Here is a 72,089-nt window from a genome sequence, read left to right on the forward strand (position 1 = left end):
CCAACTTTTTCCATGTGGTATGGACGTGCCCCTACTATTGGGAGCGGGTGACCCGCGCACGTCTGAACTGATAGACAGAGATGTACCTCTGGCCCCGGGCCACTGCCTACTTCACCGGATCCCTCACACCTCCAAAACTAAGGTGACTAGTAAGTTTCAAGTCTTGGGGTGGTTATTAGCCGAACATGAGATCACCTGCCACTGGAAGGACCAGAGGGGCCCAGGGTCAAAACATGGAGCAAAACACTAGAGAGGTGGGACAATTGTGAGGGGACACTCCTAATACAGGAAGCGCAACAAGGCATTTGCGGCCTAGACACTGGCCACACTTGGAGAGCTTTGGTCGACAGTCTCAATCGCCCTGTTCTTTAGGGATTTAGTTTCCTAAGTTTGGGTAAGCCAGGGTCTGGCATAGCCTTGCTCCAAACTCCTTTTTAGGGGCCTCGGGTTAGAGTTGTTAGGGACTCCTACACCATTCTAGCTAGACATCATGTCTTCAGTAGAGCTCACATCTCAGCCCTGAACTCTCAGAATGAGGGTTTAACTTTCCAAGAGTTAAGGGAGAGGTGTGCTGAGAGAAAACTGAAGACAGGTAGAAATCCCAATAAGAGTCTGCTTCTGGGCCTGCTCCTCCAAGATGACCAGGACCATGCTGGTAGCCAGGATGAGGAGAGTGTAGATCTAGACACTGAGGGGCCATGGCATACCCAGGGAGGATCAGAAGAATACTAGAAACACTCACAGACCTGTTTGGAGCACTACTGGTAGTGGAAAGGGGGGGGGGTCACACAAGTAGGTCCACCTTTGTGCCTAGACGGCTGGGTGAGAGGGTTTCCAATAATTGGAACAGATCCTCCTCTGCCCTTTCTCACATCTCCTCAGTCTCTGAGGGGACCCACTGCTCAACTTCAGGTGAAGACTCCCTAGACAGGACGCTCAGGCTACGGACACTGGAGGAGGCCAAGCTGAGGCTGCAGCAGCAACAGCTGGGCCTAGAAAGGGAGGCCATGGCAGTGGAGAGAGAAAGGCAGGGGTTGGGGCGAGTGCCCCATGGTGGCAGGAGTTTTAGTTTCAGGGACACTGGGGTCAGGGAGTACTCTTTTGAATCCAGAAACTTGAACAAAGTAATTCCCCTTACAAAGTGGGGGATGACATCTATAAGTGGTTCACTGCTCTGAAGAGGGGTTGTAAGGTACAGAGGGCCCTTCAGAGGCTATGGACAGCCATAGTGTGGATCTCCTACACTGACAAGGGTAGGATAGACTCCTCTCTGCCAGAGAAGAGGATGCAGACAATTACACAGTTCTGAAATCTGCACTGTTAGATGGGTTTGGTCTGACTACTGAACAGTATAGGATCAAGTTCAGTGAGACCAGGAAAGAGTTCTCCCAAGATTGGGTAGGTTTTGTGGTCTGCTCTGTGAAAGCTCTGGAAGGCTGGTTGTATGGGAGCAAAGTTAGTGACTACCAGGACTTGCACAACCTAATTCTGAGAGAGCACATTTTGAACAACTGTGTAGCTGATCAGCTGCATCAGTACCTGGTGGACTCTGATCTGAAGTGGGGTCTGGGCTAGTTAGAGAGACTACTGAGGCTGTCTTGGTCTCTGATGGGTGCACTGACTTTGCCACCCTTGCTGCCTGACCCCTTAATACGGGTAAGTACAGGCAGCATCCCCGAATTAATGGTGTTGAGGCTGAGGCCTACAGGGACACAGGTGCCAGTGTCACTATGGTGACAAAGCAACTAGTGTCTCCTGAGCACCACCTGCTTAGTCTCACGTACCAAGTGACTGACGCCCATAATAACTCATTGTGCCACCCCATGGCAGTTATTGATTTCAGCTGGGTGGGGTGTACTGGTGCTAAGAAAGTGGTGGTTTCTTCAAACCAACCTGTGGAGTGTCCACTAGGGAAGACGTGGAGACCTCAGCTTGGGAGGAGGTGGAGTTGGAAGCCCCTGCAGCAATGCTGGGCATCCCAGGGCATATCTTTGCCCTCACAAGAGCACAGGCCAAAAAGCAAAGAGAGCAAAGAACCTTGGAGCCTGGAACAATGGCACAAGAGCTTCCTAAACCCAAGAGCAGGAAGGGTAAGAAGGTACCTTGCAGCCTCCAGTATGGATCCCTCTCCTGAGGGAGAGAAATCCACTCCTTGGGTAAAACCTACACCAGAAGTGCTGCAAGCTGACACAGCTGAGCTCCTGGGTGCAGGGGGACCCACCAGGGAAGAGCTCAGTAAGGAACAACAAGTTTATCCTACACTGGAGAGCTTAAGGCAGCAAGCTGTAGCACAACAGGCAAGGGATATCAGTGGCACCCATAATGTGGACTGGGAAATGTTCTCCTTTACTCAAAGTCAAGGGATCCCAAACCTGGTGCCACCAGGAGATACTGAAGTTTAGGAATTTCCTGCTGAGCTTGGCACATGACATTCCCCTGGCAGGTCACTTGGGGCAAAGCAAGACGTGGGACAGGCTTGTCCTACACTTTCACTGGCCCCACATGACTGAAGACACAAAGGATTTTTGTCGCTCCTGTGTCACCTGTCAAGCCAGTGGCAAGACAGGTGGCACATCAAAGGCCCCTTAATTCCACTGCCTGTGGTTCCCTTTGAGAGGGTTGGGGTGGATATTGTTGGCCCCCTGGACCCTCCAACTGCCTCTGGGAACAGATTCATACTGATGGTAATGGACCATGCCACCAGGTACACAGAGGCCATTCCTCTTAGGACCACTACAGCTCCTGCAGTGGCCAAAGCCCTTCTTTGTATCTTTTCAAGAGTGGCCTTTCCTGAAGAGGTGTTATCAGACAGATGTGAAAACTTCAGGTCTGCCTACCTGAAAGCCATGTGGAAGGAATGTGGGGTGACTTACAAGTTCACCACTCCTTACCACCCCCAACCAAATGGCTTAGTAGAGAGGTTTAACAAAACTCTCAAGGGTATGACAATGGGACTCTCTGAAAAACTCAGAAGGAGATGGGATGCCCTGTTACCTTGCCTCCTCCTCGCCTATAGGCAGGTCCCTCAGAAGGGTGTGGGCTACAGCCCCTTTGAACTTCTGTTTGGGCACCCTGTTAGGGGTCCACTTGCTCTTGTTAGAGAATGCTGGGAGCAACCTCTCAAGCCTCTTAAACAAGACATTGTGGATTATGTCAAGGATGGCTGAGTACACGAAGAGGGCTACTAAAAACCTTCAGGCGAGCCAAGAGTTACAGGAACAATGGCATGACCAGAAGGCTGTCCTAACTGTCTACCAGCCAGGATCGAGAGTGGGTTCCTGGAGTCTATGGCTTCCAGGGCACTCCAGGACAAGTGGAGTGGTCCCCACACCATTGCAGAGAAAAAGGGTGATGTAACCTACTTGGTAGACCTTGGCACTCCCAGAAGCCCCCACAGGGTGCTTCATGTGAATCGCCTCAAAGCCTATTAGGACAGGTTGGATATGACTCTCCTCATGGCTACTGATGAGGGAAAGGAAAGAGAGAGTGACCCTCTTCCTGACATCTTCTCAAACAGTGCAACTGATGGCTCAGTTGATGGGTAGTACTTGCTGACTGCCTCTCTGAATCCCAAAAGGAGGACCGCAGAAACCTGCTAGGACAGTTCTAAGAAATGTTCTCCCTAACACCTGGTCACATGGTGTGAACACACCATTGACACAGGGGATCGAATGCCTGTTAAAAGCTAAATTTACTGGCATCCTGACCATGTGAGGGAATGCATCAAATCTGAAGTTCAGAAGATGCTAGACCTAGGAGTCATTGAGCCCTCAGATAGCCCTTGGAATAGCCCTGTAGTGCTTGTCCTTAAACCTCACTCCCAATATGGCAAAAGAGCAATGAGGTTTTGTGTAGACTACAGGGGTCTTAATACCATTACTAAAACAGATGCTTATCCTATCTCTAAGGCAGATGAGCTTATACATACACTGGCATCTGCCAAGTATCTCAACACCTTTGACCTGACTGCTGGCAGATCAGGTTATCAAAGGATGCTAAGCCAGAAACAGCATTTGCCACCCCTAGTAGCCACTATCACTTTACTGTGATGCCCTTTGGATTGAAGAATACACCTGCCACGTTCCAGAGGCTGGTGAATAAAGTCTTCCAAGGGTTGGAAAGATTCAGTGCAGCTTATCTAGATGACATAGCTGTCTTTGGCTCCACCTGGGAAGGTCACCTGGTCCACCTAGGGAATGTTTTGGAGGCTCTACAAAGGACAGGCCTCACTATCGAGGTTTCTCAATGCCAGGTAGGGTAGGAGAGGGTGGTGTATCTGGACCACCTGGTAGGTGGCGGTCAGATTCAGCCACTACAGGAGAAAATCCAGACTATTCTGTATTGGACTGCCTTTACTACACAGACCCAGGTGAGAGCCATTTTAGGCTCCACTAGGTACTACAGGAGATTTATTAAGAATTATGGCTCCATTGTAACCCCCTAAATTACCTCACTTCCAAGAGAATGCCTCAGAAAGATTTGTGGACAGCTAGCTGCCAGAAGGTTTTTGATGACCTTAAACAGGTCATGTGCTCTGTTCCTACTTTAAGAAACTATGGGGGTCATTACAACCCTGGCGGACGGTGTTAAAGCTGTGGTAATACCGCAAACAGGCAGGCGGACAAAAAAAGGGAATTTTGACCGTGGCGGAAACCGCCAACATAGACAGCCACTTTAACACTCCGACCGCCACAGCGGTACAGACAAGCAGCGCGGCGGTACCCGCCAAAAGACAGGCGGAAGACAATGTACCGCCCACAGTATCACAACCCTCCAATCCGCCACCTTTTCCGGGGCGGATTCACCGTGGATAAAAACACGGCGGAAACAGCTTTTGTAATGGGAAAACGCTCACCTTAACACACTCCACGAGGAAGGAGGCCACCATGGAGCCCGAACTGCAAATTCTCCCTGCGCTTGTCTTCCTGCTCCTCTACAATCACCAGCAACGTGGGCGCCGAAGACAACGGTGAGTACTGCACCTACGAAATAGGGGAGGCAAAAGTTAGGGGGACACATGCAACACCCCCACCCCCACCCCCAACCCGACCCTCACCTACTACAACACACACAGCAATGCATTTCCAAACAGCACAGTAACAACCCACAACCCCCCCGGAAGAATGCTAAGACAAAAGGAAATCAGTTCAAACATTGTAATGTATCAAAATACAGTAACCTACTATATACAAATATATATACACTTTGCAAATATATACATCACGATTAGTAGTGCAGGTATGCACATTTCAATGTCCGTGGACCACTGGGCCCAAAATGCATGGGCGAGGCCCACACTAGATACCTGTCCACAAACAGAGAGAACACTGCAGGGGCATCAGATAGAAATACAACAGGCACCTCAGGGGGAAGGGAAGGGGGGGCACCTCAGACGGATTACAGCACGACGCCAGATCCATGACGGGGCTCCATGCCCATTGATGTATCCTGGGGAGTGCAAAGCCACATTCTCTCAAGTCTCTACAGTGGCTGGGTTGCCCACTGTACCATCCTGGGGAGTGCAAAGCCACAGTCTCCCAAGTCTCTACAGTGGCTGGGTTGCCCAATGTACCATAATGGGGAGTGCAAAGCCACAGTCTCTCAAGTCTCTACAGTGGCTGGGTTGCCCACTGTACAATCCTGGGGAGTGCAAATCCACAGTCTCTCAAGTCTCTACAGTGGCTGGGTTGCCCACTGTACCATCCTGGGGAGTGCAAAGCCACAGTCTCTCAAGTCTCTACAGGGGCTGGGTTGCCCACTGTACCATCCTGGGGAGTGCAAATCCACAGTCTCTCAAGTCTCTACAGTGGCTGGGTTGCTCACTTTACCATCCTGGGGAGTGCAAAGCCACAGTCTCTCAAGTCTCTACAGTGGCTGGGTTGCCCACTGTACCATCCTGGGGAGTGCAAAGCCACAGTCTCTCAAGTGGATAACAGTCTCCACTGGTTCTGGAGGGGGACTGGTGCCCAGAGTGCTTCATCCTGTGAAGGACAGACAGATTGGATGCAGGTCTCCACTGGTTCTGGAGGGGGACTGGTGCCCAGAGTGCTTCATCCTGTGAAGGCCAGACAGAGTGGATGCTGTTCTACACTGGTTCTGGAGGGGGACTGGTGCCCAGAGTGCTTCATCCTGTGAAGGACAGACAGAGTGGATGCAGGTCTCCACTGGTTCTGGAGGGGGACTGGTGCCCAGAGTGCTTCATCCTGTGAATGAAAGACAGAGTGGATGCAGGTCTCCACTGGTTCTGGAGGGGGACTGGTGCCCAGAGTGCTTTATCCTGTGAAGGACAGACAGAGTGGATACTGTTCTCCACTGGTTCTGGAGGGGGACTGGTGCCCAGAGTGCTTCATCCTGTGAAGGTCAGACAGAGTGGATGCAGGTCTCCACTGGTTCTGGAGGGGGACTAGTGTCCAGAGTGCATCACGCTCCTCGTGACGGTCCCTGTTCCGTCACTGTCCCAGCTGCACATGGGCTAACGATGCTTGATTTGGCGGTATTTGGCCTGTTCAGCTGTGCTTTGCCCTGTTCAGCGGTCTTCACCATGTCGGTCTTTGGCCTGTTCATCGGTGCTTTGCCATGTTGGTCTTTGCCCTGTTCAGCGGTGCTTTGCCATGGCGGTCTTTTCCCTGTTCAGCAGTGCTTTGCCATGTCTGTCTTTGCCCTGTTCAGCGGTGCTTTGCCATGGCGGTCTTTGGATTGTTCAGCGGTGCTTTGCCCTGTTCAGGGGTCCTCACCATGGCGGTCTGTGCCCTGTTCAGCGGTGCTTGCCTTTGCTGTCTCTGACCTGTGCAGCGGTGTGTGGCATTACGGTCCCTCAGTGCCCAGCGGGGCTGTGGCTGCCGGGGCCCTCCAGGGCACTGACTCTGGTGGTGGTCTCCGGACCAGTGACGATACTGGTGCCCTCCAGGGCACTGACTCTGGCCTCCGGACCAGTGACGATACTGCTGGCGGTGGCATCCCGGCTGGCGTGGACGATGGCGGCCTTCTCCACCGTGCTGCTTTTCCCAGACTTTGGCGACTTCTTCTGCCCCTTCACCACCTTGGGTGGAGTCACAGCTGACTTGGCACTCCCCCCAGGACCCTTGTGAGCTGTTTTGCCGGCAGGAGTCTTCACCCTCTCCCGTCGGACACTTTCCAACTTAAGGTGCTTTACAGGGGGTGGACTGGCAGTGCTTTGGCTCCATGTCACACTGGCTGCCCTGGTGGCCGGTGCACTCCACACACCTTTAACACGAACCACTGGTACCGGACTTTTTATGGCGGAGGTATTACTATGGGACCTATGAAATGGAGGGGTGTGGGTGGTGGGAAAGAGGTCAACGTCGCTGAGGAAGAGTTTCTGACGAACACTGGGATGGGTAGCTGGAGGGGGTCTGGGAGTGAGGAAGAGGAGGTGGTTGTAGGAGGTGTAACTTTAGGTGATTTGGGTGCAGGTACTGGAGATTGTCGTGAGGTGGATGGATGTTGGGTGTGTGGGTGCCCGCGTTTGTGTACTTTGGGAGGGGGCGTCACAGACACACTGAGAGTGGACACAGGGGACGTGTAAATGGTAGTGGGGGTGGTGAGTGCAGGTGAGCGGGGTGTGGTGCTGGGTGTTCTGGTGCGAGTCCTAGTGCCTGTAGATGTAGTGCATGCAGGTGTGAGTGTAGACGAGACTGGGAGAGAGGAGAGAGACGATGACGAGGGGGACACAGTGGAGGCAGTGGATGTTGCTGTGTCTGTATGTGGGTGATGCTTGTGTGAGTGCCTGTGGGTTGTGTGGTGCTTATGTTTGCCTGAGCTACTTTTGTGTGTTGGGGTGTGTGCATGCTTTTCTGATGGTGTGCTTGGGATAGGCTGGGGTACAGGGGATTGGGTCTGGGTGGAGGAAGTTGGAGGGGGGAGGCTAGACACAGGGACAATGGCTGCCATCAGTGCTGAGGCCAGAGATTGCAGGGTTCGATGAAGGGCAGCCTGACCAGAATGAAAGCCCTCCAGGAATGCATTACCGTGTTGCAACTCCCTTTCTACACCCTGGATGGGATTCACAATGGTAGACTGCCCAACAGTGAGGGACCTGAGGAGGTCAATGGCCTCCTCACTGAGGGCAGCAGGGGTGACAGGGGCAGGGCTGAGGTGCCTGGGGCGAAGGTGATGCCCACCCTCCTGGGTGAGCGGGCACAGAGCGAAGGCTGAGGGGCTGCTGGGAGGGCGGTGCTGGTAGGTGGGTGGCGGCTGTACCTGTAGAAGTGGGGGGCACAGATGGTGCTGCCACCACAAGGGAGCTCCCATCAGCGGACGAGTCCGTGTCGCTGGTTGGTGATCCGGTGACCGACGTGAAGCTCCCCTCCCCCTCCTTCCCGCTGGTGTATTCAGAGTCTGTGGTGTGGCCCTCCATGGCCATGTGGGATGCAGCTCCCTCGTGCTCTGGTGCCACTGTACCTCCGCCTGATGATGCTGATGCACAAAAGAACAGGGAGAGCACAAAAAGGGGGGGGGGGTTGACAGAAGAAAGACAGGTTGAGTGGATGGCTTACCGCTACCGTTGGCGGACAATACAGACACAGCAGCCCCTTGCACTACGCCGTGCTCTTGGCCTCTACAGATGCAATTCCTGGGATCTGGCCTACATGGCTATGATGGACATCTGCACACATAGATGACACAGGGGCATGTCTACCTGTACTTGGCACTCTACAGAGGTGGGGTGGAGTGGCACATGGCCTGCATTACGGAGGGGCCTAGCATACGTAACTCGCCCTGACTTAGGGAAACCCACAGCCCTCCTCCCCCACCCAGACCCCTCCACTGCGCGCAAAGTCCGCAGAATGAGAGTGTACTCATCCCCTTGTGTCTGCTGTGATGCCCTCATGCGCCCATCCAACTCAGGGTAGGCCACCACTAGGATCCGGAACATCAGGGGGGTCATGGTGCGACAGGCACCCCTCCCACGTTGGGAGGCCATCGCCAGCTGAGCCTCCGCCGTCTTCTTGCTCCAGCGGCAAATGTCTTCCCATCTTTTCCGACAGTGGGTGCCCCGTCTCTGGTGGACCCCCAGGGTCCGGACGTCCTTGGCAATGGCACGCCAAATGTCCTTCTTCTGGTGGGCGCTGACCTACATGACATGTATAGGGGAAGAAGAGAAGTCATTAACAACTGCACCGTCAAAGTGAGTGGCCCCCATCCCTACCCTTGCCATGTGGCACATGCATTGACAGTCCTTCATGCACGCAGAACTCTGCCCCCTTGCTACTGATATCCAGCCCTCTCAACCCAGCATAGCCCATACAACGTGCTCCATGTGTACTTACCTGTTGGTCTGGAGGACCGTAGAGTAGCGTGTACTGGGGGAGGACCCCGTCGACTAGCTTCTCTAACTCCTGAGCAGTGAAGGCAGGGGCCCTTTCCCCAGACGCAGCAGCCATTGTCTCTTCCAGACCGAGGTCACAGCAGCACTTGCAGTGTAGGTCCTCTCCTGTCGAAGATCAGGTATCGAGTGATTAAACAGATAGAAAATGGCGGTCACGTCCGTGGTGGTCACGTCCGCGGCAGTGCGTATCATCACCGCTGGCGCCCTTCATCTTTGGCTCCTGGGACCCATAGGGTCCAATGTTAACCAATGCGGCATTGCGCCACAGTCTACGCCCGCCTACCGCGACGGTGTACAACGGCAGCGCAGTTACCTCACATCCCATTGTCCCAGTTTAGAGGTCCGGCAGCCGCCATTTCAGGGGCCCACATGGCTTCATTTACTACTGTGTCACTCATACCTAGGCCTACACTCAACACACATACAGGAAGAGTTTTGTATTTGGTGTCGTGTTCTGTGTAGCTGTGGGTACATACCTGAGAATTTGATGACTCTGTGGTCGCTGTTGTCCTTCTTAGGCACCGTCAGCTGGGACATTTGAGGAGATGGCGGAATCCTCCGGTGTATCGACCGCTGGTGGACCTGTTAACAATGGAGGAGCGACATTTGATCATCACCTACAGGTTTGACCGTGCCACAATCCAGGAACTGTGTACCCAGTTGGAGCCAGACCTGATCTCACCAATCCGCCATCCCACAGGAATACCCCCTGAAGTGCAGGTGCTATCAGTGCTCCATTTCCTTGCAAGTGGATCATTTCAAACAACAGTGGCCATGGCATCAGGGATGTCCCAGCCTATGTTTTCCAACGTGTCGTCCAGAGTGTTGTCTGCCCTGCTGAAACACGTAAGGAGCTACATCGTTTTCCCTCAGGTAGAGGATTTGGCTACAGTGAAAGGTGACTTCTATGCCCTGGGACATATCCCTAACATCATAGGTGCTATTGATGGCACCCATGTAGCTCTGGTCCCCCCACGCAGGAGTGAACAGGTGTACAGGAACCGGAAGAGTTATCATTCCATGAATGTGCAGATGGTATGTTTGGCAGACCAGTACATCTCCCAGGTGAATGCTATGTTCCCTGGCTCAGTGCATGACGCCTACATCCTGCGGAATAGCAGCATCCCTTATGTGATGGGTCAACTCCAGAGGCACCATGTGTGGCTATTAAGGGACTCTGGTTACCCCAACCTGTCCTGGCTATTGACCCCAGTGAGGAATCCCAGGACCAGGGCAGAGGAATGCTACAATGAGGCCCATGGGCGGACTAGGAGAGTGATCAAATGCACCTTCGGGCTCCTGAAGGCCAGGTTCAGGTGCCTCCATATGACAGGTGGTTCCCTATTCTACTCACCAAGGAAGGTGTGCCAGATCATCATCGCCTGCTCGATGCTTCACAATCTTGCTTTGCGACGCCAGTTGCCTTATCTGCAGGAGGATGGTCCAGATGAAGGTGTTGTGGCAGCTGTGGAGCCTGTGGACAGTGATGAGGAGGAAGCTGAGGAAGAAGACATAAACAACAGGGAGTCAGTCATACAGAAATATTTCCAGTGACACACAGGTGAGAACTATTTTTTACTATCACATTCACTTTCACACTTCTACCTCTATCCTGTCTGTCAGTTAGTAGCAGTATTTGGTAACTGAGTTGTACATTTCCATTACGGTTTCACAGGTGTGGTTACTAACGTGTGTCATCTGCTTGCATCCTTCATGGACTTGTGATGTGTGACATAGGTATGTTGGCATTACATTTGATAACGCATTTTGTTTCTGTCATTGCTAATACACATTTTAAAAATCACAGACTGACTCCAGATTGTTTTGTGGTTCAAGGGTGTTTATTGAAGTGCTAATTATTGGAGGGGGTGGCAAAATGGTGATGGCGGAGGAATGTCCATGGCAGAGTCCAGTCTATTAGTCTCACAGGTGCTTTGCCCATATGGGCATAGGAAGTGGAGCTGGGGCAGTTCCCGTATGGACAGGGTAACAAAGTGGGACAGTGGGAGGACAATCAGGGTGGTCTCATTTCCTGGCTGGGGTCTTGCCATCTTGCTCTGTCCTGTTCCTGGATCTCAGGGACCGCTTGCGGGGTGGTTGTCCATCTGCAGGGGGTGGGGTGCTGGTGTGGTGGTCCTGTGGTGGGGTGTCCTGTCCACTAGCGCGGGCGAGGGGGTGGGCAGTTCATCATCCATGCTAGTGTCAGGGGCCCCTTGGAGTGCCACGGTGTCCCTCATGCTCTTTTGTATGTCCTTCAGCACCCCTACGATGGTGCCCAGGGCGGAGCTGATGGTTCTAAGCTCCTCCCTGAACCCCAAATACTGTTCGTCCTGCAGGCGCTGGGTCTCCTGAAACTTGGCCAGGACCGTAGCCATCGTCTCCTGGGAGTGGTGGTATGCTCCCATGATGGAGGAGAGGGCCTCGTGGAGGGTGGGTTCCCTTGGCCTGTCCGCCCCCTGTCGCACAGCAGCTCTCCCAGTTCCCCTGTGTTCCTGTGCCTCCGTCCCCTGGACCGTGTGCCCACTACCACTGCCTCCAGGTCCCTGTTGTTGTTGGGGTGGTGGGTTACCCTGGGTTCCCTGTAGTGGTGGACACACCGCTGATTGACGTGTCCTGGGTATGGAGGTATGGGCCCGCTGGGTGGGTGCTGTGCTGGTGTTACCAGAGGGTGGAAGGTCAGTGTTGGGCTGTGCCTGTGCGAGGGGAACCGACTGTCCTGAGGCCCACGATGGTCCGGGCTGGTCATCTGGATCCAGTTGTCCAGAGCTGCTGTCGTCACTGTGGGCCTCTTCTGTGGGTGGGGTGGAGATGTCTGGACCCTCCTGTGTGGTGACGTTACGTAGTGGTCCTGCAGGGGTATAAAAGCATGACTATTGCATGTGTGTGTGTGTCATGGTGTGCAATGGGTGGGTGTGCGTGTACCCCAGTGCAAGCATTCCTGTGTGGGGGCTTGTATGATGATGGTTGGGGGGTTGTTATGGGTATGTGCAGTGAGAATGCTTTAGTGCTGGGTGTCCATGCTTAGTTGTGTCATGTTGGGATGGGTGGTTTGTGTTATTAGTACATTAGTGAGGAGTTAGAGTGATAGGGGAGGGTGTGAGGGTGTGTGATAGCATGCAGGTAGGGTGGGGGATATGATAGTTAAGATTTGACTTACCAGTGTCCATTCCTCCACCGACTCCTCTGAGGCCCTCAGGATGCATGATGGTCAAGACCTGCTCATCCCATGTTGTTAGTTGTGGGGGAGGAGGTGGGGGTCCGCCGCCAGTCCGCTGAATCGCGATGTTGTGCCTGGATATCACGGAACGCACCTTCCCCCGTAGGTCGTTCCACCTCTTCCGGATGTCCTCCCGATTTCTTGGAAGCTGTCCCACAGCTTTGACCCTGTCCACTATTCTTCGCCATAGCTCCATCTTCCTTGCAATTGAGGTGTGCTGCACCTGTGCTCCAAATAGCTGTGGCTCTACCCGTAAGATTTCCTCCACCATAACCCTGATCTCCTCCTCGGAAAACCTGGGGTGTCTTTGGCGTGACATGGGGTGGTGTAGGTGATGTGTGGGGTGGTGTATGTGTTGATGAGTGTGGTGATGTGTGATGGTGTGGGGTGTTTTGAGCGTGGATGTTGTATGGGTGATGGTGTTGTGTGCCTCTGTGTGGTGGGGTTGTCTATTGCTGTAGTCTCTCTCTGGCCTTCTTTCTGATTTTTTGGTCGTAGGGGTTTGTGGGTGATGTGGGTGTGTGTTTTATACTGTGTTGGGTGTGTGGGAGTAGTGTTTGTATGTGTATAAGGTGTGTGTATTTTGAATTGTCCAATGTGGCGGTGTTTTGGAGATGTGTGTGTATTTTGAGCGCGGCCAATGGAATACCGCGGTTGAAAGACCGCCGCGTGGATTCGTGGGTCGGGATAGCATGGGCGTGCTTCTGTTGGCGTGACGGTGGAGGAATTGTTATCGCCAGTTTATCACTGACCTTTGGTGTGGCGGAGTTGTGTGGGTGTCTGAATTTAGGTGGTTTCCGAGATGTGGGTCATAATAGCAGTGGCGGAATTCCGCGGCCGCGGCGGTGTATTGGCGGTCTTCTGCACGGCGGTAAGCGGCTTTTACCACCAATGTTGTAATGACCACCTATGACCCTTCCAAGCAGCTCATAGTTCAGACAGATGCTTCTGAGGTAGGGATTGGGGCAGTACTGTCAAAACTTAATACAGAGGGCCAGGATCAACCTGCAGAATTTATAAGCAGAAGGTTGACCCCCAGGGAAAAGCGTTGGTCAGCCATAGAAAGGGAGGCCTTTGCTGAGGTGTGGGTTTTGAAGAAGCTGAGGCCATATTTGTTTGCCACTCACTTTCTTGTTCAAACTAACCACAAGCCCCCTCTATCTTTAAAACAGATGAAGGGGGAAAATCCCAAACTTTTGAGGTGGTCCATATCCTTACAGTGAATGGACTATACAGTGGAACATAGTCCTGGGAGTAACCACTCCAATACTGATGGACTCTCCAGATATTTCCACTTATACGATGAAAACTCATCTGGATAAGGTTAGCCTTATTGTCCCTCATTTGGGGGGGTTATGTAGGAAAGTACCCTTTTTTGGCTTGCTGCTGTCAGTGTGTCTTGACTGTATTTACTGGTATCCTGCTAACCAGGTCCCCAGTGACTTTGATCTCTCCCTCTAGATTTGGTTGTCCCTGACATAGTGCACCCCACAATTGGCATACTGGTGCCCCCACATAGGTCCCTAGTATATGGTACCCAGGGTCTCAGGGCATTGGGGCACCAGGGGTTCCCCATGGGCTGCAGCATGTAATATGCTACCCATGAGAGCCCATACAAAATGTGTCTGCAGGCCTGCCATTGCAGCCTGCGTGAAAAGGTGCATGCACCCTTTCACTACAGGTCACTGCACCAGGACACTATAAGTCACCCCTGTGGCAGGCCCTGCTAGCCCAGAGAGCAGGGTGCACGTACCTGTGTGTGAGGGCACCCCTGCAGGAGCAGAGGTGCCCCCACGAACTCCAGCTCCATTTTCTTGTACTTCATGAGTGCGGGAAAGCCATTTTAGCCGTGTACTGGACATAGGTCACTACCTATGTCCAGTTACATAATGGTAACTCAGAACCTAGGCATGTTTGGTGTCAGACATGTCAGAGTCATACCCCAATGCTGCTGCCAGTATTCGTTGTATGATTCAATGCACTCTGGGGGCTCCTTAGAGGACCCCCAGCTTTGATCCTACCAGTTTGCAGGGTTTTCCTGGGCAGCCTGCACTGCTGCCATCCTACAGACAGGTTTCTGCCTTCCTGCTGCTTGGGCAGCTCAAGGCAGAACAAAGGATTTCCTTTGGGAGAGGGAGGCAACACCCTCTCCCTTTGGAAATAGGTGTTACATGGCTTGGGAGGGGTAGCATGAACGGGTTTGCACCAGTCCTTGCTCGGGCACGAAACTGGACAATGGAAAAGGGAGTTACCACTCCCCTGTCCATCACCACCCCAAGGGTGGTGCCCAGACCTCCTCCAGGTGGCCACTTGATTCTGCCATCTTGAATCCAAGGTGGGCAGAAGCTGCTTAGAGCATCTGAGTGCCAGGTCAGGCAGGCTATGCCACAGCCCCCTCCTGATAGGTGGTCACCCTGTCAGGTGACCAATCCCTCTTTTAGGGCTACATAGGGTCTCACTCTTGGGTGGGTCCTTAGATTTGATGTGCAAGATTCCAACAGTACTCCTCTGCAATGTTTACTTTGACTTCTGGCCACTGGAACTGCAACTGGACTTCACAGGAACCTACAATCTGCAGCTCCAGTGATGACTCCGCTCTGCAACATTGTTTCTTCGGCTCCTTCCAGCAACTGCATCATTTCCCCGGCTGTGCATCCTCTGAGGGCAGCAAGTCTTCAGTCTGCATCAAGAAGCAAGAAGGGATCTCCCTTGGAGTGAAGGAGTCACTCCCCTGCATCCGCAGGCACCAACTGCAACAACGACTGGCTAGGTGGATCCTCTCTCTTGCAACTCTGCATGGATCCTGCAACACAGGTGGTGGTCTGGAGTAGTCCCCTCAGTCCCCTCTACCAGCTTTCCAACTCGGGAGGTGGTGAGTCTTCACCTCTCCTTGCAGGAGATACCCCTGTGCACCGCTACTCTTGCAGCTAACAAGGCTTGTTGGCTCATCTTCCAAGAGATCTTCAGGCTCCGTGTAGCCCCGGCCTCCAGCACTCATCTCTTCAATACGTAGTCTGCTGCTTGCTGCTCCAGCGACGTGGGACTCCTTTCCAGGTGTGCTGAGTAGGCCTCATTACGACTCCTGTGCCTGCTGCCTGTGGGTTTCCTGTAGGGCGTGCATCCTCGACTTCTGGCTCTCCTCACTGCTGTGGGTCACCTAGAGCTCCCCTCCTTGGGTTGAGCCCACTCAGACCTTCCTGGTCCCCGGCAGCTTTGTAACTTTTCATCTGCAGATCTTGCCTTTGCCAAGGCTTGTTGGTGGTTTTTCCACACCACTGATAGACTGCAACTCTTCTTCTGACGTAGGTCATCAACTGCATCACTTCTGGAACTCTTCCTCTGTTCCTGTGCTACATAGCCAACTCCTGGTCTTCACTGTCAACCTGGTCCTGCATCTCCATAAGAGTGGGTAGCGGCTCCTGCCCCAACCGGACACTCCGACTGGAACTGGATTTGGTCCCCTTCATTTGCAGGTCCCCTTCTTTCAGAATCCATCATCTGTTTCAGCCAGTCTTGCTTGGGGCTTGCACAGTCCTTTTATAAAGTTTCTCTGTGGGTTTGGGAAAAAAACAGGTATTTACTTCTTCTCTCTTTTTCCCTGGGGGGCACCCTGGTACTTACCTTTCGGGGTTCTTAGTTCCTCCAGCTCCCATCTACAGATTCAACTTCACTGGGTGGGGTTTTAGTATATGGTTTGCCCCCCCAGGTCTCTATTGTTTACTGTTGTTTCCCAGTTTTCTATTGCTTTCTATGCCCATTCCTGATTACTAATGTGTATATAATAGTGTGTTTACTCACCTGCTAGTAGAGTATGCCTATACAGTATTTTAGTATTTGTAACACTGTGTGGTTCTTTCATGTGTATAAGTGCTGTGTGACTATACCTAGTATTGCTTAAGCTTTGCATGTCTCGAAAGGATTTGGTATACCAGGGGAGCTCTTTCTTCCACTTAGGGATGTGCTTAGAATCTACCAGGACATAATTTCCTAAGTGAGGCCAACATGGAGTTTTGGATTGCACTCAGTCTCATCATAGAGTCTATATGGTCAAGAGACACATTTTCAACAACTACAACATTCAGACCAATGGACACAACCTCAAACACTTTCCCCAGGGCCGTTCCTGATCATGCCAGAGAACTCCACTTGAGCCTGCCCCGATTATTGGTAGGACCAACCTTCTGTCCAGGGGCTAATATAAGGTTTTAAGGAGGGTGTTACCCAGGGCTTCCAAAGTTAGCCCCAGGGAGTTATGATCACTATCCTGCTTAGGGACTACAACCATGTCTTCCAAGATAGGCCATAATCTAAAATCCAGCAGGATATTATCAATAAGGCTAGAACACTGTTGGTGGTGGTACTTATGTCCCCTCTCCTGGTCAGATTTAGTTCTCCAATTGCACCCCCGAAAACCATTACTAAGTGTGAGCGCATTTAGCTGTAACACAGTAACAGACCACCTCTTGACAGGGGAAGTGAAAGACCAGGAACACCCCAGGCTTGGTGCTCAAACCCAAAGGGGTCCTCATAAGGGACAGACAGTGGCTCAAATTTGCAGTTAAAATAGTCTGCCACTATTTTAAAGAAATCCACAGGTACGTCTGCCATATGAGTGAAAATAAAAGTCGATTACTTGTAGCTCGCAGCCTTTGCCCCGTGCCTACAATACACATTATGTAGGTATTGTACCCCACCAGATGGGAAAGAAAGTGAGACAAATTGTATGTCTGCACTGTTCATATCAATCTCCTTGGACATACAACACAGGGAATCTTGATCCAGATTGACAGCCCCCGCGGGTCTGCCCTTCCCTGAGGTGGTGGCTGCCAAGAAGAAGTTGACCAACCCTGCTCGGTGTGGCAGACAAGTGACCAGCTCTCTAGGAACAAGCAGATATCAAACAAATCAATTAACAATCCCCAATTGGGACACAAAAGTTTAGATCTTGGTATGGAAAGACAAATATGAGGTAACATCACCCAAGTCGTGAAGAAGGGATAGTATCAAAACTAATGGAGTTAATAAAGGATGGGCCTGCCTTAATGGGGAATAGTTTAGGGCTAATGTCATCTCACACCTCCACTGGCCTAGTGGCAGTGATATCTTGGTTGCTGGAAGACAGCATCAGACGTCAGTCTATACAATCCAAGTTTGAAAGGGGAAGACATCTATTAGAGGTTGAGACTGAGAACCCATCACTGGCAGCAATCTTGATGGGCAAGGACCCAAGGCCCACCCTTTGCCTGGGTAACAAATGTTTGTAAAAGAATCCCAGGATAACAAGGTTGATATTGTCTCTCATCAAACAGGCCATAGTTCTGCTCTTGACCAGTCGGTGGGCCAGGCCAGGGCTCCTACAATTAACAACCACACAATCCCCTCTGATGTTTTTGGGTGAAAGGCCAACACATCTCACCCTCCTTACTAATAAAATATTGTCATATTCGGGGATTTTAAAGTCTGTATGGTTGGATAACCAGTGACAGACCGTATTTTTGAGGTGCACATAAGATTCTACACTGGTGCCTGGAGGGGGTATTCCCGTTAAAACAGTTACGTAAGGGCAGCAGTCAGAGGGGATGTTCCGTCGGGACTCTGGTTGGGAGAGAGGAACTTGAGCCTGCTTGTTGGGGCCCTGTCAGTGCACCCTACTCACAGCCCCTTGGCCTGGGTTCTGACCCCTTGGCCATCATGCCCCTCCTACTCCCTGTTGAAGGGAGGATAACCCCCCTCCCTTCAACTGAGGAGGACGCATCTCACCTGGAGCTTGAAGTGGAAGGCAGGGTCCTTTGCTGTCTAGTGGCCTTGAGGGGCCTGTTGGAGTGATATTACGACAAACAGTATTAGTAGACTGTGGCTGCAAGGGGCTTGCTGACCTGGAATAACAGGTATACTTGAAACCAACTGACTAATGCCAAGTTCCAGGTAACAAACCTTGTCCATCAAGGGGGACATACATGCATGCACAGAAGAATTGAATCTATCCAAAATGCCACCCTAGTCAGTAGGTGTCAGTACGCCAACCTCAGTAATGGACTTGGTTGAATCCAGGCAAGACTGCCACGGGAGAAGGATCTGCAGGCTCTTTGTATCCAATACCTCACCTGTATCTGCTTTGCGGTTTGGCACGACCGCTTTGCTTTGTTTGGTGCTTACTTTTAGCGTAGGGTTCACTTTCACTGAAATGCATAGCATCAGAATTACAAAGGGATGCACTACCAGGCAAGGCATCAACCTGACCAACTGCTGCGTCTGCCGATAGACCCAGGGTGCTGGGTATAAGTGTGGGGGTAAGGCCTACAAAAAGTGGATCTTAAATGCAACAACACTGCCTTCCACATGGCTCTGGTAGGTGAGCGTTGGCATCAGGCTTCAGCCCATCAATGCATCAGCGATTAACTGGCTGTCCTAGCCTGTGGGCAGGAACAAGCACAACAGCCCAGTGGAGGGGCTTTACAAGTTCAGGACTGGCATAATTTTCTACTCTTGAGTTATTTATAAAGACTAAAAATACAATTACTGAAAAATAAATTTGCCTGGCATAATAAGTGAAGCTGGTCATAAGTCCAGCTTCAAAGCAATACTTGAATCAAATGGCTTAATATAGAGAGGTGACTATAATGCAAAGCATAGTATTGAAAGCCTGTATTGAGAGGCTTTCCAAAAGTCACATATCTGTGTGCTGGAAGCCTTCGGACAAAGTTGATTTTTGCAGGTGGACTGTGTTTTCTCCTGCTGTAGTTGAGTAGAGTATTGCGTGAAACCCTGCCCTTCAACACCAGCACTTTTTTTTAAGGTAGACCTTCTTCACCTACACCTACGGATGGAAATAAAGCCAGTGACAACCCCCTGAAGATTCAAACAATGCTCCTGGTGGTGCAAGTCCAACATAATCACAGGTATACTATCTTGGTTGAATCATCTCCTTCCTGGCTCAATTCGCTACCCTGGCTATCAGCATGGGGGAAGGGGGAGTGCACAGCTCCAATCTTGCAGAAACGTACCCACTTGAGCCACCCCCAGGTCCGGTCTTCAGTTAAAGTATTGTGAAACTTGAGCATTCAGTCTGGATGTAAATAAATCACTAATCAGTTCCCATCTGAGCATAGTTGATGAAGAACATGTGGGTGAAGTTGCCAGTCGCTGGAATTCCTTATGAACTGGGAATTCCAGTCCACCACCACACTGGCCTCCCCAGGCATATGAACATCAGTGGCACTGATCTCCACCTGGAGGAAGTAGTTATAGAAATCTTTGACAATCTGTCAGCATCTTCAACTTGGTTCCCCCTTAGCTTGTTGACATAATGTATTACCAAAACATTGCCCATTTTCAGAAGGATTGAATATTTGACCCTGTCCTTTGCTAAGCTTTTGATCGTTGAAACTTGCCTGCAGGTCAAGCAGTTGTCGGCTAACTCTTCTTGAGATCATTGTCCACCGGTGGAAATATCTCTGCAGGTTGCTTCCCATTCCCAGTGGCTGGCATCTGATCCGATCACCACGTCTGGCACCAATCCCAATCCAAAGATTGGTGTGTCATTGTACACCTTCATGTATTCCAGCCACTCTGCCAGCTCATCCTGGCCTTCTGGGACAGAGAAATCTCTTCTACACATGACAATTCTTTCTGAATGTTCTGGATCTTTAGACAAGGAATGTTCCTGTAATGTAGAGGCCCTGGAAACATCACTTTAATGGAGGAGGATAGGAGTCCTACTATCCAGGCAATCGATTGAAGGTAGACTGTGCTGCTATCAAGCTCATGAGCTCCATCAAGATGGATGAGATCTTGAGGAGATGTAACTCCAAGGATGCTGAAATGGAATCTATGGTAAACCCTAAGATTCCCATGCATTATTTGGGAGGTAGGTTTGATTTCTCTGTGTTTATGATGAAGCCCAAGTCCTCCAATAGGCACACGATCATCTGAGCCTGTTAAAGTAGTTTGGGTTGTGTGTTTGCCATTAGATTGTAGTTGTCTAGCTAGATTAGAGGTCTGCAACCTTGAGACAGATAGCCATGCTACTGCTAGCTTTAGAAGCTTAGAAGTATACCATGGAGTAGACGATAGGCCGAAATGTAGAACCTTGAATTCTCATACTTGATGTTTTCAAATGAACTGGAGAAAAAACATGTGAGGGTGAAAAATGTGAATTGTCAGATAGGTGTCCCTCAGGTCCAAGCGAACCTTCCAATCACCCTGAAGAGAATGCCCCTTAGAAGATGGATTCCCTTCATTTTAAAATGTCTGTAGACTATCCACCCACTGAATTCCCTTAAGTTGTTGACTGGTCTCACTCCCATATCTTTTTTCTTGACACTCTGCAGTCCTGTCTCCTAGGTTTATTAGGCAAGAATACCTCAGCCTTACCTGCCACATTTGGGGGTTCCTCTATCCACACCTCTTCCTAGACATCCTCTCTGGTACTTCTTTCTGGAAGAAAAGCAGGGAATGCTGCCCCTTTGGTTCGACCAGTCACTTCTCTTTGGGCCCTGAGCTCCATGGATGACTGAAGGAGGGAAAATGTCAGAAGACCATCCACTGCTACATCCGAACCGGCCAAAATCCTTAGAAGTGAACACTCCCTATGAGCAAAGCCTGGGTCTTGTCTAAAGCTTGAAGTCTTGTACAAATTTTGACAGATCTTTGATGAAAGCCTTCCCTAACAAACATCCTTTGACTTCAGGGCCTGCCTCCGTAATTGTTAGCTCCCCTAGCTTGGGGTCGGGTCTGCGTTCTGTGGGCAGTGTGCAATTTGCAGTCCCTAACATGCAAACCACTCTGCACTCAGCCTGATAGAATGTCAGGGTCAATAGGATGCCCTGATTTCTTAGCTGCCTTAGCCTGCTCCAATATCTTTGTCAGGGGTCCTGTGAGGGCCAAAAGCTTGTCCTGACAAGCACACCTGGAACTGTCAATGCTCCATTTGGTGTCCTTATCTAATTTACCTAGAAAGTGACCACTGTGGAGTCCTGCTCTGGTGTCTATGCCATCTTCCACTCAATAGAAGGGCTGGGACATTCAGCCCACAGTCTATTCCTGATCTCCTTATCCAGAGGTAGTCTAAGATGCTGTTTTAGGTAGTAGGCCACTTAGAGGGTAGGTACCCAATCTGTGGAACAAGGGTAAGGTGTATCATCGGGTTCAAACAGGTCAGGGTGTTGATCTTTGGTGGGTTTGTCATGGTCTCTCTGTTGCTTTTTGCTGGCCCCTCCTGAGGGATGCTAATCCCTCTATCACTTGGGCTCTGTGTCCGTCAAAGTTGTCAGACAAGGGAAAGTCTGTGTCTCCTCTCTTTTGTCTGGTCGCTGAAGGAGGTGTTGCCTTGTCAGGTGAGAAAAGACCACTAAAGCCAGCCAATTCCCCAAACCCAATGTCTATCTGGAAGAGATAGATGAGTCCCGGCTCCCCAATGGGAGGGCTTACCTGCATCCATGGAACTCATCTGATTTGAATTGCAATGCGAGCCCTGGGGAGTCATGGTGGGAGGGTCCGACAGCTTCTGCAGGACTATTGCCGATGCAGAGTAAAAAAATTCAAGACCTCTTGGTCTATCAAATGTTTCATTTCTTGCTTTCTGCCTCACATATACATTGTCTTTAGCCATAGTACTGGGTATTAGGTCTGAACTACCTATCAACTACCCAGAACTTGCAAGGGGAAAGCAGCCCTAACTAGCTGTCTCTTGTAAAGGTGGGGGAAGAAGTGCAGTAAAACTTTGGTTTTAGACAATTTGAATTTGAATAGCCCACCATTGGCACAAGAGATGTTAACTCGTTTGAGAAAGGGACGACCAATAGTGTTTTCATGGAACAAAGGTTCCTATACAAACAATACTAAGCAACATACTGGGGAAAACATGATACCCAGCAAAGTGGTACATTCACCCGTTAAAACCTCTATTTTATTGACAATGTTAAAAGAAATGGGGTGGGGGGTGTAAAAACCTCCACAGGGCCAACAACAGATGAAAAATAACTCCAAAACAGGACTCAGGCATATTCACGTGACAAAAATCATAAAATTATATAGTCACTTTTTTTATATACAACAAGACACATCTGCACCGCGGATGAATTACACAATTGAATAGGGTCAGCCTGGTATCAAAGCTGACAACGTTTCGATCCCTGTATAATGATCGGATCATCATCAGGGCATTAGAAATCATGCCAGAACTACTATCAGCAATTGGAGCAGGGATGATTAATGTACCGGTAAAGGGGGGAGACTGGTCATGACAGAAGGTAGTCGGGCTCAAAACAGAGGCCAGCCGCTACCTCAGCAAGCCTGTTATAGACCGGGAGAAGAGCGTGCTGTCGGTGTAAGGATCAATGGTGTTCCTAAAATGGCAGCTCCCTGACAGACAAAAGGGGAGGACGGGAGCTGACTGGGAGTGCATGTGCAGCGCACTCTCCCTGCTCCGCTCCCGATGAAGGAATCAGCCAAATATTCACCTGAGCCCCGCAGGTACGCAGGAAAACAGTTGAAGCAGAAATGCTGCTGGCTGTCGGCCCACTGGGTAATTTGCACCTCACAGCTATGGCTGAGACAAAAGAGATAAACAACTCGATAACAGAGCACTGACACGTTAAAAGGAAAAGCGATAGGTGACTATTGTGACTGATTGATACGTAAACACAATTAAAGACTAAAAATATATATGAAGAACAGCAAAAGTACTTAGCTGAGCTACTGCGAGCAGCAAAGAATGAGTAGAAAGAACTATATTCAGGCTGTTTTATTGGTTACTGAGGTTATGATTGGTCAGTTTAGTTTCATGTGCTTGTAATTTTTGACACATGCCTCCTGGAAATGTGGTTTGTTTTAATGGCTGCTGTGACAACACAGTAAAGAAAGTTAAAACATAATCTGAGCCGCCGGTCTTGATGGACAATTTCAGCCCAATTAAGGACAAGGATGCGAGGATTATGCGTTTTATTTCTTTATTGTAGCCAACAGCAGCCAATGAATGAATATTTAACACAAAACTACATTTCCCATAAACACGAAAAAGAGTCACTGCCCTATCCACCAATCATCAGATAGGGCCACTTCCAAACAGGACTGACACCATTTACCTAACAAACAGTTTTCCATCACATGTGAAATAAACTGTTGAGCCATTGGCTTGTATGATACTCCCTTGGCTTGCTCTGAACTGGAACTTGTCAAACCTCCGCTGGCATCTGGGTACAAGAAGCTATCAATCGAGACCTTTTCTTTCCTGACTCTCCACAAGCCTCTCCACCCACTCCTGGTTGTGCCTTGTACCTATCAATAAGTAAAATAAAACATTACCCTTGCTACTAACTTCAAAGGCACCAGACAACCATGTAAAATTAGGGCAAGCATAATTACGTATATAAAATTACATATCATGAATGTATACATGCATATAGCATTCCAACATGGGTAAGCTAATCCTTGCACCCGTGTCCTTAATAGAACCAAAAATTATTGCAAGCTTGAAAAGTTTTTATTCACTGGCAAGACAGGAGACTCAGAATATGCTTGTTTAAAACTGTCCCACGACAACAGAGTTTACCTTCACAACTGGTTTCTAATAGAAACTCTTAAAAATAGATTTTGTTGACTAGTCTGGTACTTTCATTATATTTTACATGTGTGAACTCAATGTAAATGCTTAGAAAGCCTATTGCAGAATGTGCTCCAAACTTAGTAATATATATTCAAGCATTCAACATCAGCCATCACACCCACTGAGCTAAGGTGACTGAAGCAACTGGTTTATATTGTTTCTGAAGAGAAATCAGCAACTGGCCTTTACCATCCTGGGGCAAAGGTCGAGTTTCATCTTCCTAAACCTTCAGGCACTGTAGCACACAAACTCTGCTATTCGTAGGAAAGGCTGGATATAAAAACACTATAGAAATTGACCTAGTGTGTTTAGAAATATGGAAAGACACCCTTTCAAGTAAAAACACTCTACCTGTTAAATCCAGGGCTCTGACGCCCAACACTAATCTGCAGGAGATTAAACATAAAAGTATGGTCAGCTTTGCTGCCAATTGTTTGCTAATTTATCCCTCGTTATCTGGTCAGCGGCCTAAGAACTGTAAGAGCACATTCACATCTTATAAACTCGAGTATTAAAGTAAAGGAAAATCTCCTCTTACCAGTTTATATACCATGTTCTGCTCCCCAATTTGTTTGCCATGAATAGGCCTGTGGCCAGCTGAAATGGCAGAATGGAAACTGTTTACTTATCTGTGAGCCAAATCCCCTTTGGTCAGTTCAGAGAAGAAATTAAAAACTAAATGGAGTCCTCCCTCCACAGGATCCACACCCTGAGTGTCACACAAATTAAACAATTTTCCTCAGGCCGATGAGTGGCATTTATGAGTGCTTCTTGCCTATGTTTTTTGATATATAAAGAAGCTTGTTGTGAACGTCCTTGCATTTGCCAACAACTCCCATAATCTTCCATGCCATGATAGTCAGGCTCTCTGTCTGTACAAGGGAATGTGGTGTCGATAGGGGATCTTCTTAAGATGTCCAGCCATGGGAGTAGCATCAGCAGAGAGTTGCATGCCATTTTCTGAAGCACTGGAACCCATGATTGAGCTCTCCAAAGCAAAGTCATCAGAATCACTTCTGGTTCCTGTTTCACTACTGGACTTGTCACTCTGGGGATCATTAAGAACGAGGCAAATGCATAATACAAGTTCCTGAACCAATTCTGTAGAAAGATGTCTGTGGTATCACCAGTGGTTTGGGTTTTCAAATGACATGTTTTTCTGTTTGAGACTATTGTTGAGCCTGGAGGTAAAAAGTCCACCTTGCAAGGACCTCACAGCTGATCCAGCCATTGGGATACTCAAGAATGCAGCTTCCAATTGCTGTTGTCCACCAGATGTTTGGAATTCCAGTCAGCTATCACATTCTGTTGAAATGGAACGCATTCCATCACTACTAAGAAATGATGTTGTTGGCACTATTGTCAGAATTCTTTCACTATCTCAGCAAGCAGGCAAGATTTAATTCCCTGGAGTTTGTTGATATAATAGATTGCAGAGACATTGTCCATCCGCAACAGGATTCAGCAACTCACTCTTTGTGGCGATAGGGCTCGAGTGGCTAACAAACCCACCAGAGGCTCCAGGCAGTTGATTTGCAGAGCCATCTCCTGGCTCAACCATCTGCCCCTGGTGGATACCTGTCCACACCAGACACAAGCACCACTTGCTGGCATTTAATTCTATTAAATGCCCAGCTGGGTGCTGCTAACAGCTCTACCATTACATGCCTCCAAGTTCTGTAGCCACCAATTCAATTCCTCACAACTTGAGACAAGAGAACCTGATTTCGCATAGGAGAGGACCTGGGGAAGATTATGGATGTTGAGATAAGGCAGGGCTCTGTATTGCATTGGGCCCTGAAAAAACATCTGTATTGACGAAGCCAATTGACCGACAATTCTAGTGACTAACCACAATGATAAAGTCTGAGAGGTCATTGCTGACCTCATCTCTTTCTTGATACTCCAAATTAGTTGAGGGGGAAGCATCAATTGAGAATTCGTCGTATCTACTTGAAAACCCAGGAACTCTGTTGTTTGACTCAGTATAAATATCAACTTTTGTGCGTTCACCATAAATTCCAGATTCCGAAGCAATTGTATCATCCAAGACAGGCAAAGGTTCACCGTGTTTTAATCCTGGCTCAGAATAATGAGGTTGCCTAGATACACTATCATGTGTACCCCCTTGCACGCAAATATTCCACTTCTGGTTTCATCAGATTTGTGGAATACCAAGGGGCTGATGAGAAACCAAACTGAAGTACTTCAAACTCATACCACTGCAGACCCAAGGGAAACTGCAGAAAAATTGATACTGTGAAATAGGCAATTTTGAGGTCCAAAACAACCATCCATTAGAGAGGTCACAACAATTTTCACAGTAGATAGATATTTTTCAACTTGAAATGGCTGTATAATATCCAATAATTTAACTCTTTTGGTTTTAAGACCAGTTTGAGACACAAAGGCCCGTATTTATACTTTTTTTGCGCCGCATTTGTGTCGTATTTTGACGCAAAAACGGCGCAAACTTGCAAAATACCATTGTATTTTGTAGGTTTGCGCGGTTTTGCGTCAAAAAGCGGCGCAAATGCAGCGCTAAAAAAAGTATAAATACGGGCCAAAGCTTTTTTCTGCACCAGAAATATGTTGCTTACAAACCCTCCGTGGTGGGTTACTGAGACACAAATTGCTTCCTTGGCTAGGAGTTTGGCAACATCTATTTCTGTGAAAGTACACTATTGTAGGGAAAAGGTAGCTGTCTGGTTCTTGTTGACTGTCTTTGTATGCCATAAACCTCCAGTATGAATCCTCTCACTGGCTCTAGCACCCTACTATCTATTGTAATCATCTCCCGCTTGAGCACAAAATGAAGTAGTCTGCCCCCAAGAATAACATGTGAACTGTGAATTAGCATTACCTAAGTATCCTGTGGTGGCTGCGATAGACATCTCTGTAGTAGTGGCCATGTCCTTCTCTGTACCAAGAGGGATAGAAGGCATGGCCTCTCACCCCCTCATGCCAACTGCCTCTTATTTTGGCTGAATATCCACCTTGAGGGCCTTGTGAATACGAATGGTGTGGCGATCGGTCCCTATATCTCCTGACCCACCCAATAAGGCCAGACTGGAACACCTTCTTCAATGAATCTGAGCCCAATGACATATGGCAGTAAAAGTTGTTACATATTGTCCTAAATCTTTAACAAAAGGGTTGCCAAAGAGCATTCTGTGTCTGACTGGGCCCACCGAGGCCAGTTCAATTTAGGATCAATTTGAAGGAGAATGAATTTCCTTTTTTTCTTAGATATGGCTCATTTAGCATTACCAAGCTGACAGAAAGCCTTTTGCACCTACCTAATCAAGTTGTACAGATTAATATGAGCTCATGACTCCTTAGCCTGGTAGGCAAGTTCAAAGATCTTAGTTAGGTGCCCAGCCAAATCGGGGAACCTGTCTTGGCATGCTTTTTACGCCTGATCTATACCCTTTTTAAATTCCTTAGAGAATTTGTTCATCAATGCAATCATGTTGGGTCAACATACGGCGTCTTTGCCACCTTCACCTGTAAGGCGGAACAAGGAAATGCCACAGAGAGGTGGTTACGGGTGTCCTTGTGAAAAGTTTTTTCAAGCCTTCTCCAGAACCACAGATTGAGGCCATTGCTTCTTCGCCTAGTTGTTAGTCGGGTTAGCTCTTGTGATGCTCTTTTGCGATTAAGAATAGCCTGCAGAACATTATGACTTTGTGCATAGGGTTTCAGTTGCTGGGTAATGTTGGGTAAGGAAGGGACACTGTTAGTGCTTAATTGAATGACTGCTGGACAGAATTGTCCAGAGCTTTGATATGGTCATCTTCTACATAATCATTGGCACCCTTCACTTTATAATAAAATACTCATCTTAGTCAAAGGGTTGAGAGGTTGCCATGTTCGTCAGTTCCTAGAGAGGCACCCAAAAGGAAACGGGGTGGGGGGGCAACCCATAAATATCTTTTTTTTTTTTTAAAAGGGTCTGAAAAATGTATTAAACATGTTCGGGGGTGGAGGGAGGTACCCTGCCCCAAGGAGAAAACTCCACAATCATACAATCCACGCACGTAGAGCACCATTGGGCTCTAGTGATCACAATCTTGGTAAAGTAAAAGAAATCTGGCTGTATTGCAGCCTGAGAGTCCAATGACTCACTGTTTGAGTTAATACAGCTGCACACCAACGTTTCCTCATGCACATAAAAATGTGACTGCCCTCATGCTTCAGCAACGAGGCAGTCCCAAGACCTCACTCTTATTATCTAGCTGGAAGGAAAGATAAACAAAAAGGGTATCTGAAACTTCATATTTGGCATGCAAAAGATGGCAAACTTTATCAATAACTCTTGTGCTCAAAGAATAACGAACATCAAATATGTCGGACTAAACATGTCGCTGTTGGTGATAACAGTGCAAACATAGTTCAACCACAATAATGAAATAACAAAAAAAAGACACAATAAAGTGTAAAAAATGTTAACAGTATAAGGAGACACTTACCTGACTGCCTGCAGCAGCAAAGAAAGAGGCAGGAAAATGGTGTCAGCCCTACATGGTAGCCGAATGGGTGGTGGATAGTGCTATGACTCATTCTCATGTTTATGGGAAATGTAATTATGTGTTTTATTCATTACTTCAGACTTTATTCTGACATGACTGAGAAAGATAGTTTGAATTTACAGAAAATATGCTTTCATTTCAGTTTCTGGGCCACTGCCCATAATCTCTATCAAAAAAGCATGAGCGAAAACAGTTGTCTCTCAAACATGGTTAATCAAATCCCAGCAGAGGATCGGCATTTTCCATAGGGTAAAATCACCTTACAATATACCGCAATACCTACAGTTAATATGAAACACCAGCAAATGATTTAGCATGTCACTAATATCTGTTGTTACACTTTATATGTGCTCCTTAGTACATCCCACAAAGCCTGCCATTCACTACAATGCATTTTAATGGGGACCACGTTTAAGATTCCTGCAATGGCTGCCACAACATGTTGTCAATGTCTGCCCAGCCATTCAAGGGTGTGTCCCTTTAGAACCTTCCCCCTTCAACATAGGCCCATTGGGGTCAGGGTGTGCTCTCCCTGCCCTCCAACATATTTTTTACTTCAAATTTAGAGCACACACCATCTACCTGGGGCCTGTACTGGCTGCCACAAAATATTGTTTAGATTGTGACCAACCAACTAGAATTGACTAGTCCCCTCTAAATTGGCCAATCAGCTTGTACATGGATCACCAACAGTCCAGATATCTATAAATGTGAAAGCTTAATTTCTCAAAACCTACTGGATGAATTTACACAAAATCACAAAAGCACAATTTCTAGGTAAAGATGTAGCTTTATGCTAAGTTTGGTGTAATTCCGTTCAGCCATTTTTTCAAAATCCCTGTTCAATATTCCTTTGGGAAATTGCTTGGGGAAAATGCATTTGGGGGCTTTCCCTTTTTCTTCTCCCTCTTCTCCCCCCCCCACCATTGAAGGATCATCCTGAAACTTTCCAGGAAGGAACTGTAGTGAATAAGACTTTTCTTGGAATGTTTTGTGAACAGCGCCAAAGTTGATAGCAAATCAAAAAATCAAGAGGGCATTTTTTCCCTTTGGCCACCTCAGAATTTTGGTACTGAGCAAACTGATTGGCTGGCTGCAACATGAACAGAAATATTGCTGCTGTCATTTTAGGACTCAGTCAGCTATTCTGGAGTTTAAGGTATGAGGGGACAGTGTTGGGGTACCCTGACGGTTATGGGTCCCCCTTGGGGCAAAATTATTTAGTTTTTTTTTTTACCATGGGCCCGTGGAATCCCCATTGAATAGCGAAGTTTGCATGATACAGCTGGACAATGAGAACAATTTTTAAAAATAGACAATATGGGGTCCGTGTGCAAGAGATGTTTCGCAACTATAGGGCAGGGGGAACTAGGAACCCAAAGCAGCCCTGGCACATTTTGTCAAACCGTCCCCACTATGGTGCAGAGCGAGCACAACGAACAAGCCTGACTACTGGAAGGGGTTTTGGGGGGATCTTCTCCCAATATATATTTTTTTTAATGGTAAAAAGCAGTGCAATTCCAACAATATTTTCATTATATTTTCAAATCTACGTGTTTAAAAATAGTAAACAATGACTTTACAGTGCACCAGGATACCTAGTCATACCCACATTTTTACATAGATCACCGAAAAAAGAGAGATCAGAGAAGCACCACTAAATCGGTATTGCTTTCCTATTTCTTTTGCATGTTTTACTGCTTTGTCTGTAATGTTTGGCACCTGAGGGTAGAACATGGGTGGCAGACAGAAGCCCCATGAAAGCTCAGCTCATTTTGGGCTAAATGATCCGTCCAAGATGAGCTGAGTCAGAGCAACCATCTGGCTCGAGCCAGGCTCGAGCTTTCAGTGTCTTGCCCACCTGTACTTTACCCTTTGGTGATGACCTGGCAGGAGAGAGTAGGCTGGGAAGAGAGTTGCAGGACAAAATGAGACAACAAGCTTGACTGCATCCTACCAGGTCTGACTCAGGAGGGAGGGCCAAGAGATAGACATGTTTGTGGTTGAGGAGCCCTTTGCCTTCAAAGACACACTGGAGCTGGTCGAGTACCTACACCCATCAGGAAGCAAGGCACCAGAAGACAGAAAAAGGCCAGGCTGAGCCTGCCTCCCATCAAGCCTCATTTGGAAAGCAGCCTGTGCAGCTGGGGGCTGACAGACGCCGGACACATCCTAGAAGAGGCTCTCAGCAACACTTTCTTCCCACCTCCTCTTCCTGAGAAGAGCAACACAGAACCCACAAACAAGAAGACCGGCAAGAGGTCCTGGGACCACTTCCTGCTATTGGAGGAACTCAACCTTGGAGGCGCTGGCCCAGCCCATGAAGGCTGAGGAGATGCCGCAGGAAAACCACTGGACGGCGCCCTTCTCCTACCAAAGGGAGCTAGCTGTATAAACCTACTTTTGCTCCCCCACCCAGTGATTCAGTGCAGTGACCTCTAACTGCCTGCAACCCTCTTTAAATCAGCAATGGTATACTGTATCAAAGCATTGTAATATAAAAACGTGAAAAAGTAACGCATAGAAAAACTTGCCACACCATAGTATACAACAACGTAACATGGTATGCAATTCCATGATACCATAACCCAACATACGTTACATATCACCTCTTATGAGGTGGTCCGATTCTTACAATGTTGTACTTATAGTTTTATTTTTAATATGCCCTGTTATTTAAAACAGCAGGATCACAGAATTGTAATATTTTCAGGATGAGTTTCAAAGTCACGCTTTTGCCAAACAATGAGCTATACTTCGTCTCAAGTTGAAAACAACAATGGTGAAAGTTGAAACAGGGCCGATCAAAAGCATGCACTCAAATACTGGATCCTGCTGCTTATACGGTCATCCAAGAAATCAGGCATCTGAAAGCTTTGCCAAGCTAACACACAAGACAGCCTCATCTATGCAACCAAGGGCATAACAGCCAGGATTTTGAAAAAACTGCTTTTCCGAAAAAAGTTTTTAAAAAAAAGTTACATATTTTTTTAATCTAAAACTATGTTAAGGAAATTCAACTTAATAATATGCTATTTCATTTTTGACCACATAATCAATATAGTTTTTGAGCACTATAAAACAATATCATAAATGTGCCCATCTGCATTTGCTGTCATTGGCATGTGCTGCACTGGCAATGTGGTGTCAAGCACACACTGGATAAAGTATCTCTTTCTAATAAACAGTACAGTCATTGGTGGCTTTCATATTTTAAGTGACATATCACCAACTTTATCTGGTTGAAAACAGTAGCATCCTTAGTCAATTGGTTTCAAAATAGCTACATTGTGTATTCTTTCTATCCTTAGCGCCTTTGGAATGACCACTTCAATAAAGTGTTAGGCTGGAAAGGCAGACATTGCGTTGTAGAAAATATGATGGAGCAAAGGTCTCCGAGGTAGGTCCAGGAGGGCCACACCCTTGCGAAATATTTAGAATATCCAAATAGAAGACGTCCACATAAAAAGACTTTACATTGAATTTGTTTACATGGTCTGTGGATAGGTGAATATCTTGCAAGGATCTTGTTCTCCTGGGCCCATGTTGGACATCCCTGAGAGTCTTTTAATGGTTTCAGTTCTTTCAGAGGAGGCACAGAAAGAACAAGCACTTGCAATGTAATAGGTCACACATTTGTGAGAGTTAGAGCTATTTACATTGTAAATGACAATGGCCCATATTATGACACTGGTGGTAAAAAACGCCTACTGCCGCGGCGACGGCCGCCAAAAGACTGTCACCGCGGCTACCATCCGTTCACCAAATTATAACCCCAGCTGGATTTCTGCCACAAGAAGGGCGGAAATCCGGCTGTGGCCATACTGGTGGATGGTGGTAAGGTGGCGCTGCTACCATCAGCAGCGTTACGCCAGTAGACCGCCGCCAGCCGTATTATGAAAAATAATATGGCCTGGCGGTGTTCTGCTGGTGGGAGCTACTGGCGGTAGCAGCACCCCTTGCCGTCCCCTGCCGGAAGACCCCTGGATACAGGTAAGACGGGTTTCTGACAGGGGAGGGGTGTGGGGGGTGTTGGGTGTGTGTGTGGAGGTGTGCATGTATGTGTGAGTGTGTGCTTGAATGTGAGTGTGTGTTTAGTGTTGTTTGCGTGTGTGTATTAATGTGTGTGAGTGCTTGTATGAATGGAAATGTAATGCATGTCTGCGTGTAAGTGTGGATGTGTGTGCGGATGTGTGCGTGAATGAATGAATGCATGCCTGTATTTATGCGTGTATGTCTGTGTGAATGAGTGTGTGTCTGCGTGTGTGTGTGTGTATAGGGGAGGTTGGAAGGGAGGGGGAGTGTGAATAAAGGAGGGTGGGGGGTGTCTGGGGAGGGTTGGGGGGAGGGGCCTCCTGTCAGTGACAGGGCAGGAATTCCCTGTCACTGATAGAGCCTACCACCATGGTTTTCATGGTGTTACGAACGCCACGGAAACCATGGCGGTAGGCAGGGTCATGATACCGTTGGCAGCACAATAGCGGCAGCGGGCAGGAGATTGTCATCCCCAGCCCGGCGGCTGCTACCGCCATGGTGGTCGGAGTGGTACATTGGCGGGTTGGCTGCAGCCAACCCGCCAATGTCATAATTTGGCGGTAAGTACCGCCAGGCTGTTGGCTGTACTACTGCCACATTATCTCCGACCGCCGGGGTCATTATGACCCCCAATGTCTTTTACCTATGTGTTTTGGTTTGGAGTGGATGTATGTGGTGTGGAGTGGAATTATGTGTATTGGATTGAAATTGTTAATTGTGGAATTGTGTGTGGTGGAATTGTGTGATGTGTAGTGCATTTGTGTAGTGGAATAATGTGGCATGATGAATAGATAGAAATGAGAGCTGCACAGAATAGTTAGAAAGGAAGATAGAGGGGAATATGTAGTTTGTGCAAGAAGTGATCAATGAACTCCAGCTAGAGGTGCAGAAAGAGTGTGCGAGAAAGAGAGAAAAAAAAGGAGAGCAGGCCACAGACGCATAAAGACTGAGTGCCTGTGTACACAGTAGACACCCCAAGAAGAAGAAAAAAGAGTGGGTTTGTGGGAGGGAAAACTTGAAGCCGCATGGGAAAGAAACTGTGTTTGAAGACCTGAAGTGAACCACATGAGAGAGGTGGGAAACTTTATGAGAGAGCGAGAGAAGGGTAAGAGATGGTACGAGAGAGAGAGAGAGAGAGAGAGAGAGAGAGAGAGAGAGAGAGAGAGAGAGACAGAGAAGTGCAAACGACATCAAGGTAGGGTAAAGGGGAGAGGTGGACCAGTTCATGCTTTGCTTATGTATAGAAAAGTGACAGGGCCGCTATTGGTTGGGCAGCAGTAATGCATGCTTCCCTCATGCACAGAAAAGGTGCACCACTGGCAGCAGCAATGCATGTTTCCCTCACACTCAGTCAAGTAGAGCAGGGGCAGCAGAAAGGTAAGCGTCATTTACTTAACTAAATAAATCTCAGTCCTGGCTAAGGTACAGTGCACTCATTTAACTCAGACCCAGCCCTCAAGAGTATATTTTTTCATATTTTCACAGAGGTGTATCTAGCACTGGCTGTGGACTAAGATGGAAGGCATGCAACTGCAATGCATGCTTTCTGCTCACACTGTAGCTGCTGGCCTAGATGCAGATAAACGCTCAGGATGCACCACTATTCAGTTGGGCGGAGACCTCTACAATTATACCATAGTATTGTTGTGTAGCCATTTTAGTTATAGCTTCATACACAGCTTATTTTAGCAAACTAGGCCTGCCGCTGTGCCTTTTAACCTAGATATATTTTATTCAGCTTCGTTTTTATTATTTTAACAATAGCCACATTTGCGGTCTTGTTTTATTTTCTCTATTTAGCTGTTCTTTGCCTAGGCCATCACTGCGTTCTTAAACAAGACATTTCTTTCACTCTGTGCTTTTCTCAAGGCTGCAGTAAGATAGGTTGCCGGCAAAAGTGGTATGTCTTCCATGTTCACAGAAACATACACACTCTTCCGTGGGGATCCTTTCTTGTAACATAGAGCTGTTTTATTATAAAAACATTACTTTGACCCATGGAGGTTAGAGGGAGATTCCAGCCAGATGACAACAACAGTATGCTGATTGTTGAGGGCTTTGCTGCAGCTGCTTATGTAGACTACCGGGCTTCTGCTCAGGTATGAGGTATGATGTCTTCCCTGGGGAACCTGAAGAGCAGAATTAGAGCTTAACATGCTGTGCTCTAACTTAGCCAAGGTAGGAACTATTCTTAACGATTGTAGTGACAATATGGTAGCGTTATTTTTATGTTTTACTCTCCTTGTCACAATTTGAATTCTGTAATGCTTCATTGTCCTAGTTATTGCAATACCCACTTTATTATCTAAGATGCAGTTACTTCAATAAAACCTTATTGAACTATATTCTGCCTCTAATTGTCCTTGCATATGTGAGACTGATGTAACTGAGAGAAACGGATGAGATCTGAGTGACCACGATTTCCCTGAGGGGTCAATTGTATCATGCGCTTGGCTGCCCAATCATTCCTGCTCTAAGGTGGAGATGAGGCACCGCTAGTTAGCCGGAACAAAACCCGGATTATGCCGACAGGTGTCACCTGTAGTGGGTTCAGGCTCAGTCCCCCACAGTGCAATGGATTCTGTCACCCAAATCCAGAAGTCTCATTAGGATAATGAGAGCCTAAGTGACAGTAGGGAGTTAGGGGTATAGTAGCAGTACTTATCAACCTTATACATTTACACTACTCAGATAACTCACAGGACCTCTACTGAGAAAAAGGGCAGAATCCATTAAACAGCAGAGAATGAAAGAGCAAGAGGAGGTCCAGAGCATGATAAACTATTAGACAGCAGGACAGACGTTTCAGAGGGCACACTTGCACCACTGCGCCAAAGAGTCTCTATACTTACTTTAAAGTTGAGTAATTTCAGAAGGCTTTCAAGCCTTCTTGATCTTATTTATATGAAAGACATTTTTACACTTAGAATTGAAAACTAACAAATGCAAGTACTCAAGAGGACAAGCAGTGAAGGTGAACACTATTGAGTCAGCAAATCAGTTAACTTTCAAAGTTGTGCTTAGGCATTTATTATTTCAGGAATATTTATTAAATAAAGGAACAAAGTCATTCTTGGCAACTCTGATGAAATGCACAACTTCAGGCTTCTTAAGTGCATTTCAAACATAGCATGTATTATATTTGCACTAGAAAAAGTACTTAATTGGCACTTTGTAACAACAAATATTGTTTGAAAATAATGGTAAGTAACTTTTTCCAAATCTTTCAGAAATATTCTAATGTAATGCTCAACTGACTATTTGATTCTGAATCACACACCTTAGAACCCTATATTTTTCAATTTCCAAACAATTACTTACTATGTGTTTCACTGAAAACTGACTCCATGAACACAAACATTACATGAGGAGCTATTATTTCATATCACTGCCCCGCAGTACAGCTATAAGGCTTGAACTTGGGACCTATGAGCGTCAGAGAGCAGTGTTTATACCGTTCTGCTGTTTGCTAACAGTGATGTATGACCATGTAAGCAAATGTGATGGAGACACTTAGAAGCTCCCAATAAGAGCTCTAATGGAACAAATCCATATGATCAGCAAAATGCATACACAACTCATTCAATACTATGCAATTTCCTCATTACGACTGCGGTGGTCTTTTCTGAAGGCTGCTGCAGCTGCCAGAAAAACCACCAGTGCTGGTGGTCTTCCAACCACTGTATTATGACTGCCATTGGATATGCGCACTGCCGGTGGTCGGATATGCGGCAGCATTTGTGATGGCGGTCGGTAGTGTTTAGGCGGTTCGACCACCTGCACCGCCATGCCAGAAAAAGACCACCACAGATTACAACCCGAAATTCTGTGTGGCAGACTTCTGGTGGTGGGGTGCTGCCGGCGTTGGGAGGGCCAGGTCCCGTCCCCTCACAGAGGAGCACCTCGTTGTGTGTGAATGGGCGTATCATGAAGGTGGAGGGGAGTGAGAAGGAGTTTTTGTGCGTGTGTGTGGTGTCTGTGTGTAAATGTGGTGAGGGTGATGCGTGTGTGGGTGAATGTGTATGGTGGGTCGGGGAGCGTGTGTATGTATGTGGACGGGGAGTGTGTGCATGGGTGGATGAGTAAGTGCGAAATGGGGGTGTGAGTCAGTGCGTGCGTGCAGGTGCATGTATGTTTGTATGTGTATATGGCATGTGTGTGTGTGTGTGTGGTGAGGTACGATTTAGAGTGTGTGGTTTTGTGAAAATGAGTGAGGGAAGAGGTGAGGGGATGGAGAGTGCATGCATGTGTGTGTGATGTGTATGGGTATGTATGTAAGTCTATGGGGGTGAATGTTGTGAGTGCGTGTGTGAGTGGGGGGTGTGTATGCAGAGATGTTTGGGTGGTATCCTGGTGACAGGAATGCAGGTTTCTTTTTTCAGGATACCTTTCTGCCAGCATTTCCGTGGAGACCGCCAAGAAAATGCTTGAGGTGTCCCGAGTCTAAATAACCTCAGCGGTTATTCGACTCCCGCGGGCTGGAGGTGGAAACCTCCAGCCCGGGGGGCTGCGGTAAAGCAGCAGGACATTGGGGAAAACGGGTTTGGCAGTGGTCAAACCGCTACAGTCGTAACATAGCGGTCTTCACCACCAGTCCTGTGGCGGTGAGACCGCCACCGTGCCTTGGCGGTCCATGGACTGCCAGGGTCGTAATCAGGGCCTATGTTCCATTTCTCCTTCTAAGATGGCCACCTCTTTTAGCAGTTTTCAGACACGCTATTGCATGTGTGGAAGCCCTGGGTAAGTCAGATCCTCTCTCTAAAAATATCTTCTGTTAATTAGGTATCATTTTTCTCACAAAGAGCTTCATACAATTTACAATTTGTCTGTATTGACTAAAGACATGACGAAAAATGAGCCATTACAAATCAAACATGGAGCGTGAAACTGAAGAAATAAAAGAAGGACAATATCACACTTGTGTTTCATGTTGTAAGAAAAACATTGTCATTGCCTTTCTTTAGCTGTACAATAACACACATGCCCTTCAGAATGCCTTAAAGCATTAACATTATTTGCTTGTAATCAATGGTATAAATATAGAGAAATGTGGCGTAACGGCTATAGTTGCCGACTTTGGAATTGAGGAGCCGGGTTCAAGTCTCTGCGTGAGTTCTCCCATGCTAAAAAAATACAATTTAAATACATCGTAATCGTTAACAAACAAGACAATATGACAAATGTAAAATGCCTGCAAACGAGCTCCTGTAGGGTGAATGAGTAGAGGAAGTAAAGTGACAATAAGTGGAACGTACTTCAGAACAGGTACATCAGAACACTAGCTGAGGCAGCAAACAATTAAAAAAAGAGTTCCCCCAAACAACAGATAAACAATGAAAGTGTAAGGAAGCTGTATTTGGCTGCTGCTCCTCAGCCAAGAATGGAAGTGACGTAGGCGTATCAGCTGCACAAACCAGTTAGGAGACAGCAAAGAAGAGCGACACTGCAGTCAACCTATAGTAAGCAGCAGGCGGGATCAAAGTCCTTTTACTGAATACAGCAGGTCTTTCTGACAGTGCATGTACACTGCATAGGCTAGACCTAAAAACGGTCAACAGACGCTTTGTATTTCAAGTTGAATTTTTAAAACTGTTGATTTTAGAGCTGACAGTAGCAAAAACACATCTGCTATGGTGATAAATGACCACTCATGAACGGATGAACAGACAACCCAGGCTGGAAGGAAGACGCAAGGACTGTAACCAGCCTAAACCAGCGCCCGTGCCAATAAATAAAAGTATTTAGCAAAGGCGCCAAGGGCGTGTGGAGAGACATGGGAGACATGGGAGCGGAGTTGCAGAGAGAACCTTCCTGGACAAGCAGGCTGGCTCCTTCACTGAGTAGTCAACAGCAGCATGCCACTTTTAACAGTGCAGCACGGTCTCAGGTGAAAGATTATGCTGTACTGTAGAGCGGCAGAAGTGCAGAGGCCTCTACCCCAGGTTCATCCTCTGCCACCGCTATAACTAATGCAGTTAGATGATCCAACCAGAGCCATTTCTTTGAAAGGAGGTAGCAAATAGGCTCTCACCACTAAAAGCACACCAATGGCTGGAAAACCAAACAAATCCAACTCATATAGTGCATGCTGCACTCATTGAATAGTGGTTTGTGCCTGGATATGTATTCCGCTTAATAGTATAGACTGTGACACAGGGATGTTATTTAAAAAGTAAAATATGCTAAGACCACTGTCTTCAAACTGCCTCCCTTTGTAGCAAGTCCCTTTTGTGATCCTGAAAGGCATGCAGAGTCTTTCGGGAAGAAGCTTGCTTGCCAACTGCTGCAACACAACATAAGACGCTGCCAACTTTGTGCAACCTCCGATAAACAACGTTGTAAATATTAGCATTTTTAATTTAGATTTCAAGGAGAAAACAGCAGGTGATTAAGCCACATCAGAGTTCTCCCATTGCCTAACAAGTGACAATCAACTAGCCCTGAGCGCTCACCTGGGTTGGAACTATATCCCCCAGCAGCCACCTCTGTGCCCCCTCTGAACCCACTGCCAGGAGGAGGGGCTTCAACCTCAGCTGCCTTTGGCACTATAAAAGCGCCTAGGGAGACTTGTGGTGCGGGACACGCCCGCCCGGGCATGTGCACACGCAAAGACCGGGCCAAGAGCGGGCCTGTCGGCTCCGGGGAGCCCAGAGGAGACTGGTCTGGGCCACCCCTCTTTAGCCTGCCCTATCAGAAATTTCATACTCGGACTTTTGGGGTAGGTGTTAAATTAATTACTCATTATGTGCAAATGCAAAGCTACTGGCCCTGCCAGTGCCCAGTGCACAGTAACTACTATTGACAGTGTGCTGGAAAGAGCAGTGGGAACAATGACACAGGAAATTAACAGAGCACAGACTGTCTTTGGACCATCAGCCAGTATCTGGCGATATAACTCATGGTGTCACTAATAACAAAGGGGGTCCAGAAGCAATAGAGGGACGGGAACCTGTCATTCGCCATTGCATTTGTGATAGATCTCTTGATAAACCTGACCCCACTCCAGGCTCCATTAAGCCATTTGAGTACTCTATCGGAGCAAGAGTCAGCAGATAATGGAAAAAGAAAAGGGTGATACCCCCTCAGTCGTACCTGGTAAAAGCAGGCGCACAACCGAATTCAGGCTTATTACCTGTTAATGATTATTGCAGCAAAAATAGCTCTTATTTTGCAGGAACAACTAAGGCCTATCTTCAAACAACTCGACAGCATTGAGAAGCAACTGGACAGTCTTTGAACAGATGATACAGGCAGGAGTAGTCCTAATGTGCATTCCACTGTTTGAATTCCACTGGGTGAATACTGTAGTATTCACCCAGTAATAATTCTTAAGGAAGTTGGATCAGTGGACATGAAAGATAATCTACCCCTTCAAGTAATTGTGCCGCACGAGTTGTCTTCCAGCGAGGAATTATCTCTCATGAAAGTTGCAGCTGCCTCACGCCTCTACTCTAATGATCATCTTGCCTCAAACTCAAGGGATAATCCCACACTTAGGACCCCATCATTAGAGTATGATGTTAGAGCTGCATCTACTCCTTATAATACAACTCTAAATCTACCACCAACAGTGTGCCCCTTTGTGCTGGTTCTAGCTTGTGGACCACCATTAAGGCATAATCACTCAGAACCCTGGGAGCAATTACGTAACAAACTAATTCACTGGCTTTGCAGGCATAAGAAGTTCAATGTGATGGAATGCAATAATATTTTAATGATACATAAAGTTGGTTGGGTGGGGTCCTTGAGAAAAAACATAAAGGGAGGCAGCATTGTGGTGAATTTCAGATCCCAGGCCTGCGTTAGAGGCCTTCCTAATTCACAGGTATAGGGCAAACTTTCCAGTTCAGGGATTGTTAGTTTACCTCTGGGTTTCGTCTACAAACCACTGCTGCACCCTTCCATGCGGGGTTACTTACAACCCAAGACATCGTTGGAGATGAAGAACAGAATTACAATGCTGTCTGAGCTCACTGACATTGATTGACTGCCTGGTACTGTGGCCCTGTAGCGCTTGAGCAGACTATGCACATTTCCCGCCCTTCTAACTGCACTCCATCTATAGCAAACACTAATTTACAACCATCCCTGTTAAGGATTTTGAGCAGGAAGTAGCTGGTCTCTGTATCGAGGTAAACTTTCCTGACTGACAGCTATTCATAAGAAAACATGATATTCTGTTGTTCCCGGAGACCTAGGATTCCCAGCTTTCGGTGTTCGAGGGGTTTGAGTGCTTCAGTGTGCCTGCTAAACCTTCACAGCATGGGTGTGCCTCTGGGGGATCGTTTATCTGGATTATCTACTGTTAGGTGCATGCGCCAAGCCCTGAAACACCAGGCTGTACTCATTATGGGGAACCCAAGTTTATATATGATTAATTTTTATGATAACATATACTGAATGTGAAGTTCCACACTGTTTGTATTCATTGGTTCATTTATAAGAAAGAGTTCTTCAGCAGGTGATTTTAATGCCAGGCTGGGCCAGCACCCTATGTCACGTGACGTAGAGTATACTGTAGAAGGTGCAGATCATAGAGGTAAGGAATTAGAGGCCTTCATATCATCCCATGTTATGAGTAATATTATGGATCTGGGAGGCAGTAGCCAACTGGGATTGCCTTTCTATAGGGGATGGCGGGTGTACCTCAGTAATTGTTTACATTTGTATTTCTAGTAGCCTATTACCGTACGGAACCATTATCCCCTCAAGTTTTAGCAATCATGAGCAATAATCTCTGAGGAAGGTATCTAATACAGTTGATGGGATTAGCAAACCTCAACTGTCTTCAGATCGCCTTAAACTGGCATGGACACTCCATAACCCAGTCCAAATCCTGGAAATTTTAACAAGAGACTATGGGATGCCCGGTAAAATTAGGAAGGTCGGGACTCAGTAGTCTGTTCTTTTATTGCCCTTTGTGCTTGAATTAAACAAGCTTTCCCAAAACCAAGCAGATCGATCAATGCTGTACCAATGTGGTTTAATAATGTTTGCTAGAAAGTCAGCTGACAGCTGCATAGGGCCTCCACTGCTAATCCTAGAGATCCACGTGGTTAGACTGAACTTCTTTCCAGGGTAAGTGGTCTTATGTAGGGTTTATTTAGGACCTGGACTTTGATATAGAATATATTGGCTGGTAGATGATGTTGGGTTTCATGTTTTACAGAACAGTATACTCATGCCATACTGAACAAATCTTAAATACTTAACTCCATACTACATTATTTAGGTAAGTGTGCACAAGTGGAAGCACTGTGTGCAATGGATTCAGGGATCGGAGTTTGACTTTCATGATTTATATACTCCACAGATAGTCAAGGAATGTAATTGAGTGCCCGGGTGGCACATTTTTGCTTAATTTGGAGTTCGATATGAGAAGCATGACAATTTGGATATAAATCAAGTTAAGTACTCACTATTTCACTGGCGTACATAGAGTACCATGTATTTGGATGTATACTCACACTGATTCTTGCGGTGAGCACTGTGCTTTTATTTTCCACTCTTAATTGACTTGATGCTGAGTACTTATATGTACATGTTCTACGTATATACTGGAGTCTTATTTCAATTCTGTTTTTAATTTCTTTCTCTTTATATTTTCGTTCGGCTCTCAAGCTGGAATCTTGGTGGGATAGTTTTTTTCTTTTTAGCTGTACTCATTCTAATGCATATTAGGATGATATGCATTGATCTACAAAAAGAGCAGATGGGGTGTCTCTGGGGACAGTGTGTTCTTTGTCATAAAGAGTATTCCTGATGTTATGTTCTTTGACATTTTTAGCCCTGATTAAGTCTTCTAAGTACTCCAGCGATGCGGACGAAACATGTATTGGCTATTGATGCTATTTGATGACAATCTGGTGATGAAACCAAGACAGTGAATGATATTACTTCACAATGTAAGAATAAAATGTTCTTTGAAGAGGAATACGCAACAAAATCTTCTGTGATATATTGGTAGAGTGCTTGGAATCCTTTGTTTTTTCTATTGACGGACTTACAGACTTTTGGAGAAGTGATGGCTCTCCTATTCTTTGACTACCCAGGTGAACTCGGAACTCATTCACTTTGACAAACAACAAGGACATTATAGTTGGAAGTGCGTGTGCCATATCCACTGCCACCTACCTCTCTTGTTTTACTTTTAAGAATTTACTTTGTTTCCCTTAGGGCTTTCAGACAAGTCTCAGAATACACCCTTGTCATGAAACAATGTTACACTTTTTTCTTTTGTAAATACTATATAAATTACACCAATAACATTTTAATTCCATTTATCAGATCATGCAATTTTAGGGTAGTTCTATGCTTCCTACAGTAACTGTGGGAAGCTGACTGCTGTCTCCATGTTGGATCTTTTTTTGAGATCTGCTATGACCTTGCATAACATGATGCACTTTGAGTGACTAATTAATTTCTCTTATCATTTTATACGTTTTTTTTACATATTCACTTACTGTTTTCTATGAATTACCACGTTTTATAAGTATCATTACCTGTACTTTATGTTCTTTCAACTGGAATTGTGTACTTTTATGAATGCCTTTTGCAACCAAATAAAGGTATGTATGATTCTAATTCTATCCCACTAGAGCGAGCTTTTAAATCAGTGTCATGGCAAAAGCCTCATGCATACATGAATCTAAGGCTCATTTTAGGTGAGAATATTACTATTTTTGCTTATTCTGTTTTGTTTTGTTATGATTCAGTATGTGAGCTAAGATATTCAGGCCTGTATTTATATTTTTTTAGCGGCGCATTTGCGCTGCTTTTTGACGCAAAAGTGTTGCAAATTTACAAAAATAAAATTATATTTTGTAAGTTTGCGCCACTTTTGCGTAAAAAAATAACACAAATGCGGCGCAAAAAAAGGTATAAATATGGGCCCTAATCTTGAACAGATTTTGAGTTTAATTTCCTTCAGGATGGGCCATTATAGACTGGACACTTATAGACTTGGGACCAATTGCAACAGAATTTAATGGTCTATTTTACTTTCTGAACTGTGTGTACATATGAAGTGGAATTGCTTCAGTTGTGTGTTTGAGGGGATTTTGGAAAAGAAAAAACAACTTAACATAATAAAATACATTGGGCCTGATCCACATAGTAACTTACACTTATGAGTAATTCACACTTTTAAGTATGTTTACTACTTACAAAATCAGGGTGTAAATTTACTCGAAAAGTGTAACTCACATGTCCCGATCACACTGAAGAGCTTGGGTGTGATACCATTTTGATTCATTTACACTTTTGAGTACGTTTACCACAGCCTGACAATTCATAAAATCCAAGAGTAAATTTATACCCTAATTGTAACTTACACTCCTATTTTTTTTTTTTAAACTAAAAAGAAGTAAACATACCCAAAGGCGTAAATAATTCAAAAGTTTAAATTACCTTTGTGCATAAGACTGAGTCTTCACTCCCAGGGCTACAGAATGTATACAGTATCGTCTGAAATATTAACTTTTTAACAAATGTCTTTGCTATTGATTTCTGTTGGATGTCAACGGTTGGAGAGTGCCTCAATATTTTGTATGAGGCACGTCACCTCATAGGAACAATAGGAAATGGGAAGAGGCCACATCAGAAAGTATCCCCCCCAAAAAATGGACTAGGCAAAGTCTGCTTTTAAAGGGCCATGCTCATTTTGCTATATTGTGAAATAACAAAAATCAACTTTAGACAATAATTTTTAAATTAAACGGATATAATTTTTGGCCCAGGACTCTAGAAATTTTGGCTCACCTGCAATTCTAATGGTGTACTTGATTTTTTGTGACCAATAAGATGGCACTTATTAAACGATTTGGGTAGTTCTGAAAAGATATATCTTTGGAACCTCTTTACTTTCCCTTAAAATCTAATCTTACACCAAATGACGCATCATGCCTTCATAACGAGATTTCTCTTTCTGCTCGTTTTATGGCATGAACAAGTGGGTTTTTTCTACAAAAGTCAGTAGAATGCTACACAAAAGTAGAAAACGCTCCACCCCTAACTTAAACCAAAATGAAGATTTGTGTATTGTCCACCAGAAATGTGTAAAATTCCAGATGAAGAGAATAAAAAAAAAAATATTTTCCATCTATGCAACTTCAATGATATAGTAGACTGTTAGAATGAGAGTCAAAATCTCAGCAGGCAATAGACACCGGGTTGTGAGACAGGAGTGTCTTATGCTTAATTGTTATGCTGTCTTTAATTGTGTATTTTGATGACCCCTCAAGTTATGCATGCGCATGTTATATGCCAAAGGGTTCTTAATCAGGCCGCAGCAGGGCACAGTATGTGGTGAGGACAGAGAGACAGATGACGATCTAGCTGGATGTGAAATTACCAGATCTCTTCTGCCTCTTCCACACTTCCTTATCCCACCTCCTGCGGATCTGTTTCCACTTCCGCCATGCTTCTTTGGGCTGTGCTGTAGACGCTTCCTGCTCTCTGATAATTTGTCATGGATGAGCAGTGATCTGTCAAACTAGTGGTTATGTTCCTTATTAGAACATTGGAACGTTGGCAGCTCCATTGAAAACAATGGAGTGCTGCAGGCTTTTACTGGCCGGTAAAAACGTGCAGCGCCAACATTCCGAGTGGCAGAATGTTCTAATAGCCTTAGAACCCGCCGTAGCAGGCTCTACCGGCTATTAAAGGCACTCTCCCTTGTTAAATGCCCTCGCCTGCGGCTCGGGCATTTAACGCGGGAGCAGGGCTTCGATAGCCGGTAGAGCACGCTACAGCGGGTTCTTATGCTATATTAATCTTGGCATTATATTTTCTACCCTACTTCCACAGCCCTGGTCCCTGACACAGCAGGGGCTTCTGGGAGGGGCCTTTGGGAGATCAGGATGCAGGTCCTGCCTTTCTGGGATCCATCTAAGATGTCAGGGTCCTAGTAATGCCCTCCAGACGATTGGCAGCTTGTTCTTCTCCACAGGAGTTGGTAAGTGCCTTCAGATGTGTGCATGTGTATGAATGTGTGCGCGTGTGCGTACGGAATCATCATCTACGCAGATATCAAGGAATATGTTTTCAAGTGCACTGAGGTGAAGCTAAGAAAATAAAATTGGAAACCATCTGACCGTGCATACATGCAGATGAACCAGGTGATATCATAGCAGCACAGACTGTGTGGATCGGACAACAGGCTTTGTAAAAAAGAAATAATAAACTAACAGGCCAACATTTTTTCTCAGGGGTGCATTGCAGGCGCTGTCGAATGCAGGGACTGCTAAAGGCCAACCTGCCTATTCTTCATTCCACTTCATGCCTCTTTCTTCCGCTGCCCTACACTTACTGTCTATTTGTCTCTTCATTCAGGTTCTTTCTCAACCCAGCCGCTTGTCTTTGTTTTTGTTTTCTTGTCTTTCTCTTCATTCTCATTCTCTTTTTCCGCCTTTTTCTGTCTGATTTTGCATCAAGGTCTGATAGTGAAAAATAAGTTCTGGTCCCCAAAAATGAATGCCGGTGCCCACTATTGATAATCACTGGCTCAAATTAAACATTCACAGGCATCGGGATCTGCTTGGAAAAGGCGGGAACTGACTGTCAGTGACAAGACTATCAGTAACTGCAGCAATAGGATTGGAAAGTCCCGGTTATTCCATAGCAGTTGCTGTGCACAACTAAAACAGATGTATTTTTTTTATCTCATATGATGGCTTTTCCTGTTTTCTATTGTTCATGATAAGAAAGGTTTTGTAGATGCGGTGTCCAATTCTTCATACAGTCAACCAAGTATTTTTCCAAATACATCAAGCTTCGCCCAATCTATGCAAAATATATACAACACTTATGTTTCTTATTTAGTGGTTCAGGTGTTATAACTTTTACTGGGACAAGTTACCTAGTCCTAAGATTAAATACATTGGAGACTATGAACAGATGCATTTTTAAGTACATAAAGTAGTATACCTGTAGTACGCTTTTCATACTCTAACATATCTTTGTGAATTGCCCCGAAAACATCTTCAATGAGAGTACAATTGGAATATTCAGGACATATTCATATAGAATTAGTGCAAATAGAAAAGACTGTGCAATGTTTGATATGTAAACGATTACTCATGCAGTAGTACTTCCTGCTTTCGTGAATTGACCCCATAGTATTTAAGTTATACTTGAAGTTGATTCATGCACATTTGAGAAGACAAATTACACAATCTACAGTTGGCCCGATTTTTATAAAAGATCAGGTATAGCCCACGGAAGAGGAAAATTGGAACAAACACCTGTTCATATCCTTAAAGGCCCTTGAACCAAATAAAAATATGAGAGGACTCTGATATGCTCTTTGATTTGCCTTAAACCAGAGGTGTGTGGCGTTTAAATTCGCAAGTACCACTGAAGGAAAACTTTCAAAGTTGCTTTGGGGTCTTCGCCTGAAAATCTGGACCTTTAAAATACTTTTAGGGAAGAGGGAACATCACCAAGACCTACACTTTCTTGTGTGTAAAAAAGGGCGCTTTATTGGAAACAGGTGCACTTACATTTTAAAAACCTTGGCCTTTGCCTCACAAAATGAAAAAGCTCACTATACAACCATTCACCTAACCAAAACTCTCCCCCCCTCCCCTACCCTGCCCTCCCACCTCCAACCTCCCTTTAATCTTAACCTTGACATCTATTAATCCTTCATCCTTTAATACTGTTTTCCCTGTCGAAACAGTTTTGTATCCTTAACCGGGTCTTGATGCAACATAACAAATGAACTTACAACTAGCATAATGCCTAATTCCAAGTTTCCTTCCTGTATGTCCTGTCTTGCTATTGTCCCCCCTTCAATTCTCAAAGTGTATTGCCAGGTTCGCTATCCGTACTTATTTTCATTGGCATGTGAACACTCTCTGCCTTCACCTGCACCTGCTCCAAGCTCAACCCCGTGAACCCGTCATCCTAAAAAGGAGGTCTTAAAGCCAGCACACTTCCTCTACCCCTGAGCCTCCCCTCTCCATTTTTATAAGGGGTGAGAGGGCAGGACAAAAACCTCACTCACCCTCCCTGCAGATCACTGTGCCACCTGGAACAAAATGGTGCCCTGATATAAAATACCTGGAGACACCCAGTGCAAAAAAACACCCAACGCAGCCCAAGTGTAGTCCTTGGCTGAACCACGTTCCCAAAAATTCCTGGGGCCCCATTGGGAAAGAGGGGACATCACCAAGACAAACACTTTCTTGTGTGTGAAAAAGGTTGCTTTATTGGAAAACAGGTTCCTTCCTGTCTGTCCTGTCCTGATGTTGTCCCACCCCTTCAGTTCTCAAAGTTTACTGGCAGGTTTGCTATCTGCACCTATTTTCGTTGACATGAGAACTCTCTCTGCCTCGGCACCAGAAAAATGTGAGCCCTCTGACTTTTTCTGACCCCCTCCCAGTTCCTCACCGCTCCTGTTAAAGCTCCTTCAGGGTCTCCCTAACGTGCAACAGGTAGAGCTCCATGCACATGAGGGACAAACGCACACCATCCCCCGTGATAAATTCAACATCCTCAAAACTCAGAGCCACGTGCTCTGGATATGTTACCTCTGCATTGACGCAAAAACCTTTCATCTCTTTGTTAATTTTCCATCTCACTCACTCAATTGCCCCCCTTTTTTTGCACCTATCCAGCACCGACGCGGAGCAAAAGCTGTCCATATCAAATGGCACCCCTTCCACTGTTTTATAATCTCTTTCAAGTCTCTCTTCATAGCTTTTATCACATCCAATCCTGTTTTTACCACTAAGTTGTTCTCCACCAAATGTACCAACAAAATATCTGGACAGGTACCTCTAGCTTTCAAATTCTGTAGTCGCCCCAATAACTCCTGCCATTCCATACCCAGCGTACTTTATACCGCTCTCAGTCCAACCCCAGGTTTTTGCCAATGCTTGTTCTCTTCGCTTGCTGGTGTGCCCACTTTACGAATAAATGACCCACGACCCATACAGAAAGGAAGTTCACTTCTGGACCTGGCACGACTCCTGCAAAGGCAAAAACAGATCGTTAGGCTAGGCCCCCTGCGCCCAACTAACCAACCTCTTCTCACATACCTCCGATAGCTGTCTGACTTTCAACTCCCCAACTCCATTAACTCGTCCTGACTCCAACCCCACCTCCCAGCTTCTGTTGATAACCCTATTCTAAAAGAGTGAGTTCTGAACTGTGAGGCATTGCGTCCGACTTCGGTTAGACATTTTCTCTTAACTGCCAACAACTGGTAGGAGGTGACTCTCTTACTATCGCCATGCTGGCTACAGGATATATCCTGAGGAATACATGCACGGCCCTACCCTCCTGATCAGTTTTCGAACTCTGTAGCCTCATGGACAAACCCAGAACACTGAACTGCACTTCACCCCATGTTATGCATGCCCCCTGCTTTGATCCCAACAGCTCTGAGACTTGGAATGCACCAAAAAACATCCAAGACATTAGGGTTCTAAACAACAAGACTTCACATCCTTGGATGTATATGACTCGTTAAGTCCCTAGCAGCAACTTCAGCAGCTTTAATGATGTTGGCTGCCTTGACCTTTCTCTCCTGCCCCTCCCTAGCCCAGCCCTCAAGTAGCCTCTGTCCCAGCTCCCCTGCTGATTGCGGATATTCCCATAACAACTTTCCCATGAAAGCAATTCCTGCTAGCTTACCAATTATGGTTATCCTTGTCTCCCCTCTCTCCACAGAATCCATAATGAATTGAACTACGTCCTCCACCCTCTCCGTTTCTGTTCCCCTTCTCTTTGTCCCAGACCACAGAATCTCCTGCTATGCCCGCGCATACGCCAACTGCGTGGAGTGTGCCAAGGAATTCACCACCAAGCGAAGCATCCTTTTTTGCCTATACTCCAAAGCACCTCTGGCACCTCTGTGCTGCACAGTTCCTCATCAACACACCTTGTTGAACCAGCTGGTTCGGCAAAGAAAAAATCATCCACGTAATGAGTTACCTCTCTATGCCCTACGATTGTTGTCAAAATCCATTGCAAACGTGCTAAAGCATTTGAATAATGAGCAAGAAATAGAGCAGCCCATTGGCAGCACTTTGTCCGTATACCACTGCCCTTGGTATTGGATGCCCGAAAGCTCAAAATCCTGTGGATGTACTGGCAACAGTCTAAAAGGTGGCTTAAAATCAGTTTTTGCCATTAGTGCGTGAGGCCCCAGCACCTCTACCATGTCGACAGCCACATCAACTGACATGTGCAACACCTTTGTCAGCTCTTCCGGGATAAAGTCATTTACTGATGACCTGTCCGGCCATGATTAATGATGTATTAACCGGTACTGCCCCTTCTCCTTCTTGGGCACTACACCTATAGGTGACACAATAAGGTTCTGCACTGGCCAGTCAGCAAAAGGGCCTGCCATGAGACCTTCTGCCACTTCCTTTTCCAATTTGAGGGAATCACCTCCTCCTTTCCTCTCACTGATCTAAGGTATATCCTAGTTTGAATCCCCTAGTAAATCCGTCCGTCAGAAAGTCAGCGTCCTCTTTCCTGTCATATATCGATAACCAGAGCTTTAACCTGTCTATATGAACCGGAGTATGAGCTTTTACCTGCAGTTCCGTGGCCCCCTCGAACCTTGGATGGTCCCTGCCATCCCTGTTGTCCTCCCCCAAAACCTGGCTGTCCCTGTCCCATTTCGGTCGTTGCTGGGGTGTTGTTCCCATAACAATTGATGGGGGCATGTCTCCCTGAACATTTGAGCACTCAGTCTAAATTTGCAGTATTCCTGAGTGCACATACCTTTATTGTAGTCCCAACAGGCCCCAATTTGGGCTGTCGCACTTCCTGCTGCTGCTTGTCCCTTATTGGCTGCCCCACACCACCTCGGGTGGGGCTCTCTCGAAAGGACCAATATGAAATGGGGAGCCCACTGGCTGTGAAAATTGTCTTCCCAAACTTGGATGGGCCCATTGTATGTTGCCAAAGGTCCAAATCTGTCTCCCCCCACTGAACTCCGGACCAGCCGCCATTCGCACCCGGAACTCTTCATCATATTGCACCCAGGCATATCCCTTATAGTTCAATTGTACCTTGTGGATTATATCCATATATGTAAATAGTGCGACCGATCTCTCGGGAAACCACTTGCAGTATACACTAGCAAATATAGAAAATGCAGCTGTCCAATTCTCAATGGTAACTGGTACATTTGGACACTTGGCTAACCCATATTCTTCCACTTCACAAATAGTTTCTCGTAGAAATGGTAGAGAACGCCTATTTTGGTACAGCTGGTAAAATGCCTAATGTTTATATGTTAGTGGAGTTTTACATACCCTTAACTGTGTAAGTGACAGAGTCACGTGTGAACATACACTTACGTAGAAAAAACTTGCACGTCACTACTGCAACAGTACGATAACATGCGGAGGGAGTGCCATAAGCACATCTATTTGTCTTTACTTACCAAACTTGCCCCATTCTGTAATTCCTATATTTTTCCTGCCTAAACAGTTCTGATACATCTTCCCTTATTTTTTTGTGTCCTGCCATGCCTGCCCTGTTTTTGTTGCCTGCTTTCTGGTTGTGTGTATACTTTGTCCCTGTATTTTATGTGTTTTTTTTTTTTTGCTTTCATATAGCGCAATATGGGTATGACACGTCAGATGAAGACACGTGGGGGCGGAGATCTCCCTGTGGTTCCAGACTTGGAACAGAGAATCCAGGAGCGGTGTAGTGCCTTGCAGAGGGCGGCCGCGCTCTCTGGTGCGGGACGTTGCTCTGGACCGGATGCTCCGGACTCCCCATCTTCCGAAGGAGAAAGCTCTGTCGCCACCTGGCCATCTGCACAGCTTGCATGTTCCTCCAGATATAAGACATCAGACAACATCATTTGAGCTCAACTGTCCTCCTATTCATGCTCCTATTCATGTATGCGTAGCTCTTGATAATGTATAATGCTCCTTATGTAGCCGCGAACGTCTGACTGTTCATGAAGTGGTGCCCAATGTAGTCCCTCTGCTGTTACATATTGCGGATCCTCAACCTGTCCCCCCTATTGTAAGACTGACTGTCTTTTGTTTTAGTTGCTATCACCCAGTTTGGGTGGCCAGTTGTTTTGGTGTGCTACTCTTTTGGTATTTGCAATGTTATTGTTACAATATGTTGTTCCGTGCTACCCACTCAATAACCTACCCATCACTAGGCGACTCATGAAGTTACTTACCACGCATTGCTCTGGTCCCTCACAAGCACTAAGGACGCTACCAACAATATGGCGATTATGCGCGGCACCCTTGGTTGTTCATTTTCCATATAATGGCGCACATTAATGTGGTGACATGGAATATTCGTGGCATGCACAACCCGGCGCGTCGCTACGCCATATACTCCTATCTGAAGCGCCGCAACGCTAATATATTTATGCTACAAGAGTCGCACCTACTAAGCTCAGAGGTAGACGCACTTAGAAGGAAGTGGCGAGGCCAGGTATATTCTGCAAACTACAACTCTTAAGCGCCGGTGATTTAATATGGATTAGACCAGGGGTCCCATTCGATCTGATAGAACAAGTTGCAGATACAGATGGCCGGTATGTGTTCGTTCGAGGACGGCTAAGTGGTGCCCACATTCTCCTTGGCAACATTTACGCTCCAAATGTAGACCAGGTCTCATTTTTAAATGCACTCAATCGATTTCTGGCGCGATGGCATGATGTCCCCTGGCTGATCGTTGGGGACTTTAATTGTGTACTAGATACACATCTAGACAGGTCCTTTCCACCATTGAAGCACACCACTTAGCTACCTCTAATGCCTGCTTTTTAGTATCCTGGCTACATCACTGGCAATTGATGGATGTCTGGAGTCATAATAATGCAACAACTAGAGTATACTCCTTCTACTCGGCCCCTCGTGATTTACATGTCCGACTCGACAGACTACTCTGCACGGCCAATCTGGTCCCAGCAGTTGTACGGAATGATTATCTGGGCCGTACTCACTCCGACCACAACCCCTAATACCTCCAGCTCATCTGGGATGGGGTCACCCGCACTTCTGCCCCCGTGTGAAGGCTACAGCCTGCGTCACTGGAAGAGCCATCATTCGATGAATCAATTGGCCAACAGATAATCAGTTACTTTGAACCCAAAGCAGGCAAGGCCTCATCTTACTCAGTGGAATGGGACACATTCAAGGCCACGCTGCAAGGTCACTGCATGGGGCTTAGCTGTGGTATGCACCGGCAGCTTGACCAAGAAGTGTCCGCTGTTGAGCGCCGGCTGTTGCGGCATGAATCAGCAGCTGTCTGGAACCCCAGTACCCCGTCTGAGCTGCAAGCCGTCCGTAAAGCTCACTGAGAGCTCCCCGAACGTTTGAGGGGCCTTAACTATGCAGCGCACTCAGTCAATACACAGGCAAGGGCAGATAGAGCTGGAACACTACTTGCACGACTGATACGTCAAGACACTCCCCATAACACGGTAATGTCTATCCAGACACCGACGGATGGCTTGCTATGCACGCAGGATTAAATCCATGCAGCATTTCACACACATTATGAGTCCCTGTACAGCGCAGTCTCTCATCCTCCCCTGAATGAGATTGACCAGTTCCTCGCAAACTTACCCCAGCCACGGATCACTGCCGAGCAGTGTTCAGAACTAGGTGGCCCTCTCCTACTACCCTAGGTGTGGGATGCCATTTCTCCATTGCCAATGGTAAAGCGTCAGGCCCGGATGGGCTACCAGCCGAATTCTATAAGACATACTCAGCTCAACTAGCACCTAAATTACTTACTTTATATGAGGAAGCATTGGCACAGGCGCCCTTGCCCCATACATTGAAAGAGGCCACAATGGTCTCCCTCCTGAAATCACATAAGGACCCTACCAGTCTGCATTCCTACACGCTGCTGGCACTCCTCAATATGGACTATAAAATATTAGCCAAAATTGTTGCAATTCGACTGGCCCCACTGGTGCCTGCACTAGTGCTTGAGGACCAAAATGGCTTTGTACCAGGCCTCACAACGTCCCTCAACCTACGTAGATTTTTTCGGGTGATACGCTATGCTCCCACCTGTTGGCCACGAGCGTGCTGCCTAGTGATAGACCTAGAGAAAGCATTTGACTCACTGGAATGGCCTTACCTCTGTATAGTTTTGCCCAAATATGGTTTAGGGCCCTGTTTTATACAATTAATAAATTTGCTCTACACAATCCCATCAGCTCGAACCAAAACAGGATGCCTCGTGTCGCCCTCTATTTGTATCAGGAGAGTCACACGGCAGGGGTGTCCATTATCCCCACTACTTTTCATGCTGGCATGGCAGGGTGCTCTTGGGGCATACCACTGGGCAATGGAAACGATGTGGTCTATTTATATGCGGATGACCTTCTAGTGTACATTAGAGATAAATCAGAGTTTCACAGCGATATAATACCATTACTCAACGCACATGCGAAGCTTTCTGGCTTGCGCATGAACTGGGCCAAGTCTTGTGTTTTTCCGCTGCTGACTGCTGTGCCTGATCCGAACCTCACATCAATGACCCCTGGCTTGGCGTGGCAGCCCAGTACCTTCAGGTATCTTGGCATACAGATATATCACGCAGATGCTGACCGGTTTGATGTAAATCTGATATATGCTGTTCTGGAGGAAGCTTCCGCTAACAGTCATAGGCAGGTTAGCCCTTGTCAAAATGATAGTGCTGCCAAGGCCCCTATATTATTTTGTAAATTTACCACTATATATCCCAGTTTCCTTTTCCCAATCTATGGTGCGAGAAATGCGTAATTTAATCTGGAACACCTCCAGACATAGGGTAGCCCTGTATAAACTTTACCGCCAACTGCATTTGGGAGGATTGTTGATACCAAATCTGGAACATTACTACTTAGCAGCACAGATGTAGTGGGTGGCTCATTGGTGCTGATTGCAGCACCTGGTAGACATGGCCACTGACCTTCCGACATGGTCGCACAGTAAATTGCTCCATTTATTCCCCCCCTGTGCTAAATCTGCCACACCAGCGCCTATGTTACTGAATCTGGCTTACCGCTGCTACAGCAGATGCTGTTACCTGACCAAGGACGTTGTGCCCTATGCGCTGGCTGTACCATTATTAGGGACACCACGAGGCGCATGCACCACCAAATCTGCGGAACTAGCCACCTGGCAGGAAGTAGGAATATATACTCTAGGGGATCTCTACTCCGAAGGCACCTTCCGCACTATCGGCACACTGATGAAGGATACTGGTCTACACTCAGGCACCTTTCTACTGTATATCTCTCTCAGACATTTCTTGCAACGTGCATGGGGGGACCTCGCAAGGGAACCCCAGATACACTACACACTACAATATCTGCATGTATTAGGAGAGGGGCGGCATTTAATACACTGGATGGCAGTCTCTTTACGTGCACATACATCTGGCCCACTGGTGGCCCTCCGGGGGAGATGGGAGGGGGGACTTTTCATGGATGAGGAATGGGAGACCATATTAGTAACCCCTGTGTATGTCCCGTGCAATATGCGATTTCGCCTAATACAATATTATGTAATTCAAAGAGCCTATCTCACACCTGAGAAAATTAACAGATACTTTAACCGTATAGACACTGCTTGCCCTACTATCAAACTTTGGGGGCAGACCTCCTGCACATGGTATGGTCTTGCCCCACTCTGAAGCACTACTGGTCTTCGATTCTAGTGTTAATGCTGAATTTTGCTAATAAATGTTCATGTATTCTGAATGCTGAATCTGCATAGAAACTGAATTAATATAGAAAAAATAATACAGAACTTTGAAAATGTGCCTACTTGAGTGGCCACAAGTAAATCACGAAGTGTCCTTATTAATTGCTCATTAATATGAAATGTCGTGCTCATGTGTAGATTAATTTAGTAGTATGTTATATTAATGATAATGTATTATGTAGTTGCTTTATTAATGGTAGGCCTTAAGTTAGCGAGGTCTTGGGCCTAGTTACACAGCCATATGTTAAGTTGCACTGCTTAAATAAATCACACAAAATGGCTGTGTAGAAAAATGGATTTGTATTTGTCCACTGTGTTGACCAAATGCTAGTAAGTGATTTTCTTTCCCATGAGAACTGCTTGCTAGATGCTGTATTAGCTATTGATACATTGTAGAGTTTTGTGTGTGTGAAAGCGATGTTCCCAGGAGCTAACAATGGATGCACTGACTGGAGTACAGAGAGATACAAAATTGTTACCTGACGAGTCCGGCCGTTGGGAACAGGAGAAGAGGAGCCAATCATCGGCATGTGAAAGACAGTTTAGTTATATCTTAGATTTGAAGTTCTACTTTCATTGGACTAAATGTAAACATACAATTCTTTGCCCAATGGCAACATGGAAAGTGTTCTGGATTGTTTTAACTTAGCCCGACTGCACTGAGAAGAGAGGGGCTTTTTTTCCACTTTGATATCCTCCTGAGAGGAGCGTGTTTATTCTGTCTGAGGAGTCGAACAGTTCCCGAGGTCTTATTTCCATCTTTACCTTTAGTGCTTAGACTTTGATGCTGAATGCTGATCCTTAGACTATGCCTTACAAATGGTTCTGATAGCTTAGAGTCCCCTGTTCTGAACCATTTCCTTACATGTTCCAATGCTGATGCTGACCAAACTGATGTCCAGTTGACGAAGACAGTCGCAGCTTGCTGATCCATACTGAGGCAAGGTAGAATGAAATATTATTGTTCTTGCTGAAATTAGTCTTTTGTTTCTAGGTACCAACCGCAATTTAATAGAGCCATAGCTAGATGTTTTTCCAAATCTGTGTTGACTAAATTGTTTTGCATGAAGCCTAAGCATGCTATTCTAATCAGAAAGTTAGCTAGGAGACTCACAGAAGGTGTTTGCTAATTATTACCAACAGTTGACGTAAATTCTTTGCTGAATCTAAATGTATGGCATTTCTATTGTGCGGTTATTCATGCTTTTGATTTGTACTGTAGTTTTAGAGTGTGAAACCATGCATGCTTTGATTAAATTGAGAATATTTAGAAGATTTGAGCAACCAGTGTTGTTTCTGTATGTTTATCATTTGATTTTGAGATTAAGTTATGTGATCTTAGCATTGTTAATATAGGGAAATAAACATTCTAACATTTACGTAAAGGTGTGGTTATTCATGGCCAGGTAAGAAACCAAATAAGATCAGACGGGTTAACACTTGTACATACCACAAAAACTCACAAAAACTCACCACTGACTGCTAACGTTATTGGAAGTGATCTTGTTCATGTCATGTTGTCCTATCTCATGTCTCAACCACACTTTAAACAATAACTTCATACATTGTTTTGTACCATGCACCCTTTTTAATAAGTGTTTTTGCAATAAAGACATTTACAATAGTGTACATTCCCATTATATGGTGACTGAGCTATGCATAAGTAATTTACAAATGTACCCATGTGCTGCACTGGACTTTCATTTCTTGATTTGGGCTAGTCTTTCATTGACTTAGCAATGCAAACACCATCATAGTTCAAACCTCATGTACAGAGCTCTGCCTGCAGTCTTTCTCCATTGCACATGTAATGTAATTTGTGTATAGATTTCTATGCTCTGTGGGCTGTTGGGTGCCCATAGTGGGCTGGCTAAGGCCCTGGCCAAAGTCGATGCCCTGCACCAACCCCAAACAATGCACAGTGATGGACATCTTACTTTAAGTTAAAAAACAATCATAGAAATTCAATGAAAAAGCCAAATGTTAAAATATCATTATAATTAAGAACTGTAATAATATCTTATTTTATAATAAAAAACCTTAGAAATTCACTGAAAAATACCAAGGTTAAAGGGATGTTATAGTTAGGTGAAAATGTCAGTTAAAACATACTGTGGTTTATTTACAAGCCCCTTGCTCCATTGGTGCACCACTTTTTAGTTATTCTCAATGAACTATAACTTGTGTCCTAAAGTAAATATAACAGTAACTTTGTTTTTTTTACTGAATTTATATATATATATATACATATATATATATATATATATATATGCTCATGCCCTAAGGTAACTATAAATCGTGCCCCCACCATGCCCAGTTTTTAGTCATAAATGTTACTGCAAATATTACATTGATATTATTAAAGACGTTATCAAAGATGTTAGGAGTGCTGTAATTTGTGGGGTAATTAGCAGTGCATGGTGAGAGTGCAAGTTATTGTTACCTTAGGGCACAAGTTACTTGAGATAACTCTAACTATAACAGGTGAATTTCTTTAAATTTTACGTTTAAAATGTGACCTTAACTATAACGTCCCTGTAACCTTTGTTTTTTTTAACCCCTTCTGTGCCTTGGACGAGATGATCTCGTCCAAGGCTACAGTTCCCCTGTGCCTTGGACGAGATCATCTCGTCCTAGGCACAGGGGAACTTGGGGGCGCACTAGCATGCCCCCCGTGCACCCCCCTTCCCCCCCCAAGTCGGGATGGAAGGGGAAGACCTTCCCCTTCAACCCCCCGACCCCCACCCGTGACGTCAGCGCGCGAGCGCACGCTGATTTGTCACAGGGGCCTCCCTAGTCGCGCTGGAAGCTCTGCTTCCAGCGCGATTGAAAAAGAAATGCAAAAGCATTTCTTTTTCAATCACTTGGGAGGCCCGGAGGGGCTTCAAAGGGAAGGAAAAGTATTTCCTTCCCTTTGAAGTCCCTCCGAGGGTTTCAAAAGCCGGATTGCTTGCAATCCGGCTTTTGAAACCCCACTAGACACCAGGGATTTTTTTTTTTTTTTATTGAAACAGACAAAAGGGAGCGACCCCTTGGGCAAGGGTCGCTCCCAGGCCTTTTCTGCCCCCAGGGGGGGCAGAAACCTCTAGGCACCAGGGACCATTTTTTATTTATTTTTATTTTTTATGTTTCATTTCTTTTTTTTTTTGGTGGGGAGCGACCCCTTAGGCAAGGTTCGCTCCCCTTGGGGGAAAATTATATTTTGGCCATTTCTGCCCCCCTTGGGGGCAGATTGGCCTATTTTGATGAGGCCAATCTGCCCCCAAGGGGGGTAGAAACCACTAGACACCAGGGAATTTTTTCTTTGCGTGAATTTCACGCAAAGGGAGCGACCCCTTAGGCAAGGGTCGCTCCCTGGGGGGGAGGGCAATTTATTTTAGGCCATTTCTGCCCCCCCTGGGGGCAGATCGGCCTATTATTAGGCCGATCTGCCCCCAGGGGGGGCAGAAACCTCTAGGCGCCAGGGCACATTTTTTTTTTGTGTTTTTTTTTTTGTTGTTTCTTTTTTTAGAGATGGGGAGCGACCCATCAGGCAAGGGTCGCTCCCCTGGGGGGCAAATTGTATTTAGGCCATTTCTGCCCCCCTGGGGGCAGATTGGCCGATTTTAGGTCAATCTGCCCCCAAGGGGGCAGAAACCACTAGGCACCGGGGATTTGTTTTTTGGCGCCAAAGTCACGCAGGGGGAGCGACCCCGTAGGCAAGGGTCGCTCCCGGGGGGGGGGGTGGGGGCCGGGGGGGGGACAAATTTATTTTAGCCCATTTCTGCCCCCATCGGCCTATTACTAGGCCGAACTGCCCCCAGGGGGGGGCAGAACCCTCAGGGCACCAGGGCAAATTTTTTTGTTGTGTTTTTTTTTTGTTTGTTTGTTTTTTTCGAGATGGGGAGCGACCCATCAGGCAAGGGTCGCTCCCCTGGGGAGCAAATTGTATTTAGGCCATTTCTGCCCCCCTTGGGGGCAGATTGGCCGATTTTAGGTCAATCTGCCCCCAAGGGGGCAGAAACCACTAGGCACCGGGGATTTGTTTTTTGGTGCCAATGTCACGCAGGGGGAGCGTCCCCGTAGGCAAGGGTCGCTCCCGGGGGGGGTGGGGGCTGGGGGGGGGGCAAATTTATTTTAGGCCATTTCTGCCCCCCCTGGGGGCAGATCGGCCTATTATTAGGCCGAACTGCCCCCAGGGGGGGGCAGAACCCTCAGGGCACCAGGGCAAATTTTTTTGTTGTGTTTTTTTTTTTGTTTGTTTGTTTTTTTCGAGATGGGGAGCGACCCATCAGGCAAGGGTCGCTCCCCTGGGGGGCAAATTGTATTTAGGCCATTTCTGCCCCCCTTGGGGGCAGATTGGCAGATTTTAGGTCAATCTGCCCCCAAGGGGGCAGAAACCACTAGGCACCTGGGATTTGATTTTTGGCGCCAATGTCACGCAGGGGGAGCGACCCCGTAGGCAAGGGTCGCTCCCGGGGGGGGGGGTGGGGGCTGGGGGGGGCAAATTTATTTTAGGCCATTTCTGCCCCCCCTGGGGGCAGATCGGCCTATTATTAGGCCGATTTATTTTAGGACATTTCTGCCCCCCACCCTCCTGGGGCCGGCTGAGCTAGAGGCCAAACTCCACAGGTAGGCACTTTGCAAAAAACACCTCTGTTTTCTGTGAAAAAATATGTTCTGTCCACGTTGTGTTTTGGGCCATTTCCTTTCGTGGGCGCTAGGCCTACCCACAGAAGTGAGGTACCATTTTTATTGAGAGACTTAGGGGAACGCTGGGTGGAAGGAAATTTGAGGCTCCTCTCAGATTCCAGAACTTTTGAAAGAAAGCATGTGTTTTTTTAGCCAAATTTTGAGGTTTGCAAAGGATTCTGGGTAACAGAACCTGGTCCGAGCCCCGCAAGTCACCCCTCCTTGGATTCCCCTAGGTCTCTAGTTTTCAGAAATGCACAGGTTTGGTAGGTTTCCCTAGGTGCCGGCTGAGCTAGAGGCCAAAATCTTCGGGTAGGCACTTCGCAAAAAACACCTCTGTTTTTTTCCAAAATTTAGGATGTGTCCACGTTGCGCTTTGGGGTGTTTCCTGTCGCCGGCGCTAGGCCTACCCACGCAAGTGAGGTATCATTTTTATCGGGAGACTTAGGGGAACGCTGGGTGGAAGGAAATTTGTAGCTCCTCTCAGATTCCAGAACTTTCTGCCACAGAAATGTGAGGAACATGTGTTTTTTTAGCCAAATTTTGAGGTTTGCAAAGGATTCTGGGTAACAGAACCTGGTCCGAGCCCCGCAAGTCACCCCTCCTTGGATTCCCCTAGGTCTCTAGTTTTCAGAAATGCAGAGGTTTGGTAGGTTTCCCTAGGTGCCGGCTGAGCTAGAGGCCAAAATCTACAGGTAGGCACTTTGCAAAAAACACCTCTGTTTTCTCCCAAAATTTAGGATGTGTCCACGTTGCGTTTTGGGGTGTTTCCTGTCGCCGGCGCTAGGCCTACCCACGCATGTGAGGTATAATTTTTATCGGGAGACTTGGGGGAACGCTGGGTGGAAGGAAATTTGTAGCTCCTCTCAGATTCCAGAACTTTCTGCCACAGAAATGTGAGGAACATGTGTTTATTTAGCCAAATTTTGAGGTTTGCAAAGGATTCTGGGTAACAGAACCTGGTCCGAGCCCCGCAAGTCACCCCTCCTTGGATTCCCCTAGGTCTCTAGTTTTCAGAAATGCACAGGTTTGGTAGGTTTCCCTAGGTGCCGGCTGAGCTAGAGGCCAAAATCTACAGGTAGGCACTTCGCAAAAAACACCTCTGTTTTTTTCCAAAATTTAGGATGTGTCCACGTTGCGCTTTGGGGTGTTTCCTGTCGCCGGCGCTAGGCCTACCCACGCAAGTGAGGTATCATTTTTATCGGGAGACTTGGGGGAACGCTGGGTGGAAGGAAATTTGTAGCTCCTCTCAGATTCCAGAACTTTCTGCCACAGAAATGTGAGGAACATGTGTTTTTTTAGCCAAATTTTGAGGTTTGCAAAGGATTCTGGGTAACAGAACCTGGTCCGAGCCCCGCAAGTCACCCCTCCTTGGATTCCCCTAGGTCTCTAGTTTTCAGAAATGCACAGGTTTGGTAGGTTTCCCTAGGTGCCGGCTGAGCTAGAGGCCAAAGTCTACAGGTAGGCACTTCGCAAAAAACACCTCTGTTTTTTTCCAAAATTTAGGATGTGTCCACGTTGCGCTTTGGGGTGTTTCCTGTCGCCGGCGCTAGGCCTACCCACGCAAGTGAGGTATCATTTTTATCGGGAGACTTGGGGGAATGCTGGGTGGAAGGAAATTTGTAGCTCCTCTCAGATTCCAGAACTTTCTGCCACAGAAATGTGAGGGACATGTGTTTTTTTAGCCAAATTTTGAGGTTTGCAAAGGATTCTGGGTAACAGAACCTGGTCCGAGCCCCGCAAGTCACCCCTCCTTGGATTCCCCTAGGTCTCTAGTTTTTAGAAATGCACAGGTTTGGTAGGTTTCCCTAGGTGCCGGCTGAGCTAGAGGCCAAAATCTACAGGTAGGCACTTCGCAAAAAACACCTCTGTTTTTTTCCAAAATTTAGGATGTGTCCACGTTGCGCTTTGGGGTGTTTCCTGTCGCCGGCGCTAGGCCTACCCACGCAAGTGAGGTATCATTTTTATCGGGAGACTTGGGGGAACGCTGGGTGGAAGGAAATTTGTAGCTCCTCTCAGATTCCAGAACTTTCTGCCACAGAAATGTGAGGAACATGTGTTTTTTTAGCCAAATTTTGAGGTTTGCAAAGGATTCTGGGTAACAGAACCTGGTCCGAGACCCGCAAGTCACCCCTCCTTGGATTCCCCTAGGTCTCTAGTTTTTAGAAATGCACAGGTTTGGTAGGTTTCCCTAGGTGCCGGCTGAGCTAGAGGCCAAAATCTACAGGTAGGCACTTCGCAAAAAACACCTCTGTTTTTTTCCAAAATTTAGGATGTGTCCACGTTGCGCTTTGGGGTGTTTCCTGTCGCCGGCGCTAGGCCTACACACGCAAGTGAGGTATCATTTTTATCGGGAGACTTGGGGGAACGCTGGGTGGAAGGAAATTTGTAGCTCCTCTCAGATTCCAGAACTTTCTGCCACAGAAATGTGAGGGACATGTGTTTTTTTATCCAAATTTTGAGGTTTGCAAAGGATTCTGGGTAACAGAACCTGGTCCGAGCCCCGCAAGTCACCCCTCCTTGGATTCCCCTAGGTCTCTAGTTTTCAGAAATGCACAGGTTTGGTAGGTTTCCCTATGTGCCGGCTGAGCTAGAGGCCAAAATCTACAGGTAGGCACTTCGCAAAAAACACCTCTGTTTTTTTCCAAAATTTAGGATGTGTCCACGTTGCGCTTTGGGGTGTTTCCTGTTGCCGGCGCTAGGCCTACCCACGCAAGTGAGGTATCATTTTTATCGGGAGACTTGGGGGAACGCTGGGTGGAAGGAAATTTGTAGCTCCTCTCAGATTCCAGAACTTTCTGCCACAGAAATGTGAGGAACATGTGTTTATTTAGCCAAATTTTGAGGTTTGCAAAGGATTCTGGGTAACAGAACCTGGTCCGAGCCCCGCAAGTCACCCCTCCTTGGATTCCCCTAGGTCTCTAGTTTTCAGAAATGCACAGGTTTGGTAGGTTTCCCTAGGTGCCGGCTGAGCTAGAGGCCAAAATCTACAGGTAGGCACTTCGCAAAAAACACCTCTGTTTTTTTCCAAAATTTAGGATGTGTCCACGTTGCGCTTTGGGGTGTTTCCTGTCGCCGGCGCTAGGCCTACCCACGCAAGTGAGGTATCATTTTTATCGGGAGACTTGGGGGAACGCTGGGTGGAAGGAAATTTGTAGCTCCTCTCAGATTCCAGAACTTTCTGCCACAGAAATGTGAGGAACGTGTGTTTTTTTAGCCAAATTTTGAGGTTTGCAAAGGATTCTGGGTAACAGAACCTGGTCCGAGCCCCGCAAGTCACCCCTCCTTGGATTCCCCTAGGTCTCTAGTTTTTAGAAATGCACAGGTTTGGTAGGTTTCCCTAGGTGCCGGCTGAGCTAGAGGCCAAAATCTACAGGTAGGCACTTCGCAAAAAACACCTCTGTTTTTTTCCAAAATTTAGGATGTGTCCACGTTGCGCTTTGGGGTGTTTCCTGTCGCCGGCGCTAGGCCTACCCACGCAAGTGAGGTATCATTTTTATCGGGAGACTTGGGGGAACGCTGGGTGGAAGGAAATTTGTAGCTCCTCTCAGATTCCAGAACTTTCTGCCACAGAAATGTGAGGAACATGTGTTTATTTAGCCAAATTTTGAGGTTTGCAAAGGATTCTGGGTAACAGAACCTGGTCCGAGCCCCGCAAGTCACCCCTCCTTGGATTCCCCTAGGTCTCTAGTTTTTAGAAATGCACAGGTTTGGTAGGTTTCCCTAGGTGCCGGCTGAGCTAGAGGCCAAAATCTACAGGTAGGCACTTCGCAAAAAACACCTCTGTTTTTTTCCAAAATTTAGGATGTGTCCACGTTGCGCTTTGGGGTGTTTCCTGTCGCCGGCGCTAGGCCTACCCACGCAAGTGAGGTATCATTTTTATCGGGAGACTTGGGGGAACGCTGGGTGGAAGGAAATTTGTAGCTCCTCTCAGATTCCAGAACTTTCTGCCACAGAAATGTGAGGAACATGTGTTTTTTTAGCCAAATTTTGAGGTTTGCAAAGGATTCTGGGTAACAGAACCTGGTCCGAGCCCCGCAAGTCACCCCTCCTTGGATTCCCCTAGGTCTCTAGTTTTCAGAAATGCACAGGTTTGGTAGGTTTCCCTAGGTGCCGGCTGAGCTAGAGGCCAAAGTCTACAGGTAGGCACTTCGCAAAAAACACCTCTGTTTCTTTCCAAAATTTAGGATGTGTCCACGTTGCGCTTTGGGGTGTTTCCTGTCGCCGGCGCTAGGCCTACCCACGCAAGTGAGGTATCATTTTTATCGGGAGACTTGGGGGAACGCTGGGTGGAAGGAAATTTGTAGCTCCTCTCAGATTCCAGAACTTTCTGCCACAGAAATGTGAGGGACATGTGTTTTTTTATCCAAATTTTGAGGTTTGCAAAGGATTCTGGGTAACAGAACCTGGTCCGAGCCCCGCAAGTCACCCCTCCTTGGATTCCCCTAGGTCTCTAGTTTTTAGAAATGCACAGGTTTGGTAGGTTTCCCTAGGTGCCGGCTGAGCTAGAGGCCAAAATCTACAGGTAGGCACTTCGCAAAAAACACCTCTGTTTTTTTCCAAAATTTAGGATGTGTCCACGTTGCGCTTTGGGGTGTTTCCTGTCGCCGGCGCTAGGCCTACCCACGCAAGTGAGGTATCATTTTTATCGGGAGACTTGGGGGAACGCTGGGTGGAAGGAAATTTGTAGCTCCTCTCAGATTCCAGAACTTTCTGCCACAGAAATGTGAGGAACATGTGTTTATTTAGCCAAATTTTGAGGTTTGCAAAGGATTCTGGGTAACAGAACCTGGTCCGAGCCCCGCAAGTCACCCCTCCTTGGATTCCCCTAGGTCTCTAGTTTTCAGAAATGCACAGGTTTGGTAGGTTTCCCTAGGTGCCGGCTGAGCTAGAGGCCAAAATCTACAGGTAGGCACTTCGCAAAAAACACCTCTGTTTTTTTCCAAAATTTAGGATGTGTCCACGTTGCGCTTTGGGGTGTTTCCTGTCGCCGGCGCTAGGCCTACCCACGCAAGTGAGGTATCATTTTTATCGGGAGACTTGGGGGAACGCTGGGTGGAAGGAAATTTGTAGCTCCTCTCAGATTCCAGAACTTTCTGCCACAGAAATGTGAGGAACATGTGTTTTTTTAGCCAAATTTTGAGGTTTGCAAAGGATTCTGGGTAACAGAACCTGGTCCGAGCCCCGCAAGTCACCCCTCCTTGGATTCCCCTAGGTCTCTAGTTTTTAGAAATGCACAGGTTTGGTAGGTTTCCCTAGGTGCCGGCTGAGCTAGAGGCCAAAATCTACAGGTAGGCACTTCGCAAAAAACACCTCTGTTTTTTTCCAAAATTTAGGATGTGTCCACGTTGCGCTTTGGGGTGTTTCCTGTCGCCGGCGCTAGGCCTACCCACGCAAGTGAGGTATCATTTTTATCGGGAGACTTGGGGGAACGCTGGGTGGAAGGAAATTTGTAGCTCCTCTCAGATTCCAGAACTTTCTGCCACAGAAATGTGAGGGACATGTGTTTTTTTATCCAAATTTTGAGGTTTGCAAAGGATTCTGGGTAACAGAACCTGGTCCGAGCCCCGCAAGTCACCCCTCCTTGGATTCCCCTAGGTCTCTAGTTTTCAGAAATGCACAGGTTTGGTAGGTTTCCCTAGGTGCCGGCTGAGCTAGAGGCCAAAATCTACAGGTAGGCACTTCGCAAAAAACACCTCTGTTTTTTTCCAAAATTTAGGATGTGTCCACGTTGCGCTTTGGGGTGTTTCCTGTCGCCGGCGCTAGGCCTACCCACGCAAGTGAGGTATCATTTTTATCGGGAGACTTGGGGAAACGCTGGGTGGAAGGAAATTTGTAGCTCCTCTCAGATTCCAGAACTTTCTGCCACAGAAATGTGAGGAACATGTGTTTATTTAGCCAAATTTTGAGGTTTGCAAAGGATTCTGGGTAACAGAACCTGGTCCGAGCCCCGCAAGTCACCCCTCCTTGGATTCCCCTAGGTCTCTAGTTTTCAGAAATGCACAGGTTTGGTAGGTTTCCCTAGGTGCCGGCTGAGCTAGAGGCCAAAATCTACAGGTAGGCACTTCGCAAAAAACACCTCTGTTTTTTTCCAAAATTTAGGATGTGTCCACGTTGCGCTTTGGGGTGTTTCCTGTCGCCGGCGCTAGGCCTACCCACGCAAGTGAGGTATCATTTTTATCGGGAGACTTGGGGGAACGCTGGGTGGAAGGAAATTTGTAGCTCCTCTCAGATTCCAGAACTTTCTGCCACAGAAATGTGAGGAACATGTGTTTTTTTAGCCAAATTTTGAGGTTTGCAAAGGATTCTGGGTAACAGAACCTGGTCCGAGCCCCGCAAGTCACCCCTCCTTGGATTCCCCTAGGTCTCTAGTTTTCAGAAATGCACAGGTTTGGTAGGTTTCCCTAGGTGCCGGCTGAGCTAGAGGCCAAAGTCTACAGGTAGGCACTTCGCAAAAAACACCTCTGTTTTTTTCCAAAATTTAGGATGTGTCCACGTTGCGCTTTGGGGTGTTTCCTGTCGCCGGCGCTAGGCCTACCCACGCAAGTGAGGTATCATTTTTATCGGGAGACTTGGGGGAATGCTGGGTGGAAGGAAATTTATAGCTCCTCTCAGATTCCAGAACTTTCTGCCACAGAAATGTGAGGGACATGTGTTTTTTTAGCCAAATTTTGAGGTTTGCAAAGGATTCTGGGTAACAGAACCTGGTCCGAGCCCCGCAAGTCACCCCTCCTTGGATTCCCCTAGGTCTCTAGTTTTTAGAAATGCACAGGTTTGGTAGGTTTCCCTAGGTGCCGGCTGAGCTAGAGGCCAAAATCTACAGGTAGGCACTTCGCAAAAAACACCTCTGTTTTTTTCCAAAATTTAGGATGTGTCCACGTTGCGCTTTGGGGTGTTTCCTGTCGCCGGCGCTTGGCCTACCCACGCAAGTGAGGTATCATTTTTATCGGGAGACTTGGGGGAACGCTGGGTGGAAGGAAATTTGTAGCTCCTCTCAGATTCCAGAACTTTCTGCCACAGAAATGTGAGGAACATGTGTTTTTTTAGCCAAATTTTGAGGTTTGCAAAGGATTCTGGGTAACAGAACCTGGTCCGAGCCCCGCAAGTCACCCCTCCTTGGATTCCCCTAGGTCTCTAGTTTTCAGAAATGCACAGGTTTGGTAGGTTTCCCTAGGTGCCGGCTGAGCTAGAGGCCAAAGTCTACAGGTAGGCACTTCGCAAAAAACACCTCTGTTTTTTTCCAAAATTTAGGATGTGTCCACGTTGCGCTTTGGGGTGTTTCCTGTCGCCGGCGCTAGGCCTACCCACGCAAGTGAGGTATCATTTTTATCGGGAGACTTGGGGGAACGCTGGGTGGAAGGAAATTTGTAGCTCCTCTCAGATTCCAGAACTTTCTGCCACAGAAATGTGAGGGACATGTGTTTTTTTATCCAAATTTTGAGGTTTGCAAAGGATTCTGGGTAACAGAACCTGGTCCGAGCCCCGCAAGTCACCCCTCCCTGGATTCCCCTAGGTCTCTAGTTTTCAGAAATGCACAGGTTTGGTAGGTTTCCCTAGGTGCCGGCTGAGCTATAGGCCAAAATCTACAGGTAGGCACTTCGCAAAAAACACCTCTGTTTTTTTCCAAAATTTAGGATGTGTCCACGTTGCGCTTTGGGGTGTTTCCTGTCGCCGGCGCTAGGCCTACCCACGCAAGTGAGGTATCATTTTTATCGGGAGACTTGGGGGAACGCTGGGTGGAAGGAAATTTGTAGCTCCTCTCAGATTCCAGAACTTTCTGCCACAGAAATGTGAGGAACATGTGTATTTTTAGCCAAATTTTGAGGTTTGCAAAGGATTCTGGGTAACAGAATCTGGTCCGAGACCCGCAAGTCACCCCTCCTTGGATTCCCCTAGGTCTCTAGTTTTCAGAAATGCACAGGTTTGGTAGGTTTCCTTAGGTGCCGGCTGAGCTAGAGGCCAAAATCTACGGGTAGGCACTTCGCAAAAAACACCTCTGTTTTTTTCCAAAATTTAGGATGTGTCCACGTTGCGCTTTGAGGTGTTTCCTGTCGCCGGCGCTAGGCCTACCCACGCAAGTGAGGTATCATTTTTATCGGGAGACTTGGGGGAACGCTGGGTGGAAGGAAATTTGTAGCTCCTCTCAGATTCCAGAACTTTCTGCCACAGAAATGTGAGGAACATGTGTTTTTTTAGCCAAATTTTGAGGTTTGCAAAGGATTCTGGGTAACAGAACCTGGTCCGAGCCCCGCAAGTCACCCCTCCTTGGATTCCCCTAGGTCTCTAGTTTTCAGAAATGCACAGGTTTGGTGGGTTTCCCTAGGTGCCGGCTGAGCTAGAGGCCAAAATCTACAGGTAGGCACTTCGCAAAAAACACCTCTGTTTTTTCCCAAAATTTAGGATGTGTCCACGTTGCGCTTTGGGGTGTTTCCTGTCGCCGGCGCTAGGCCTACCCACGCAAGTGAGGTATCATTTTTATCGGGAGACTTGGGGGAACGCTGGGTGGAAGGAAATTTGTAGCTCCTCTCAGATGCCAGAACTTTCTGCCACAGAAATGTGAGGAACATGTGTTTTTTTAGCCAAATTTTGAGGTTTGCAAAGGATTCTGGGTAACAGAACCTGGTCCGAGCCCCGCAAGTCACCCCTCCTTGGATTCCCCTAGGTCTCTAGTTTTCAGAAATGCACAGGTTTGGTAGGTTTCCCTAGGTGCCGGCTGAGCTAGAGGCCAAAATCTACAGGTAGGCACTTCGCAAAAAACACCTCTGTTTTTTTCCAAAATTTAGGATGTGTCCACGTTGCGCTTTGGGGTGTTTCCTGTCGCCGGCGCTAGGCCTACCCACGCAAGTGAGGTATCATTTTTATCGGGAGACTTGGGGGAACGCTGGGTGGAAGGAAATTTGTAGCTCCTCTCAGATTCCACAACTTTCTGCCACAGAAATGTGAGGAACATGTGTTTTTTTAGCCAAATTTTGAGGTTTGCAAAGGATTCTGGGTAACAGAACCTGGTCCGAGCCCCGCAAGTCACCCCTCCTTGGATTCCCCTAGGTCTCTAGTTTTCAGAAATGCACAGGGTTGGTAGGTTTCCCTAGGTGCCGGCTGAGCTAGAGGCCAAAATCTACAGGTAGGCACTTCGCAAAAAACACCTCTGTTTATTTCCAAAATTTAGGATGTGTCCACGTTGCGCTTTGGGGTGTTTCCTGTCGCCGGCGCTAGGCCTACCCACGCAAGTGAGGTATCATTTTTATCGGGAGACTTGGGGGAACGCTGGGTGGAAGGAAATTTGTAGCTCCTCTCAGATTCCAGAACTTTCTGCCACAGAAATGTGAGGAACATGTGTTTTTTTAGCCAAATTTTGAGGTTTGCAAAGGATTCTGGGTAACAGAACCTGGTCCGAGCCCCACAAGTCACCCCTCCTTGGATTCCCCTAGGTCTCTAGTTTTCAGAAATGCACAGGTTTGGTAGGTTTCCCTAGGTGCCGGCTGAGCTAGAGGCCAAAGTCTACAGGTAGGCACTTCGCAAAAAACACCTCTGTTTCTTTCCAAAATTTAGGATGTGTCCACGTTGCGCTTTGGGGTGTTTCCTGTCGCCGGCGCTAGGCCTACCCACGCAAGTGAGGTATCATTTTTATCGGGAGACTTGGGGGAACGCTGGGTGGAAGGAAATTTGTAGCTCCTCTCAGATTCCAGAACTTTCTGCCACAGAAATGTGAGGGACATGTGTTTTTTTATCCAAATTTTGAGGTTTGCAAAGGATTCTGGGTAACAGAACCTGGTCCGAGCCCCGCAAGTCACCCCTCCTTGGATTCCCCTAGGTCTCTAGTTTTTAGAAATGCACAGGTTTGGTAGGTTTCCCTAGGTGCCGGCTGAGCTAGAGGCCAAAATCTACAGGTAGGCACTTCGCAAAAAACACCTCTGTTTTTTTCCAAAATTTAGGATGTGTCCACGTTGCGCTTTGGGGTGTTTCCTGTCGCCGGCGCTATGCCTACCCACGCAAGTGAGGTATCATTTTTATCGGGAGACTTGGGGGAACGCTGGGTGGAAGGAAATTTGTAGCTCCTCTCAGATTCCAGAACTTTCTGCCACAGAAATGTGAGGGACATGTGTTTTTTTATCCAAATTTTGAGGTTTGCAAAGGATTCTGGGTAACAGAACCTGGTCCGAGCCCCGCAAGTCACCCCTCCTTGGATTCCCCTAGGTCTCTAGTTTTCAGAAATGCACAGGTTTGGTAGGTTTCCCTAGGTGCCGGCTGAGCTAGAGGCCAAAATCTACAGGTAGGCACTTCGCAAAAAACACCTCTGTTTTTTTCCAAAATTTAGGATGTGTCCACGTTGCGCTTTGGGGTGTTTCCTGTCGCCGGCGCTAGGCCTACCCACGCAAGTGAGGTATCATTTTTATCGGGAGACTTGGGGGAACGCTGGGTGGAAGGAAATTTGTAGCTCCTCTCAGATTCCAGAACTTTCTGCCACAGAAATGTGAGGAACATGTGTTTATTTAGCCAAATTTTGAGGTTTGCAAAGGATTCTGGGTAACAGAACCTGGTCCGAGCCCCGCAAGTCACCCCTCCTTGGATTCCCCTAGGTCTCTAGTTTTCAGAAATGCACAGGTTTGGTAGGTTTCCCTAGGTGCCGGCTGAGCTAGAGGCCAAAATCTACAGGTAGGCACTTCGCAAAAAACACCTCTGTTTTTTTCCAAAATTTAGGATGTGTCCACGTTGCGCTTTGGGGTGTTTCCTGTCGCCGGCGCTAGGCCTACCCACGCAAGTGAGGTATCATTTTTATCGGGAGACTTGGGGGAACGCTGGGTGGAAGGAAATTTGTAGCTCCTCTCAGATTCCAGAACTTTCTGCCACAGAAATGTGAGGAACATGTGTTTTTTTAGCCAAATTTTGAGGTTTGCAAAGGATTCTGGGTAACAGAACCTGGTCCGAGCCCCGCAAGTCACCCCTCCTTGGATTCCCCTAGGTCTCTAGTTTTTAGAAATGCACAGGTTTGGTAGGTTTCCCTAGGTGCCGGCTGAGCTAGAGGTCAAAATCTACAGGTAGGCACTTCGCAAAAAACACCTCTGTTTTTTTCCAAAATTTAGGATGTGTCCACGTTGCGCTTTGGGGTGTTTCCTGTCGCCGGCGCTAGGCCTACCCACGCAAGTGAGGTATCATTTTTATCGGGAGACTTGGGGGAACGCTGGGTGGAAGGAAATTTGTAGCTCCTCTCAGATTCCAGAACTTTCTGCCACAGAAATGTGAGGGACATGTGTTTTTTTATCCAAATTTTGAGGTTTGCAAAGGATTCTGGGTAACAGAACCTGGTCCGAGCCCCGCAAGTCACCCCTCCCTGGATTCCCCTAGGTCTCTAGTTTTCAGAAATGCACAGGTTTGGTAGGTTTCCCTAGGTGCCGGCTGAGCTAGAGGCCAAAATCTACAGGTAGGCACTTCGCAAAAAACACCTCTGTTTTTTTCCAAAATTTAGGATGTGTCCACGTTGCGCTTTGGGGTGTTTCCTGTCGCCGGCGCTAGGCCTACCCACGCAAGTGAGGTATCATTTTTATCGGGAGACTTGGGGAAACGCTGGGTGGAAGGAAATTTGTAGCTCCTCTCAGATTCCAGAACTTTCTGCCACAGAAATGTGAGGAACATGTGTTTATTTAGCCAAATTTTGAGGTTTGCAAAGGATTCTGGGTAACAGAACCTGGTCCGAGCCCCGCAAGTCACCCCTCCTTGGATTCCCCTAGGTCTCTAGTTTTCAGAAATGCACAGGTTTGGTAGGTTTCCCTAGGTGCCGGCTGAGCTAGAGGCCAAAATCTACAGGTAGGCACTTCGCAAAAAACACCTCTGTTTTTTTCCAAAATTTAGGATGTGTCCACGTTGCGCTTTGGGGTGTTTTCTGTCGCCGGCGCTAGGCCTACCCACGCAAGTGAGGTATCATTTTTATCGGGAGACTTGGGGGAACGCTGGGTGGAAGGAAATTTGTAGCTCCTCT

Source organism: Pleurodeles waltl, chromosome 9 (genome assembly GCF_031143425.1).
Source record: "Pleurodeles waltl isolate 20211129_DDA chromosome 9, aPleWal1.hap1.20221129, whole genome shotgun sequence".
Classification (NCBI taxonomy): Eukaryota; Metazoa; Chordata; class Amphibia; order Caudata; family Salamandridae; genus Pleurodeles; species Pleurodeles waltl.